At 40.6% G+C, this 72,089-nt stretch overlaps 3 protein-coding genes across 4 annotated transcripts; 1 reads left to right on the top strand and 2 right to left on the bottom strand.

Annotated features, from left to right (window-relative positions):
* Positions 1–27,750: 27,750 nt before the first annotated feature.
* On the top strand, positions 27,751–40,728 carry LOC134321442 (TGF-beta receptor type-2-like; the record flags this gene model as incomplete). Its single annotated transcript, XM_063003563.1, has 6 exons — positions 27,751–27,884; positions 29,899–30,101; positions 32,212–32,951; positions 33,642–33,783; positions 38,188–38,309; positions 38,967–40,728. Coding segments are annotated over 6 exons (1,491 nt in total), but the record flags the coding sequence as incomplete, so codon positions are not given.
* A 5,972-nt stretch (positions 40,729–46,700) lies between these two features.
* On the bottom strand, positions 46,701–55,081 carry LOC134318474 (oxysterol-binding protein-related protein 10-like). Of its 2 annotated transcripts, none has more exons than XM_062999440.1 (5): positions 54,859–55,081; positions 51,585–51,760; positions 51,309–51,430; positions 49,410–49,574; positions 46,701–47,064 (listed from the first exon to the last, which is right to left on the bottom strand). In XM_062999440.1, the coding sequence occupies exons 1-5, from the start codon at positions 55,008–55,010 to the stop codon at positions 46,810–46,812; spliced, it is 870 nt and encodes a 289-aa protein (XP_062855510.1). In that variant the 5' UTR covers positions 55,011–55,081; the 3' UTR covers positions 46,701–46,809. The 2 variants fall into 2 exon arrangements, with proteins under 2 accessions (XP_062855510.1, XP_062855519.1); XM_062999449.1 differs by lacking the exon at positions 54,859–55,081 and adding an exon at positions 53,601–53,664.
* A 6,822-nt stretch (positions 55,082–61,903) lies between these two features.
* On the bottom strand, positions 61,904–63,589 carry LOC134320626 (4-galactosyl-N-acetylglucosaminide 3-alpha-L-fucosyltransferase 9-like). The gene has a single exon (XM_063002512.1). It carries the CDS (start codon positions 63,587–63,589, stop codon positions 62,555–62,557), a length of 1,035 nt encoding a protein of 344 aa, XP_062858582.1. The 3' UTR covers positions 61,904–62,554.
* Between the last annotated feature and the right edge of the window lie 8,500 nt (positions 63,590–72,089).

Below are 72,089 nucleotides of genomic sequence, written 5' to 3'. Positions count from 1 at the left end.
CGAAAAACATTTGGCTCTGAGTCTGGAATAATATTACAGAGGTTTACTTCACAAAACTCCAGTACAGCCTCCCCAAAAGAGTTCAAGATGTGCTTAGTGCCAAGGAAGGTCACACTAAATACTGACTTTAGCCTGGAGAAGCTATTTTGTTTTGAGAATTCTGTCTTTTAATTGTTTGTGTTCCTATTTCCTGCATTTTATGTGTGTATCCTAATAAACAGGTATAAAGAAAGATAGATTAAATTGTCAATAAAACTTTGCTAAACCAACAAAGCAAGTGGAGGTCTAATGCTTTCACAGTATTGTACAAAAATGAAGTGCTAATGCTAATCGCTAAATGCTAATCGCTAAAAGCTAATCATGACTAAACTATTACTAACGTGCAAACTGACTAAAAGTGAGAATCAAATAAGAACTGCTATGAACGGATCTAAAGTCTCCTTTGAAGCACTTCGGTGATTTATTGATAGGTTTCAGGTGCTAATACTAAAAGGTGCTAATATTGGACCATGGGTTGCTGGGAAATGTAGTTTCTTACAAATTCCCTTAGGCCTTTATGACAGTCCTGGTTCCTGTGATGATTTCAGGTAACCACAGTCTGCAGTGGAGGTACGGCTGTGAAATTGAGATCCAGTCTGACGACTCCATCACGGTCCTGAACAGCACCGATGAGTACGGCTACGACGGAGAAGATTTCATCCACTATAACTGGACCACCCAGCAGTGGGTTCCATCAGTTCAGCAAGCTCGGGCATTAGAACAGAAGTGGAAAAATAAACGTCACCAGGACAATTTTCTTGGACTGTTTGAGAGTTGGCTGAAGTTGTACTTGCGTTATCACGACACCGAGCTTCAACATCCTGGTGAGTGTTTATAACTTCATGTTTGATTTGTGTAGCATCACTGCTCATGTTAAAATGTATAATGATGTTATACATCTGTCTGATTTTGCTACCAGAAATCTACACAATGGTCCAGAGATCCAACGACCCACAGAAGATCAAGCTGACCTGCCTGGCCAGTGGTTTCTATCCTCAAGACGTGATGATGGAACTCCATAAAAACTCTCTTCCACTCAACGACGACCAGGTGGAATCATCCGGGTTGAGACCCAACGATGATAAAACCTACCAGCTGAGGAAAACCGTGGAGGTTCTGCGGGATGAAATCAAGAATTATTCATGCTCAGTAAACCACACGTCACTGGAAAAACCAATGATGAAAGGCTGGAAAAATGTTGAAGGTTTGTACATTAATTTTAAACTATTATTATAATAAAATTATAATCAACAACCAGTAATATTAATATTAGTATTATTTTTAGGATTGGCTAATACAGTATATTGAAGCATTTGATTCCCTAGCCAACGATGAACACATTTTTTGTCTATGTAAAAAGTAATGTAATGTAATGTAAATGTAAAATGTCTATTGCTTACAGCCACCTTCATCCAGTTGATGAGCTGTTTTTATAGCATTATGTAGCAGCGCCCTCTTGTGGCCTCCAGTAATAAATCTGTTCTTAATTTAGATCCCTAGGTCATAGGAATATTGTTTAGCATAATGAGACTTTTTTTTTTCTTTTGAATTCCAAATGCTGTGAAACACAGATGCAGTTTTAAGTTGGGACAGCAGGTAAAGTTCAAACTGAAATAGGAAGCAGTGCTTTGTTAATTGAATTTTACAGCACAAAGAAAAGATAATTATAGTTTTATCTAAACAATTGTCTGGAACTAGTTTAACCCTTTCATGCCTGAGTGGAACATTCCATTTTCGGACACTATGTAACATGGTCATAGAAAAAACCTTATTGTGTAAATACCGTACATAGCATAGACTATATACAGTATACACACCATTATAACCAGAAGAATCAGTTCTTTAAAATGATATAAAACTCAGTATGGTTATTTAAGTGTAATATAACCAAATCTATACAAAAATCCTTCAAAATCAACCTAAAAAACCTCTAAATTTTTATTTCATACATAAATACTTACATTTTTAACACATTTCTGTGCAATATAGAGAAAAATATAGAGTATATGAAATGTTTGCAATTTTGTGAGCCATTTGTCAAGAAAATAATTTTGAATCTATCATCTTCTATTCAAAAGTTATGATCAATTTAGCAGAAGGTGTCATTTAGCAATTTAGAATGTTCGTGTAGCTCCTTTTTTACCTCACTTTTTACCAATGTCAGCATACACTATACACCAATGAAAGTGTACTTTTATAGAAAATAAAAACTACATACACACACCATTATAACCAGGAGAACCAGTTCTTTAAAATTATATGAAACTCAATATTTTTCAAGTGTAATATAATAAATGTTTATAAAAAAACCTTCAAAATCAACCTAAAAAAATCTCTCGTTTTTTATTTAATTCATAAATACTTACATTTTTAACACATTTCTGTGCAATATAGAGAAAAATATAGAACATATGAAATGTTTGCAATTTTGTGAGCCATTTGTCAAGAAAATAATTTTGAATCTATCATCTTCTATTCAAAAGTTATGATCAATTTAGCAGAAGGTGTCATTTAGCAATTTAGAATGTTCGTGTCGCTCCTTTTTTACTTCACTTTTTACCAATGTCAGCATACACTATAAACCAATGAAAGTGTACTTTTTTCTTAATTATTACTAAATTGTCAACATCCATATTTTTGAAATAAGACAGCAGATAAAATGTATTTGACAAAATAAGCACTCTAACAACAGTGTATAGTTCAAAAACATTAAAGATTTTTATTAGAATTATATACACTTCTCATTCTATAAATAATTTCAAAACAACAATACAATATAGTTCAGCACTACTGAAGAACATCACTCCATAAAACAAACTCTCAAATAATCCAATTCAACAATACAAGAAAAAGCAATTATTTGTTCATTGAACAATTCAACAAGGCAACAGGATATCAAATCTCATCTAAGCCATTTTGCCAAAAATTCACTACAAAATATTTAACAATGCACAATGGATAATTAACTCAAGTTACCTCCTTCCAATGAACAATGCACACTGAACTTTGACCTGTGAAGAGAAAGAGAAACAAAGAACATATACACAAACACAGGGGTTGAGGAAGGATGAGAGGGACTGACAGTAGAAGACAGAAGCCCTGTGTAGGTCTAACTGCGAAACTCATCTCCTTCGCTAGAATGCCAAGACTGAAAACAGTTTCGATTGCCAACTAAACAAAATCTTCTACCTTGGCACTCAGGAGCCATACATGCAATCTTTGTTTTATTTTCTTTTTTGAATTTTTTGTAGCAAAGCCAGCAATTTCTTGATACTTGCTCCATCTGAGGAATGTGGGTGACGTAAAACGATGAGGAAGTGGTTGGAGCTACTGAAAGCTGAGATGGCAAAATTGAATCTACGGCAATGTCTGCAAGCTGGCGCGAAAGATTTTCCCTAAAGTTTATCTGGCTGTAGCCTGCTAAACTAAACCCATAACGTGATGCTGGATTGGAATGATGCCAGTCCTGAAACAAAATGAAACTATTAACGACGGCTATGTCCACAAAATGGAAGAAAAGTGTTTTCCACCACTTTTGAGTTTTCTGAAGCAGACTGTATGTGTTTAACATTTGATCAGATCTGTCAACACCTCCCATGTGTTTATTGTAGTCCTTTACTACAGCTGGTTGACGGACTACTTTTCTGTCCCACTTGGCACCAACCTTTACCATCCTAGAAACCTCTGATGAATCATTAGCATTGTGGAAATTAGAGAGGCATGTAACTGCTCGCGTGTCCTTCCACTGAACAACTAAGACATTTTCGTCAATTCTATAGTATGATTGATGTTCTCTTGTGTGTTTCCAGGTACAGAATCTCCACAGAAAGTTATTATTATTGTTGTTGTAATAATAGCTGTTGTGGTCAGACTGTTGAGTTGCTGCTTGGGCCTCTGTGTGTGTTGTAAGAATCATAGTAAGTACTTTAAACTATTCAAAACGCTGAATTTCCTGAAAAAACGTCTTATATTTGGTATTTTACTCTTGTAGCAAATGGTAGCTTTCTTGCTTTGTTTGTTTGTTTTCCAGAACAGCAACTTGCCATAATCCGGACGACAGTAAGAAGCTGGGTAAGTCTAAAACAACATAGCCTGTACCAATATTGGTTTCTGTTTCGTCTGAACCCAAAACAAAACTGGTCCTAGTACCGAGCCACACCTTTAATCTAAACAACTGAACTCGTAGTAGAAAGGTTAGATTTTATATTTAGTATAATCTAATATTAGTGTTATGCTGCTTGTGCATGAAATCCTCATAGTTATATTGTTGCTTGAGAAAGCGCAGCTGGAGCGGAAAGTACAGATTGAGGGATGTTGTATGCAGATAAGGATCAACAGGTTACCACAGAATGGTTGGTTGCAACAGCTTACACTTAAGCTTTAAAGGAAGTGCTGAAACTGTAACGTGACTAGAGCAGTATGAAGGGAGGCCCACAGTTCTGTGGTGAAGAAACATCATGACTAAAGAAGAGTTTTCTTTTCTTCTTTTCAACAGGATATAAAGATCTCGGACGAAGAGACGAGACCAGAAAATAAAGACGAGCATCATGTTTTTATGAAGACAGAGATGTTTTGTTAATGCCGAATCCTTGTATGGTTAAGGAATGAGGTTTTCTCATTACCGAATACTTGTATGGTTAACGAATGAGGCCTTTTCATTACCGAATTCTAATATGGGTAATGGATGAGGTTTTCTCATTACCGAATTCTAATATGGGTAATGGATGAGGTTTTCTCATTACCGAATCCTTGTATGGTTAAGGAATGAGGTTTTCTCATTACCGAATCCTTGTATGGTTAACGAATGAGGCCTTTTCATTACCGAATTCTAATATGGGTAATGGATGAGGTTTTCTCATTACCGAATCCTTGTATGGTTAAGGAATGCGGTTTTCTCATTACCGAATCCTTGTATGGTTAAGGAATGAGGTTTTCTCTTTACCGAATCCTTGTATGGTTAACGAATGAGGCCCTTTCATTACCGAATTCTAATATGGGTAATGGATGAGGTTTTCTCATTACCGAATCCTTGTATGGTTAAGGAATGAGGTTTTCTCATTACCGAATCCTTGTACGGTTAACAAATGAGGTTTTCTCATTACCGAATTCTTTTATGGTTAAGGAATGAGGTTTTCTCATTACCGAATCCTTGTATGGTTAACAAATGAGGTTTTCTCATTACCGAATCCTTGTATGGTTAACAAATGAGGTTTTCTCATTACCGAATCCTTGTATGGTTAACAAATGAGGTTTTCTCATTACCGAATCCTTGTATGGTTAACAAATGAGGTTTTCTCATTACCGAATCCTTGTACGGTTAACAAATGAGGTTTTCTCATTACCGAATCCTTGTATGGTTAAGGAATGAGGTTTTCTCATTACCGAATACTTGTATGGTTAACGAATGAGGCCTTTTCATTACCGAATTCTAATATGGGTAATGGATGAGGTTTTCTCATTACCGAATCCTTGTATGGTTAACGAATGAGGTTTTCTCATTACCGAATCCTTGTATGGTTAAGGAATGAGCTTTTCTCATTACCGAATTATTTTATGGTTAAGGAATGAGCTTTTCTCATTACCGAATCCTTGTATGGTTAACAAATGAGGTTTTCTCATTACCGAATCCTTGTATGGTTAAGGAATGAGGTTTTCTCATTACCGAATCCTTGTACGGTTAACAAATGAGGTTTTCTCATTACCGAATCCTTGTATGGTTAAGGAATGAGGTTTTCTCATTACCGAATTATTTTATGGTTAAGGAATGAGGTTTTCTCATTACCGAATTCTTTTATGGTTAAGGAATGAGGTTTTCTCATTACCGAATTATTTTATGGTTAAGGAATGAGGTTTTCTCATTACCGAATTCCTGTACGGTTAACAAATGAGGTTTTCTCATTACTGAATCCTTGTATGGTTAAGGAATGAGACTTTCTCATTACCGAATTCTTTTATGGTTAAGAATGAGGCCCTTTCATTATACCAAATCTTTGTATGGTTAACGAATGAGGCTTTCTCATTACCGAATCTGTGGTGAGGCGCGATTTGATTTAGAAAATAATGATTTTGTTTAATGAAAGATTAAGTTAGTTAGTTGTTAGTTGTAAGTTGATGGCAGTTGTGGAAGCTGTGGAAAGATGAATAAATAAAATATATTTCTACTCATTGTGCTGTTTGTATGTTTTGTTTTTCAAATATTTTTGCTTATTAAAAAAGTGAAAGTAAAATACTAAAGCAATAAGCCACGAGAGGCCGTGCGTTACTGTGATTTTAGCAGGGGGTTGACTTTTTGAAAACGTTTTTCTAAAACTTCTTCACCGTGCTAAAATCATAGCAGTAACGCATGGTCTCGAGTGGCTTATTGCTTTTATAAAACGGCGGTCAACATAAAATACAATAAATACAACAATGTTTAATTCATAAATGTATTTATTGTGTATAAACTTACAATAAAGCATTTCTCCGCGACGCAAGGTAGTTCGATTGACAGTGTTGCTAGGCAACATGAGGGCGAAAATAACATTAACTTTTACTTTTCAGTGGCGTATTAATATGGAATGATGTGAGGTGGTCGTAGGTGTGCGTTTATCGGGGATTTTACAACGGCTTCGAACGCGGCTCAGCCAATCGTAACTAGGACCGTAACTATCCGTTTTATAAGATTACTTTTAAACTCATCAATAACTTATAAAAAACAGATAAAATGAGACCAGTGACATCACTGTTTCTTTATCAGGTAGAGTAAGACCTAAACTACACTCCCTAGACCAGTGCTTTCCAACCTTTTTTGCACCACGGACCAGTTTCATATAAGATATAATTTTGTACCCATCTCCAGTCATTTATCCTTTCTGTGCAGCCGCGGCCCGGTGGTTGGGCACCACTGCATAACGCTTAATAAACTTAACGCTGATAAACCGTGTACTTTCTGCTTCATGTCACTACGTTGATTCTTGAGAGTTCAGTCTTTTTGTGCATGTTGCAGACACAGTGATGTCACTGTTCCAGTCATCTCTTGTTCATAGTAAAAATCTCATGGAGGAAGATGATGATCACTGAGCGTGTGTACGAGACGGCCAGAGCTACTGAACCGCAATAAGTCTCGTATGTTATGTTACCTTGGGCTTGTGATGAGGCCTCAGACAGAAGGCGTTGGAGAAAGCTGACCCATCTGTGCAGCCAACCATCACAAAGCATACCGTGGTAGCCTAGTGGGTACATTTACATTTTCTGCATTTAGCAGACGCTCTTATCCAGAGCGACTTACAGAAGTGCTTCCATAGTAAACATTTCATTTCTCAAGTTTTAGTAAACAACAGTCGAAGAACACAAATCTGCTGAAACCTGTTAGAACCATTGTGTATCTTTTTTTTTTTTTTTTTTGGGAAATGGAAAATAAGTAAATAAGTACAAGTTAGTAAATAAGTACAAGTCAGCTTAAGTGCTTACTTAAGCTTAAGTGGGTAGAGCTTTGGGCTATCAACCAGAAGATTGGTGGTTCAAATCCAGGCTCTACTATGCAGCCACTGCTGGGCCCTTGAGCAAGGCCCTTAACCCTGTCTGCTCCAGGGGCGCGGTACGATGGCTGACCCTGCGCTCTGACCCCAGCTTCCAAACAAGCTGGGATTTGCGAAGAAAAAATGTCATGGTACTGTACATCTGTATGTGTCTATATGACAAATAAAGGATATCTTAATCTTTTAATCTTAAGCATGATGGCGTAGTGACATGACATATACTTTTATTGTGCACTTTATTAGGAACACCTTTATGATACAATTAATGATTACTTTATAAGCAACATTTACCGTACAGATGGACTTTGTGGATATACAACTACTGAATGTACTGTAACCCATCTGTTGCCCTGTACAGTTTATCACCCCCGTCTCATACCTCCATGGGACCTTCACTGACCAGTGATTGGCATCGTGGACCATTCTCTGTGTGTCTGGGAATTTGTACCCATTTAGTTTACAGAGCACGTGTGACGTCTGGCTTCCAGATGATGTTCTAATTCATCTCACAGACATTCAGCTGCATTTAGGTCTCGATTTCTTGCAGGCCACTGAATTGGAACACCGACTGTGGATCTTACCCATCCAACATCAGAGTATGACCTCATAAAGGAACTTTTTCCTTCACACCATGCTGGAAGAAGAAATGGACTAAATTGAGACCATATCATTGATTTTAGAGACACAGTGGTTATATTACACTAGACCATTATACCCCAGCTATGCTACTGGCCAGTCAGATTTCTACTTCCAGGCATGGTTGGCTGTGTCTGAGCTGTGGACCTTTGATAAATTGACTACCTGTCCAGGGAGTGTTACTGCATTGAGACCAAAGATTTTGGGGCAGCTGAACCCAAAACGACCTTGACCAGGATAAGTGGTGGTACAACATAAAATGAAATGAAACATGAACTAAATAATTAGAAATATTGTCCACATACTTTTGGCCATGCAGTGTACCTTATTTTGTACTTTTCACCACTAGAGGTCTCTGTCCTCAATTCAATCAACGTATCAACGAGACCTCAGGTTCTTAAGGGTTTCTCTCACCTACTAGACCAGCCAATGTACTAAGACATGCAGAAGGAGGATTGGCTGGTCTACATCAACCCTATGTGTGGGTATGTCTGGGTACGTTTGCATACGTTTACGTTTTGCATGTTCTCCTAGTGCAGGTGTGAGTTAATTCCAGGAACTCTGCTTTTCACTTACTTCCCAAAAGATGCAGAAGGTGGATTAACTGGTATGAATGATTCCTAGATGTATTTTAGTGAATGTGTAATACAGTGGTGTATAGTAACGAAGTAATAATACTTCGTTACAGTACTTAAGTAGTTTTTTGGAGTATCTGTACTTTACTGGAGTATAAAAATTTTCGGCAACTTTCACTTTTACTCCTCTACATTTTCTAAAGAAAGTGTGTACTTTTACTCCGATACATTTGACGTATGCATATTCGTTACTCGTTACAACAAAATAATAATAATAAATAAGCTAAATCATGTGAGATGTGTGACAGACTGCAGCAGGTTTGGTGAATCTGCGCTTGAAAGTTAGATCGGTGGTTAAACACATTAATGCGCATGTGCAAACAAAGTGAAGCGCGTCGTTCACCCAAAGACACGAAAATACCGGCATATCAGAAGCTCCCCGTTTAACACACTGATGTTCATGATTAACAAAGTAAATTTGCCGCACCATTGTTTTTTTATTTCATTATATTACCATTACCATTGTTCAGATATCTAGCTTACATTTTTGATTATATTCAAACCACAGATAGAACGTTTCACTAAATTTGTTTGGAATTAATGCAGTGCAAAACTCATGAAGACATGTCGATTTATAAAAACTCACCTGCCGACTAATATTTCTTCATCTCATTTCTGTATTACACCGGCAGAGGAAACATTCATGGTGTTGAGGAAAATGCACGTCTTTAACCCTTTAATGTCTCAACAAGAAAATTATGTTTAACAAAAAAGTATTTCTTTGCTTTTCCTAGTTTTCAACTTTTCCAACTTTTCATGGATGATTTTTCAGCTTCTTAAGATAAGAATACCAATATTTTTTAGTTTAAAACATGCCAGTCAGGGAGTAGATACGACCCAAACAAGATTATTTAAATACAGCTTATTTTTACCCAAATATTTCGATTAAAACTAATAGTTGAGCAGAACATTAAAGGGTTAAAAATGCCACACGTTTTGTTAAACTCTCTTGAGCTGATATATATCTATGACTTGAATGTACTACTCAAATCAAAAAATTGGGACAGTATAGAAAATGCAAATGAAATGAATGCAGTGTTTCTTACATTTACATCGACTCTTATTCCATCGTAACCCAAAATATTTCATGTTTTGTCTGGTTAACTTCATTTAAACTCTTAACATACATAAACATACATTTTAAGCTACAACACATTCCAAAAAGTTGGATATGTTCAGATAAAGGAATAAAATGTATTTCATTCTATTAATTCTTATGTTGTGAAGACCTGGATTTTCTGTAGATGGAAGTAGTGATGGGCTGATGAACATTTGCACACAAACCCCCCTGCTGGTCAAAACTATTATTGTCATTTCAACTGATGTGATGACCCCTGCCTCCCATGCAAGTGTTAACATGGGAATAATCACTGCCAAGAATAGAAATAAAAACATCTTAATATGATTTTGTGTGGTTAATTCATCCATCCATCCATCCATTCATTCATGATTTCATATATGATTTTTGTTAAGTGGGAAAAAGTAATATAGGTCTATTCATGTTTAAATTTTAGTGGTGTTTTTATAGGATTGTGTTTGTGAATACTGGTGAGATGGACTTTATTCATTTTTATTTAGAAACAGTATTTTTTCCACTGTGCTGGGACTCATGGCGCTTTAAATATGCTCATAAATCGCGCCAGTACTCGAACCACTTCCTGAACCGGCGAGCACACGTCATCCGTGACGTCACTTGTTCTTAAAGAAGCAAGCCTCGATACGCGCTTCACGAAAGACTTCCTAGATTTCTCGACACACGCTCCGAAGCCTCGGCACAGTACGACCCATCACTAGATGGAAGGTCGGCTCCACTGTTAAGGTGGTTTACAGGCTTAAAAGAACAATCTTCATATTTTTCAAAATTCTGACCGCTTCAGTTTATACTAACAGCATTTACTTTTACTTCTACTTTTAATACTTAAGTACATTTAATATCAGATACTTTTGATACTTAAGTACATTAAACATCAGATACTTTTTGACTTTTACTCAAGTAATATTTTAAAAGGTGACTTTTACTTCTATCAAAGTAAATTTCTGGTAAGATACTTGTACTTTTACTCAAGTATGGACTTCAGGTACTTTATACACCACTGGTGTAATAGTCTAGGACAGGGGTCATCAAACTACGGCCCGATGCTTTAATTTGACCGGCCCCTTTAACCACAGCAGCAATACATGTTGTCTGGCCCCTGTTCATCTTCGAACTCACAGTATTATAACGGGGGAAAAAATAACAGAGGAAACAAAAATTGGCCACCCGGAGTCTCAGTAGATTATACAGCAGCGATCCAACGGGTGGCGCTCCGAGCATGAGGGGAGTGATTGGCGCATCAATGGAGAGATGAGTGACCGCAGCCACTGTGGGATTTCGTTATGAAAATCCTCGTGTCCTGTGTTAATTTCATTAAAGCTAATGCTCTTAACTACAGGCAGTTTCAGGAATTCTTGTCTGAGCTGAAGATGTGCTTTACTGAGATCCGCTGGATGAGTCGGGGCCAGTTTTGAAATGTTTTAACGACCTGCTCCCAGAGATCAACGCATTTATGCATCCAAAATCAAAACTCAAACACATTGTTTAATTTTTATGCTTCTCTTTCCATTGTGAGCTCCCCGATCTCAATAAAACATGCACTCAAAGTAACTACCGTTTTCGGGAGCATCTACATCTGTGTGCAGACTTTTTCGAAGTTGAAACACCTTAAATCTCAAACCAGATCCAGACTCACTGATCAACATTTATTAGCTATTATGACTGGCAGTAACAAATATGGAACCTGATGCTTACTCTCGTCAGGCAAAAGCAGACTCACAGTTCACACTGATTTTTTAAGGAAACACTGTATGAGGTAGGATAATGGAAATGATTAAAATAAATCATTATGAACTACAATTATACAAAGCACAGACAATACATCCAGTACACATAGTAAATAGCTTTTTTGGGTGTGTTTACTATTTCACCTGCGGTCCGGCCCCCCGAAACACTGAAGAGCAGTAATGTGGCCCTTCGGTTAAAAAGTTTGAGGACCCCTGGTGTAGGGTGTATTATTGGGCGTGACACCGGACCCTCCGCGAGTTTGACCAGGATGAAGCTGTTAGTAAAATGAATGAATGGACACATTCTGAAGCAGACCAGCGTTCTCGTCCAAGCTTTATAAACATACGGTGTATGTTAGCGGCACCTGCTGGACAAACATGTAATAGCAGCCAAACTTGATGTAGACTATATGGCCAAAAGTATGTGGACACTCTTACTAATGTTTTGACTTTAAATGTTTCAGCCACACATTTTAAGTTACAGCATGTTAAAGTTCAGTCCATAAAGGTTGGTGTTGAGTAATTCCAGGGACCTGCACATTCAAGGTACTGGACTAGTAATCAGAAGGTAACTGGTTCAAATCCCACCACTGTAACACTGGGGTGTTGGCTGAAGAAGCAGGAAGATGAAGGAATATCATAAAATAATGTACAATAAACAGTAAATTAGCAAACAAATGAATGTTTTAACTGAGAAACAGCCGTCAACACTCAAACGATGAGCGTCCTTGGGTATTATGAAAGGCGCTATATAAATTGAATGTATTATTATTATTATTATTAATAAACGATGTGAGTCCAGGGGGGTATTCCAGAAAGCGGGTTAAGTGATTAAACCGGGTAAGTTAACTCAGAATTAAGGAAAACTCGGGGTTTTCCGTTCCAGAAACCGAGATTAAAGAGAGCCTGTGTCAGTTACTATAGCAACTTACGCTCTGAAGCTAACCTGCTCGCTGGCAGGTTAACTTAAACCTAAACCCGGGGTTACACTTAAACCTAAACCCGGGGTTACACTTAAACCTAACCCAGGGTTACACTTAAACCTAACCCGGGGTTACACTTAAACCTAAACCCGGGGTTACACTTAAACCTAAACCCGGGGTTACACTTAAACCTAAACCCGGGGTTACACTTAAACCTAACCCGGGGTAACACCTAAACCTAAACCCGGGGTTACACTTAAACCTAAACCCGGGGTTACACTTAAACCTAACCCGGGGTAACACTTAAACCTAACCCAGGGTTACACTTAAACCTAACCTGGGGTTACACTTAAACCTAACCCAGGGTTACACTTAAACCTAAACCCGGGGTAACACTTAAACCTAACCCGGGGTTACACTTAAACCTAACCCGGGGTTACACTTAAACCTAAGCCAGGGTTACACTTAAACCTAACCCGGGGTTACACTTAAACCTAACCCAGGGTTACACTTAAACCTAAACCCGGGGTTACACTTAAACCTAAACCCGGGGTAACACTTAAACCTAAACCCGGGGTTACACTTAAACCTAAACCCGGGGTTACACTTAAACCTAAACCCGGGGTAACACTTAAACCTAAACCCGGGGTAACACTTAAACCTAAACCCGGGGTAACACTTAAACCTAAACCCGGGGTTACACTTAAACCTAACCCGGGGTTACACTTAAACCTAAACCCGGGGTTACACTTAAACCTAAACCCGGGGTTACACTTAAACCTAACCCGGGGTTACACTTAAACCTAAACCCGGGGTTACACTTAAACCTAAACCCGGGGTTACACTTAAACCTAACCCGGGGTTACACTTAAACCTAAACCCGGGGTTACACTTAAACCTAAACCCGGGGTTACACTTAAACCTAAACCCGGGGTTACACTTAAACCTAATTCGGGGTTACACTTAAACCTAAACCCGGGGTTACACTTAAACCTAACCCGGGGATACACTTAAACCTAAACCCGGGGTTACACTTAAACCTAACCCGGGGTTACACTTAAACCTAACCCGGGGTTACACTTAAACCTAACCCAGGGTTACACTTAAACCTAACCCGGGGTTACACTTAAACCTAACCCGGGGTTACACTTAAACCTAAACCCGGGGTTACACTTAAACCTAAACCCAGGGTTACACTTAAACCTAAACCCGGGGTTACACTTAAACCTAACCCGGGGTTACACTTAAACCTAACCCGGGGTTACACTTAAACCTAAACCCGGGGTTACACTTAAACCTAAACCCGGGGTTACACTTAAACCTAACCCGGGGTTACACTTAAACCTAAACCCGGGGTTACACACACTTCTCTCATGTAAACCCGGCGTGTCCTTTACTCCAGGATCCAGTGGATACAGACGCGCTAATTATTTGAAGAGATCTTAGTCGGGAACGAGTCATTAAACTTAGTTCAGTCATTTCCGGATGGATTTATTCTCAAACCTTTATGTTTTTATCAGTCAGTCAATTCGGGGAGAGTGGGGACGGTTGCCACAAGGGGCAGCTGCAACATTATTAATCACAATAATCACAATATTAATAAAAAGGCTTGTTACAACATTAATTATAACATTATGGATGGAATGTTATGGATTGATATAGAATACCTTAAACACACACAGTTTAGTAAGCTAAAATCATTTGTGGTTTAAATTGATTGTAGTAATTAACCCCAAACATGGTTGTTACTTAAAACATATGATTTTACTACATATCAATGAATGTTGCTACTGCCCTGTTCTGGGTCTGTTCACGTATAATTTTTTACACATATTATCATATGCATATATGTTACAGCTGTGTGTGGGTGGGTTGAAATACACCAGTTTGGACGCATACAATTCATTATTAAAATCATTATTGTGTCATCTCCCCTTTTGTGTCTGTTGAGCTAAGAGCCGTTATAATATGATACAAATATGACAAACCACAGTGAATTACTTCTCATCTGAACTAGAACATATTAGCTAATGCTAAAACTATTTTTTTTATAGCCTAACTGGAAATACATGAAATATTTTACAGTAAGCACAATAAATTCATAAATAGTTTATTTACTTTTTGTATTACAAAAGTAGAACCATGTTTCTTTACAGGTCTGCGTGTCATTTAATAATTAAGCTAAGCTAATTATTACAGCTAATTAAGCCGTTAATATAATTCCATATAGTGACATTTCCCCCAAAATATAGTCCTATAAAGTTATGGCTTTTACATCGTATCATAAAGGGAATGTAAACTTTTTAAGGCTTATGTTAGGTTTATGTTTATTCTGTTCTATTAATACAAATATTAAGCGCCTGCGTATTTTAATACACTTAAGCTAAACGTCAGGGACAAGACACCATGAGAACAGCGAGTACATTTGTTTACAATATTTTATTATGAAATAATATATATCACATTAATTATCAGAGTTGATGGTGGGTATCCAGCCGGCTCTATTTACAGCAGCAATCCAAGCGTTTCGCTGTGCGTTCTTTTGGAAATCTGTTCACCTTAATTTCTGAAAGCAAGTTTGTACCCGGCCTGAGGGAACATCCGCCAACCCAACAACACGGTCCTAACTTTAATTTAGACATACTGTCAATAAATCACAACTGAACTAGCGCAAAAGAATTGAAGCAGTTGTGTTCAATCACTATTGTTCTGAGCACTGTTTACCACCAAGCGGAAGCGTCTTAGGAACAGCTACGTCACTTCCTGGACTCTATAGGTATAGGTCTATAGGTAGTGACCATTATCTTAAAAAATGAACAAATGTCAAATAAAACAGTGTAACATTTAATACATGTTCTGCAACCTACTGTTCTCCATCTTATGGAGATGCTTTCATTAAGATCTTATGTGATGCTCCCCACATTACAAATATTGAAGCCAAATGGTCAGGCACTGAAAATAAAACAATGCAACAAGTTCATTTCCTTGTACTTATTCTTTAGTGAGAACATTTATATTTATACACCCGTAGCACCGACACCCATCTTAAATTCAAGCAACTGAATTTCTAGCCTTGTCTGTTTTATATGCTCCACCTGAGGATCACTTTGCAGTTTGTTTCTCCAGATGGACCTTGTATAGTCCATCTTATTTACACCCAACTTGAATGAAAGAGGCAAAAATAGCATGTTATGATCAAACATAGCTTAATGTGTTCTAAATATTTCAGATATTTGGTAAGACATTTTTACTGTTCTAAGCTGAGCTTTGGAGGTGGATGGTCCCTCATTTGATTCGGAACTGCCCATCACATTCTGTTAGAGGACAGTCATACACATTATCATGGTAGATCAAATGAAATGCCATGCTCTATGTTCAACATATCCTGTACCACTGTAGGCCTCCCAGTATCATCCTACTCTGAGGCAGTGGAGATGGTTTCTTTATCGTCCTTCATTAGTGGGTTTTTTTTGTATTAAAGAACATTATTTATATTTATTAGGATCTATAGGGACATTTAGATCACTAACAATTGCAGGAGGCTCAAAACCACTCCACCAATCACTGAAGAGATGGCAATAAAAAGTGTTTAGACTGCACCAATGCAGTTCTTAATACCCCACAGTTTATGCACTGCAAACTAATGATTTACTTGTAATAAACATGCCTTGAACATAGACAGTTTTGTGTTTCATTTTTATCTGCTGCCATGTGCATCTGATTCCACTTGGATTACACCTACAGTATATTGAATAAATGAAAGAAAAAACGTGTAAAATCGAGACAAATATTACAACTGACATATTAAACAATTTTGCCCTATCCTTTTGCTAAATGTTGAATAATGGTTAAATTGTTCAGATCATTTTAAGGATCTGAATACGCAAACATTTAATTTAATAGTTCTATTCGTGTAAAATGTGCCGGGCTACTTTTTGTTTCATTCACATCCATGGTGAATCCATTTATCGCCACTCCATTGAGAATGCCTGTTTATAGGTAACCGTGAACACACTTCTGCCGGGTTTAATCTACTCAGAGTTGAGTAATCTAACATTAATCCGCTTTTCTGGAACCGAAAACTCCGGCTATGACACGGTGAGATAAGTCAACTTGGAGTTCAGGTTTAAGTTTGAAGTTTGTTAAACCCGCTTTCTGGAATACCCCCCAGGAGAAATTGAGGATATTTGAGGAAATGGAGAAATTGAGCAGAAACTGAGGAGAATTTAGAAGAAATTAAGGAGAAACTGGGCAGAAATTGGGGAGAAACTGAGGAGAAATTAAGGAGAAACTGAGAAGAAACTGGTTAGTAACTTATGAGAAATTGAGGAGAAACTGAGAAGAATTTAGAAGAAATTGAGGAGAAACTGGACGGTAATTGAGGAGAAATTGAGAAGAAATTTAGGAGAACCTGGGGAGAAACTGGGTGGTAATTGGGGAGAAACAGGAGAATCTGGGGACAAACAGAAGAAACTGGGGAGAAATTGAGGAGAAACTGAGAAGAATTTGGAAGAAATTGAGGAGAATCTGGGAAATTGGAGAGAGAAACTGAGGAGATATGAGAAGAAACTAAGTAGAAACTGAGTAAAAACTGAGGAGAAAAACTCAGGAGGGAAAGCTAAAGAAAAATTGCAGATACACTTAGGAGAAACTGAGGAGAAGCTGGGAGAAACTGGGGAGAAATTGAGGAGAAATTGAGGAGAAACTGAGGATAAATTAAGGGAAAACAGAAGAATTTGAGAAGAAACTCAGGAGAAATTTAGGAGAAACTCAAGAGAAACTTAGAAGACACTGGGTGGTAAATGAGAAACTGGAGAAACTGAGAAGAATTTAGGAGAAACTGAGAAGAATTTAGGAGAAACTGGGTGGTAATTGAAGAGAACTGGGTAAATAATGAGGAGAAATTAGGGAGAAACAAGATAAACTGAGTAAGAATTTGAGGAATTTGAACTGGAGACAATGTTTATGCAAACATCTCAACTTTTTTGAGTGTTTTGCAGGAATCAAATTTTAAACTTTATATTTACAAAGTTCAAGTAAATTTAAGTTGTCGTCCCAAATGTGTGTTCCTAATCATCAGACCGTGTCTTTATGGACCTTAAAAGAACATGTACACAGAGGAACAGTCCTGCTGGAGGAGGAAAGGACCTTCCCCAAATTATTTCCACAAAGTTAGGAGCATTTAGTTTAGTGTGTGAGATTATTTTGATATCATTCACGTGTGTGTATAAAACAGATGAACTCAGTAACTACGAGCGGCGTTCACATTCTTTGTTCTTGGTCTCTCAGACGTCTGGACCTTGACTCCTGGACTTCAGGGAAATGATTTACACCCGTCTGGTCTTAGTGTGTTACATCAGACCCGGTTAGAGACGGAGTGGTGGCGGCTGCGGGGATCTGGTTTGAATCTACGGTTGAGGTTTTAGTGGTTGTGGCAACACGTCTGCACTAGATGTTCACCAGACTCGACTAATCACAACCATCTGAGGGTCCGGGCCGAAAAATAAGAGCAACTAATCACGTCCACAAATACAAAAACACACGTTCCCTTTACAGTGTACATAAACACCAGCATGTGTCCAAACATTCTGGTTATTATTTATATATTCTGCAGTTAAAATCATGCTGTAATAAATAAAGATCAGTATTTAATATTAGCTGCAGTTCAGCACTGTTCTTAAACCAGTTATGATCATCTGTACCTCACCGGGTTCTAGTCTTTGCGTTTTGCATCCTGTCCCAAATATTTCTGGAACCGAGGTATAATAATGCACATTGAGACTTAATTAGTGTCACGCTCTACTTTTTGGGTTCTGATGTTTCTCCTTTTTGGGTTATGACATTCTCTTTTCTGCGGTCTGATGTTCTCCTGTTTGGGCTCTGATGCCCTTTATTTTGGGGTCTGCTGTCCTGTTTGTGGTAGAATGTTCTCTTTTTAGGGTCTGATGTTCTTTTTAGGGTCTGATGTTCTCCTATTTGGGGTCTGATGTTCTCCTATTTGGGGTCTGATGTTTCTCATTTTTGGGGTCTGACATCCTCCTTTTTAGGGTCTGATGTCCTAATTTTTAGGGTCTGATGTCCTCATTTTTAGGGTCTGATGTCCTCATTTTTAGGGTCTGATGTTTCTCATTTTTAGGGTCTGATGTTTCTCATTTTTGGGGTCTGATGTCCTCATTTTTAGGGTCTGATGTCCTCATTTTTAGGGTCTGATGTCCTCATTTTTAGGGTCTGATGTTTCTCATTTTTAGGGTCTGATGTCCTCATTTTTAGGGTCTGATGTTTCTCATTTTTGGGGTCTGATGTCCTCATTTTTAGGGTCTGATGTCCTCATTTTGGGGTCTGACATCCTCCTTTTTAGGGTCTGATGTCCTCATTTTTAGGGTCTGATGTCCTCATTTTTAGGGTCTGATGTTTCTCATTTTTAGGGTCTGATGTTTCTCATTTTTATGGTCTGATGTCCTCATTTTTAGGGTCTGATGTCCTCATTTTTAGGGTCTGATGTCCTCATTTTGTGGTCTGACATCCTCCTTTTTAGGGTCTGACATCCTCCTTTTTAGGGTTTGATGTCCTTATTTTTAGGGTCTGATTTCCTCATTTTGGGGTCTGATGTTCTTTTTAGGGTCTGATGTCCTTTTTTAATGTCTGATGTTCTCCTATTTGCGGTCTGATGTTTCTCCTATTTGGGGTCTGATGTTTCTCATTTTTGGGGTCTGATGTTTCTAATTTTTGGGGTCTGATGTTCTCCTTTTTGGGGTGTGAAGTCCTCCACTTTTGGGGTCTGGTGTTCTCCTGTTTTTGGGGTATGAAGTCCTCCTTTTTTGGGGGTCTGATGTTCTTTTTTTTGGGGTCTGATGTCCTTTTCATGGTTATGAAAGTGGCCACCCTAGGCTAAAACCATTCATTTCTACCCATGAGCGGTGCAAGCTAAGCTAATTAGCCACCAGTTAGCCAACATAACTTCTGACTAATGTGAGCAGAATTCCAGCAACAGATCATTTACTGAAATCACTGAAAATAGAGACGTGTGAGACAGGCGGTGTGAGACTCGCTCTCTCACTTCCACAGAAATTACAACATATTATTTTGCACTGTTTTGCAGACAGACAGACGGTAAATGTTCGTCTCTGTCGGTAATAGTAAGTCACTGATCATTAATAAGCCATCATTGGGTGAGAACTCACATTTCTATGAATGCATCAGGGCTTCAGAATCCTATAAACTCTCATGTCATGTTCAAAAAGTTGGTCTGCCTTCGTGGCATCAATTATAATAAAATAAATGTAGATTTTGATTCCTGCATCACACTCCAACAAAGTCAGGACGGGGGGATCGTGTTCCCCCCGTGTTCCTTCAGCGTTCCTATTAATGAGACTTTTTAATGCCCTGGAAGCTGATGACACTAATCGTTACAGTTCTGCAAGTTTTCTTAATAGGTGACAGATCAAGCGCACTCACTCTGTCTATGAGAGCACACGTGTGCAGAATGAGACCTGGCATCGTTCTACTTTTCGGGCGGCATGTGTCTCTCTAAAATCTCAAAATACACCCCAGCATCAATGTTCACTCATGCCATGAGCACTGAGCACCCCTGTACCATGAAATATGTTGGCTTTTGCACCTTTCACTGATAACAGTCTGGATGGTCTTTTTGTGTTTGGCAAGGAGAGCCAAATCTGACCACAGAACACAGTGTCCACTGTCTTTCAGGCCATCTGAGTTGAGTTTCTGCATAAAATTGATGTCTGACTTTCTCTTTTTTTTCTTGGCACAGCGGCGGACTGTGTTAAGTGACGACGGTTTTCTGAAGTGCTCTCGAGCCCATGCTGCTCTGTTTATAACAATAACATGACGGTTTCTCATGCAATGCTTTCTGAGGGCTCAGGGTCACACATATTCAGCAGAGGCTTCTGACTTTGCCCTACACAGACTGAGAACTCTTTGTGGCTTCCGCAGATCTTTTCACAGTATTATGTACAGTAGATGGTAAATAACTATTTTTTGCAACTTTGCATTGTGTATGCATTTTTTCCCCTTTCTCTCCGCCGATCCCTGCTCCGATTGAGGGGAACGAAGCTAACCCACGCCCCCTCCCGACACATGGTCAGCATGCCGTATGCATCTTATCACCTACACTCTGACGAGTGCAGTGCGGATCAGCTCTGTGTACAGAGAGACACACCCTGAGGACTCTTATCCCGGCTCTGTGCAGGCGCCATCAATCAGCCAGCAGAGGTTGTTAGTTATAAGAGAGACCCCATCCGGCTTTAGTTCAAGTTCAAGTTCAAGTTCAGTGGTGCTTTATTGGCATGAATGTAATTAGATACACTATTGCCAAAGCGGTAAACAAAAAACAGTAAATAGAAATGAGAAAATAAAATACATATATATCTCACCAGCTTTATCTCACCCCTATCTGAACCACAGGCCAATCGTTGTTCATGTGGCCACTCAGCCTTAGCCAGCAGGCAGAGCTGAGATTCGATACGATGTATTTGAGATCCCAGCTCTGGTGTTCAGCGTGTGTTTTTACCGCTGCGCCACCTGAGCAGCCAGAAATGTTGTTTTTAAACTGGCTGACAATTTTCATGAAGTCTGTAACACAGTGGTGAGCCACAAGCCATCATTGTACAGACTTGCTCGGAGTATGTTGATCAGTAAAAACATTGCAAATCTTTTCTTTCAATTTGTATCAGTTAAATAAAGATTTAAGAGAATGAACTCATCACAGATTCTTCTTTTTACTGCATTTCACACAATGTCCTAAATCCAAGTGTCCTAAGTTTTTCGGAAATGGGGTTTGTAGATCATCGTTTCAGTAAAGTGTCTAAACTTAGAAATATTACAGGAACTGAATCTTATATACCATGCGTCTGTACTAGCGACGATTTTTAGTTCTTCACAGTGGCAAAACTACAAGCTCATGGGCCCCAGTGCAAAAAAAGAAAATTTGGGCCCCCCTCAACAAATTTGTTGAACGCACAAATATAAACCGGGTGCTGCATTCTGATTGGCTGAGCTGAATGTCACTCACATAACGCCGCTACAATTTTATAATATTATAATAATGACCTGGCAAATGCAGCTAATTGGGGGGCAGTGCGGTGGGGGGTAGAGTTCATGTTGTGGTGGGCCCCCCCAGCCATGGGCACCAGTGCACCTGCCCCCCCTGTAGTTACGCCACTGGTTCTTTAATCATAAAAAAATAAGACGCCCTTTTAAGCAGTGAGCTTAATAATGTTTTGTTATGTTTATTATAAATAAATCTGACCTGACGTGATCCGATGCTTTTAACCGATAAGCTTTCGTCTGTACTTTGTGGCAGCAGTTTGGGGAAAGTTTTTTTTCCTGATTGTGCAGACCGGTACCGGCCTTTGCGTCATTTATTAACGGGCCGCACAGAAAGAATAAATAATTAGAGATCACTACAAAAGCAAAGAAACACTGCTTCCATTTCCAACACACTTTGGGTGTTATTGTCTTCTATCACCACTAGGTGGGAGCGTTTCGTTGCAGTGAAAAAAGCTCAGGGTTCCCACTGATTTTTCATCATTTGTGAGCAGAATAGTCATTCTATTTTAAATCCTCGCACCCCTGCCGTTCAGTGAAATTCTATCTTATATGAAACCGGACCGTTGTGCACAAAGGGTCAGGGATCGCTGCTGTAAAGACATGGTTCTCTACTATGAGCCCATTGCATTTCATTACTAAAATAGACCCAAGTAGATGGGAAAATCAGTAGGCTATTAGCATAAGGCAGATCTCTTGTAATACAAATGTCTTGGTCACATGTTTGATTCGTCCAGCTAAAAAGTGCAAAGGTCAACAGATGGGACATTAAACGATTCTTTTTTTTATTATTATTGATGCATTTTCTCCCAATTTAGCATAGTCAATCTGTCTTCCACTGCTGGTGGATCCCTGATTGCAGTCGAGGAACCCTTTTTCAACTATGCATTTGCACAGGCGCCTCTCTGTCCGCCAATTAGGGTTCTTACACAGCGTTTGAAGACCCCACCCACATAGTCCGGTCATCACGCCCTAGCAGAGATGGCACCCAGCCGACCGGTGGCAACACCGAGTTTCAAACCGAGGAGTTCAGAATCTCGGCGCTGGTGTGCTAGTGGAATATCCCGCTGCTCCGTCTGGGGAATGATTCTAATTTAGGTGTTGATGAGGCGTCCACATACTTTTGGACATACGGTGAATATCTGCATGCATGCTATGAATTCGAAGCTGTTGCTACTTAAGTGACACTGTCCACAGTCGAGCATGCTTTGAATGAACATGGGCATTGAAAAAAATAGGCCCTCTGATGCTGGACTGAAGTTGTTTTCTGATTACACGATTACAAGCTCACTCGATTGTGGACAGTGTCGCTTATTCTTCTTAGATTTCCTCTCAGAATAAGACGGCAGTTTGGGCTTCCTTACTGAGCTCAGCGAAGAAACCACTGTTCCACGTGCATGTCAGACCAACCCTGTTTATGAACACTAGTCCTATTTATATGGGCGCAGAGTAGTTACCGGTTGTAATCAACCATAATTGAGAGATCATAACACACATTAAAATAAGATTATAAAACTTAATGCTCCATAGTTGTTGTATGTATATTTTTGATCCAGAAGAAACCCACTGTTATCCTGGTCAGGCGTCCACATACTTTCGGACATACGGTGAATGTGTGTATGTGTGCATGCGTACGAGTGTCTGCATGTCTGTACACGTGTGTTATATGGCAGCGGTAAGTGTGTGTTGTGTGTCTCACCGCGCTGCTGGAAATGAGGGGTTGTGCAACACACACTTACCAGAAACTGACCCGAGAGAGAGAGAGAGAGAGAGAGAGAGAGAAACAGGGGGCGAGAGACTCTGAGATACAGAGGGAGAGAGAGACATGTGTTTAGATTTCCTGTCTGCTGCGAGACTCGACGTCAGAACTTCTTCCTCGTCCTCTTACAGTGTGTTTAAGTGAGTGTGTGTTGGGTGTGTGTGTGTGTGTGAGGGTCGGGGGGAGTGGATCGGGGGATCAGTAGAGGGTATATAAACATGTTGAGGTGCAGGTTGGGATAATTAGTTGTCGTTTTGTCGTATTAATAAGTAATAATTCATCAGTGATGGTAATGAAGTCACACGGTGTTGGTTTGCTGTGCTGCTCACTGCTGATCATCTTCACTTCCCTATTTCAAAGCCAACATGGTGAGTAACGTTTGTTTACATCTACATACCTGCTGCTGTAAATGCTATAAAATAATAGTTATGGGATTGGAACACGTCCTTCCACGTCTTTAATTTACATTTATTGAGGTTTTTCTGAAATTCTGCTGGATTGAAAACATAAAGACAGCAACTTAAATACTTAATAATGTGCAAAATATTCTATAATGTCTTAGATTAATTAACTTAAATTATTTAATATTGATTCATTGATTAATTGGTTGGTTTTTTGATTGGTTGATTGATGACTTTATTGATCCTCAGAGGAAAATTGCAGTGTTACAGCAGCAATTCAAACATTACAGGCATCACACAAACACGTCCGTGTAGTTTAATAAGGAAATGAAAGTAAAGTTTTAAAATGTAATGTAATGTAAATATAAGATATAAAAATATACAGTATAATATAATAAATAAAAAATAAGAACATGGGCACCCAGGTGGCGCAACGGGATTTTCCACTAGCACACCAGCGCTGAGATTCGGAACTCCTCAGTTCGAAACTCGGTGTTAGGCACCATCTAGCAGGCATAATTGCCATTTTATTAGCTCCACTTACTATATAGAAGCACTTTGTAGTTCTACAATTACTGACTGTAGACCATCTGTTTCTCTACATGCTTTGTTAGCCCCCTTTCACCCTGTTCTTCAATGGTCAGGACCCCCACAGGACCCCCACAGAGCAGGTATTATTTAGGTGGTGGATCATTCTCAGCACTGCAGTGACACTGACATGGTGGTGGTGTGTTAGTGTGTGGTGTGCTGGTATGAGTGGATAAGACACAGCAGCGCTGCTGGAGTTTTTAAACACCTCACCGTCCCCGCTGGACTGAGAATAGTCCACCAACCAATAACATCCAGCCAACAGCGTCCCGTGACCACTGATGAAGGTCTAGAAGATGACCGACTCAAACAGCAGCAATAGATGAGCGATCGTCTCTGACTTTACATCTACAAGGTGGACCAACTAGGTAGGAGTGTCTAATAGAGTGGACAGTGAGTGGACACGGTGTTTAAAAACTCCAGCAGCGCTGCTGTGTCTGATCCACTCATACCAGCACAACACACACTAACACACCACCACCATGTCAGTGTCACTGCAGTGCTGAGAATCATCCACCACCTAAATAATACCTGCTCTGTGGTGGTCCTGGCCATTAAAGAACTGCATGAAAGGGGGGTAAAAAAGTATGTAGAGAAACAGATGGACTACAGTCAGTAATTGTAGAACTACAAAGTGCTTCTATGTGGTAAGTAGAGCTGATGTGAGTGTAGAAACAAGGAGGTGGTTTTAATGTTATGGTTGATTGGTATATATATAAACAGTTTGGTGAACAACATGTGTGCCCATACAAACAGGGCTAATTCAACAGACACGATTGCCAACATCAGGAAGAAACCCTAAACTTGAACTAAACTAAACGCGCTTGCAGGTCGTTATTATTATATTACAATATTTTTGTTAAATAAAAAGTGAGTGAGTACCTTTAATTTATATATATTTACATTTATATACATTTATATATATACAGATACATAATTTACATATACAGTGGGGTCAAAAGGTATTTAGTCAGCCACTGATTATGCAGGTTCTCCTACTTAGAAAGATGAGAGAGGTCTGTAATTTTCATCATAGCTACACTTCAACTATGAGAGACAAAATGAGAAAAAAAAATCCAGGAAATCACATTGTAGGATTTTTAAAGAATTTATTCATAAATTATGGTGGAAAATAAGTATTTGGTCAATAACAAACAAGGAAGATTTCTGGCTCTCACAGGCCTGTAACTTCTTCTTTAAGAAGCTCTTCTGTCCTCCACTCGTTACCTGTATTAATGGCACCTGTTTGACCTCGTTATCTGTATAAAAGACACCTGTCCACAGCCTCAAACAGTCCGACTCCAAACTCAACCATGGCCAAGACCAAAGAGCTGTCGAAGGACACCAGGAAGAAAATTGTAGACCTGCACCAGGCTGGGAAGAGTGAATCTACAATAGGCAAGCAGGTTGGTGTGAATAAATCAACTGTGGGAACAATTGTAAGAAAATGGAAGACATACAAGACCATTCATAATCTTCCCTGGGGTCAAGATCTCATCCCGTGGGGTCAAAATGATCATGAGAACGGTGAGTAAAAATCCCAGAACTACACGGAGGGACCTGATGAATGACCTGCAGAGAGCTGGGACCAAAGTAACAAAGGCTACCATCAGTAACACACTACGCCGAGAGGGACTCAAATCCTGCAGTGCCAGGCGTGTCCCCCTGCTTAAGCCAGTACATGTCCAGGCCCGTCTGAAGTTTGCCAGAGAGCATATGGATGATCCAGAAGAGGATTGGGAGAATATCATGTGTCAGATGAAACCAAAATGGAACTTTTTGGTAAAAACTCAACTCGTCGTGTTTGGAGGAAGAAGAAGAACCCAATAACACCATACCTACTGTGAAGCATGGGGGTGGAAACATCATGCTTTGGGGCTGTTTCTCTGCAAAGGGGACAGGACGACTGATCCGTGTTAAGGGAAGAATGAACGGGGCCATGTATCGTGAGATTTTAAGCCAAAACCTCCTTCCATCAGTGAGAGCATTGAAGATGGAACGTGGCTGGGTCTTCCAGCATGACAATGATCCCAAACTCACCGCTCGGGCAACGAAGGAGTGGCTCCGTAAAAAGCATTTCAAGGTCCTGGAGTGGCCTAGCCAGTCTCCAGACCTCAACCCCATAGAACATTTGTGGAGTCCGTGTTGCCCAGCGACAGCCCCAAAACATCACTGCTCTAGAGGAGATCTGCATGGAGGAATGGGCCAAAATACCAGCTACAGTGTGTGCAGACCTGGTGAAGACTTACAGGAAACGTTTCACCTCCGTCATTGCCAACAAAGGTTATGTTACAAAGTATTGAGTTGAACTTTTGTTATTGACCAAATACTTATTTTCCACCATAATTTACAAATAAATTCTTTAAAAATCCTACAATGTGATTTCCTGGATTTTTTTTCCTCATTTTGTCTCTCATAGTTGAAGTGTAGCTATGATGAAAATTACAGACCTCTCTCATCTTTCTAAGTAGGAGAACCTGCACAATCAGTGGCTGACTAAATACTTTTTGGCCCCACTGTACATATGTCCACTGTCAATCACGCTTTCAATGAACATGGGCATAGAAATAAATGTCACTGACGCTGGACAGAAGTTGTTTACTAATAACGTAAGCAGTCTATGGTAGTCTTTAAACCTATGGTGATTATAAAGCTCACTCAATTGTGGACAGTGTTGCTTATTCTTCTTAGGTTTATTTAGAATATTTAGAGTGCCTACAAACTCACATGCTGACGGAAATGAGCACTGTACTCTCCCTGAAAAATACCATCTTAAAGGTAAAACATGGTGGTGGTAGCATCATGCTGTGTGGTGCTTCTCAGCAGCAGGGCGGGGACAGGGAGACTGGTAAGAACTGAAGGACGGATAAATGCAACCTTGAAGAAACCCTCCTCCAGAGTGACAGTTCACCTTTCAATACAACAGTGACCCGAATCATGCAGCCAAAACAACACCGGAGAGACTTTGGGGCAAGTCTGTACATGTCCTTGAGTGGCCCGGCCAAAACCTAGACTTAAACCCCATCGAACAACTGTGGAAGGACCTGATGATGCAGTTCACAGCGGCTCCCCATCTATTCTTGAGAGGTTGAGAGGATCTGTCATGACGAATGGGATAAACTGCCTAAATCCAGATGTGCACATTGTATAGAGACGTGTCCGAGTACTGTGTACGGTGGCCTAACCGTTAAGGTACGGGACTAGTAATTAAAAGGTTGCTGGTTCAAACCCCACCACTACCAGGTTGCCACTATCGCGCCCTTGTAAAAAATCCACGTTATACTTATAAATGTGTGTTATTATAAATATAAAATAAAATGATCATGTGTTTCAGCGAGTCCGATCGAGTCCCAGTCGAACCCGAGGTTGTTCCGACTGCGTAAGCTGTGTATGTTCTGTGACGTCAAGCCCAGCGTTTGTAACTCCAGCGGGATCTGTACGTCACGCTGCAACATCACGTCCATCTGCGCCGGAGACGACGAGATCTGCGCCGCCGCCTGGTACGCGAACTCCGTTTTACATGTACACGATATCCAGAAGTATGTGGACATCATGCAATTAATTACATGTGCCGTTCTGGTGTTAACGGAATCACCACACACCCCCTCTGATGCCGCTCTTAATCACCTGCCAGTGTTGGGTTCCCATACAGAGCCATATCACTTAAGGAGTGACACGCTAAGCTCCATGTGACCCCCCAGTCCGAACCAATCCGGAGATCATATATTACAGGGGCAGTGAGAAGAGAGCCTTTGGGCTAGAGTCCGAATCAAGTCACGAGTCTTTAGGCTAGAGTCCGAGTCAAGTCACGAGTCTTTGGGCTAGAGTCTGAGTCAAGTCACGAGTCTTTAGGCTAGAGTCCGAGTCAAGTCACGAGTCTTTAAGCTAGAGTTCGAGTCAAGTCACGAGTCTTTAAGCTAGAGTTCGAGTCAAGTCACGAGTCGTTAGACTAGAGTCCGAGTCAAGTCACGAGTCTTTAGGCTAGAGTCCGAGTCAAGTCACGAGTCTTTAGGCTAGAGTCCGATTCAAGTCACGAGTCTTTAGGCTAGAGTCCGAGTCAAGTCATGAGTCTTTAGACTAGAGTCCGAGTCAAGTCACAAGTCTTTGGACTAGCGTCCGAGTCAAGTCACGAGTCGTTAGACTGGAGTCCGAGTCAAGTCACATGTCTTTAGGCTAGAGTCCGAGTTAAGTCACGAGTCTTTGGGCTAGAGTTAAGTCGGAGTTAAGACGGCCGGAGCGTTATTAGAGAGCAGAAAATGTATAATAATAATAATTATATATATATATCAGTGGCGATTTCTCTAAGACTGCAAGGGAAGCTCAGCTTCCCCTAAAATGTCAAAAATTAAATGGTCAAATATGTACAGTTGTTTTAACATTTATTGACTACAAATGTGTTAGAACACGTTCATCTCGAAGACGAATTCGTTCAGAATCAGCTACTTATCACAAATCCACTGACTCGAACTTCTCATACATTCCCGGAGCGTCAGTGCATTTTGCCGTAGAAGCTGAGCGTCTATTCACTTCAATGGGGCTGCATGGAGGGTTTTTTTCATTGCTTCGAAACTCGCTGGTCATTGTATAAATGCCGTGATTTTGTCCCACCCCCGGATGCAGAGCGTCTCTGGGGGTGAATGGAGCTGTGGGCGGGTCTGGACGCGGAGCTTCTGCAAGATGATTGGAGGATCAGTCAAAAGGCTGAATCCCGTTTTGATTGACAGCTAGTTTGAGATCTACACCATCACTGGGAGCGTCAGTCCCATCGCGGATTTTGCGAGTGAAGTCGAAAGACAAACTACAACCCACTTCAGGCCATTTTCTTGAAAAGGAACGGAGGGCAGAATTTATGTATAAATAAATTGACAAATTTTATGATGTAAGCCGACAATGAGCTTCCCCTCTTTGGAAGACCAGCAGCCGCCACTGATATATATATATATATATATATATATATATATATATATATATTTATAATTGTCACACGTAACTAATGTTAACACATGCTGACGCTAGGGACTCTTGTTGTTCACGAGTCATTTTTTTGTGAGTCACGAGTCGAGTCTGAGTCATTTTAAACAAGTCAGAGTCGAGTCTGAAGTCACTGTGTGTGCCTCTGGAAGAGACCCTGTTCAACCTTCCGTTCCTCAAATCTGTCAGTGTGTCTGTCTAATGCCCTAACACACAACTGCACCACCCGAGCGCCCCATTATTATTTTTACAGTATTTATTTATTATATTTAATTTTATTATCCTGATTATTGTTATTAGTTTGATGTAAAGGCGCAGAGAGGAAGAGAACATGACACTGTAGATGATTTAATATTATTAATTATTTATTATTGATTGTTGATGTGAAGGCGCAGAGAGGGAGAGAACATGACGCTGGAGATTATTTAATATTATTAATTATTGATTTTTTATTATTGATGTGAAGGCGCAGGGACGGAGAGAACATGACGCTGGAGATTATTTAATATGATTAATTATTGATTTTTTATTATTGATGTAAAGGCGCAGGGACGGAGAGAACGTGACGGTGGAGACGGTGTGTCACCCTCCGTCTGAACCGTTCCATGGCGTGATGCCGGACAACTACAACGCCACCGAGTGTGTGATGAAACAGTACAGACACCTCGGCCCAGATGTGTACATCTGCTTTTGCATCGAAGATGAGTGCAACGACCAGCTCGTCTTCACACCACGAACTTCCAGCGGTGAGTTATGAAATTATGAAACTACAGCCACACTGCCCAGGTCAAGCTGCTCCTTAAAACCTTTAATGAACTGGAGGAATTAGGTAGAATCATCAGCTGTCAATTCGACTTCTGAGCTGCAGAAACAGTTGATGTATCCAAATCAGTTAAATCCAAGAAATACGAGGATGGAAGACTAAAGACTAAGCGGTCCAGGTGCTGTAGATCTAACCAGGCAAATGAGCAAGGAAGCTCAATCTTCACTGTAAAGTATGGTGGTGGTAGCACCAGGTTATGGAGATGGTTTTAAGCAGCAGGAACTGGCAGTCTGGTTAAAGATGGTAGGGGAAAACACATGGTTTACAGTATAAAGAGATCTTTAAAGCATCTATTTAATACAACAGGTTTTATCAGGAATACCTGGACGCCAGATTAGCCATCTAGAAGCTCCAGTCTTTTGAACAGATCAGACTTAAGACTAAACAGTCCATGTGTTGTAGATATAACCAGTCAATTGAGCCAGGAAGCTCAATGTCCAGTGTAAAGTATGGTGGTGGTAGCACCAGGTTATGGAGATCATTTTGAGCAGCAGGAACTGGCAGTCTGGTTAGAGTTGGTAGGGGAAAACACATGGTTCACAGTACAAAGATCTTTAAAGCATTGATTACACCCTATGGATTTTACCAGAAATACCTGGACGCCAGATTTGCCATCAAGAAGCTCCAGTCTCGTGATCTGATCAGACTAAAGACTAAGCGGTCCGTGTGTTGTAGATCTAACCAGGCAAATGAGCCAGGTAACTCAACCTGCACTGTAAAGTATGGTGGTGGTAACACCAGGTTATGAATATGGTTTTAAGGCAGGAACTGGGAGTCTGGTTGGAGTTGGTAGGGGAAAACACAGGGTTTACAGTACAAATAGATCTTTAAAGCATCAATGACATCCAATAGGTTTCACCAAAAATACCTGGACAGCAGAGCAAAAAAAAGGTCCAGGTGACAAAATGTGAGCAGTAAGCCAGACAAACCTGCCATGTTACTTAAATCTTCACTGTAAAGTATGGTGGTGGTAGCACCAGGTTATGGAGATGATTTTGAGCAGCAGGAACTGGCAGTCTGGTTAGAGTTGGTAGGGGAAAACACATGGTTCACAGTACAAAGATCTTTAAAGCATCGATTACACCCTATGGATTTTACCAGAAATACCTGGACGCCAGATTTGCCATCTAGAAGCTCCAGTCTCGTGATCTGATCAGACTAAAGACTAAGCGGTCCGTGTGTTGTAGCTCTAACCAGGCAAATGAGCCAGGAATCTCCACTGTAAAGTATGGCGGTGGTAGTATCAGGTTATGTATATGGTTTGAAGGCAGGAACTGGGAGTCTGGTTGGAGTTGGTAGGGGAAAACACACGGTTTACAGTACAAAGATCTTTAAAGCATCAATGACATCCAATGGGTTTCACCAAAAATACCTGGACAGCAGAACAATAAAAAAAGGTCCAGGTGACAAAATGTGAGCAGTAAGCCAGACAAACGTGCCAGGTTACTTAAATTGTCACTGTAAAGTATGGTGGTGGTAGCACCAGGTTATGGAGATGGTTTTGGGCAACAGGAACTGGCAGTCTGGTTAGAGTTGGTAGGGGAAAACACATGGCTCACAGTACAAAGAGGTCTTTAACGCATTAATTACATTCTTTAAGTTTTACCAGAAATACCTGGACAGAAGATCTGGATCAAGAAGCTCTAGTCTTGTGATCTGATCAGACTAAAGACTAAGCAGTCAGTGTGTTGTAGATCTAACCAAGCAAATGAGCCAGCAGCTTAATATTCACTGTGAAGTATAGTGGTGGTAGCATCATACCTGAACAGCCGAGCAGTAAAGGGTCCAGCTGAAAAAAATGTGAGCAGTAAGCCAGGCAAATGAGTCAGGTTACTTAATCTTCACTGTGAAGTATAATGGTGGTAGCATCAGGTTATGAAGATGGTTTTAAGGTAGGGACTGGCAGTCTTCTGGCTAGAACTGCTGCCAAAGGTAAACAAGGTTCCTAGTTAGATTGTGTCCAGTCATTTGTGTGAAAGAAAAGGGGTTGAATACTTTTTCCCAAGATGCAATTTTGTCCTGATGTTCTGCAGAACCTCCTTCACCGCCGATGGCTCTCCTGGTCCTGGTTCCTTTCGTGGTTCTGGCCCTCGTGCTCGTGTCCTTCATGTACGTCTGTAAAGTTTACACACTCCGTCCTTCCAAACTAAAATGCAACAGCGGTCAGGAGCGCTCCGTCCTCATCGGCCAGCTCGGACGTTCTGACAGCATCTCCAACCATCTCAACCACAACACCGAGCTCCTGCCCATCCAGCTAGATGGAATCGTGGGGAAAGGCCGGTTCTCCCAAGTGTTCCGTGCTCGGCTGGGCCAGAGGATGGGCGAAAACGAGGCATTCCAGATGGTGGCGGTGAAAATCTTCCACCTGGAGGAGTTCCTCTCGTGGAAGGGGGAGCGTGAGATCTTCCTGGACGCTGAGCTACATCACGAGAACGTCCTGCACTTCCTGACAGCGGAGGAGCGCCCGGCCGAGCGACAGTACTGGATAATCACAGCCTATCACCAGCGAGGAAACCTGCGCGACTACCTGAGAGCGCACCGCGTAAACTGGGCGTCGCTCTGCAGGATGGGCGGGGATGTCGCCAGGGGTGTGGCTCACCTGCACGGGGACCGGACAGAGACGGGCGGAGTCAAAGCGGCGATGGCCCACCGAGATCTGAAGAGCGACAACGTGCTGGTGAAGGACGATCTGAGCTGCTGCATCTGCGACTTCGGACTCAGCGTTCGACTGGACAGCGACATGAGCAAAGACGAACTGGCTAACCAAGGACAGGTAACACACACACACATGTTAGGGCAACTTAGAGCAGCCAATTCACCTTCTGCATGTTTCTAAAGGGTTAAAGGACCTGACGAAAACCCATCCAGACATGACAAGTACATGCAAAACTTGAACCCTAGTCCTCAGGACCCAAGTTGCTGCGTAACACCTACACTAACAGCTTCAGAAAATCGGCATTTAGCGGACGCTTTTATTCAAAGCGACTTACAGTACTGTGACAGTTTATTGTCTAAGCAATTGAGGGCCTTGCTCAGGGGCCCAACAGTTTGCAACCTGGCAGTGGTGGGGCTTGAGCCATCGACCTTCTGGTTACTAATCTAGTACCTTAACCACTAGGCTACAACTTCCGTACAGACTTTTGACCATATAGTGTATTTAAAATTCAAATAGGGTCATGAGTTGGATCCTCACACGGGGCACCAAAAAATATAAGGGCAGTTGTAGCTTAGTGGTTAAGGTACTGGACTAGTAATCAGAAGGTTGCTGGTTCAAGCCCCACCATCGCCAAGTTGCCACTGTTGGGTCCTTGAGCAAGGCCCTTAACCCTCAATTGCTCAGCTTGTATACTGTCACAATTGTAAAGCGTCTGCTAAATGCTGAAAGTGTAAAATGTAAAAATAATGTGTAGAGAAGGTAACATGTTGATGCTGACATGCTAGTTAATTACATCTCTCCGTGTAGGTTGGTACGGTGAGGTACATGGCGCCAGAAGTGCTGGAGTCCAGACTCAACCTGGAGAACATCGAGTCCTTCAAGCAGGCTGACGTTTACTCCATGGCTCTGGTTCTGTGGGAGATCACCTCCAGATGCACCGCTGCTGGAGGTACCGCCAATTGACACTTTAAAATACTTTAAAATACACTTTAAAATACAACAAATGCTGGCTAGTGACAACAAACATTAGCATGATCATTGTACTCATACGATGCTGCTGGTTGGTGACTAGCAAAAGAGATCAAACAGCTTAAAATATAAAGAATGTTGGTTGTTGACCAACAAAAATCAGCATGACCAGCCTAGGCGAACAACTGGACAAGAATCCAGACCAGATCGATGTCAGTTTCACAGACTGGGAACACAGCTAAACCAGCCCAGAACCAGCTAGCAAACTGCAACCCTAAATTAGAAAAAGTTGGGACAGTATGGAAAATGTAAATAATATAAAAACACAGAGTTTCTTACATTTACTTTGACTTTTATTTGATGTCAGACAGGATGAACCTGAGATATTTCATGTTTTATCTGCTCAAATTTATTTCATTTATTAATAAACATCCATTCCTGCATTTCAGGCCTGCAACACATTCCAAAAAAAGTTGGGACAGGGCAATTTAGGGCTAGTAATGAGGTGAAAACCTAAATAATGATGTGAACAGGTGATTGTAATCATGGTTTGGTACAAAAGCAGCATCCAGGAAAGGCTGAGAGTCTCTGATGAGTAAAGATGATCAGAGGATCCAGTTTGTCCACAAATGTGTGAGAAAATGATTGAAATGTTTAAAAACAATGAACCTCAAAGAAAGATTGGAAGGGATTTGCATGTTCTCCCTCTACAGTGCAGAATATAATTAAACCATTCAAGGAATTTCAGTGTGTAAAGGACAAGGGTGAGAGCTTAAGCTGAACGCTCGTGATCTTCCATCCCTCAGACGGCATCAAGAACCTCCACTCAACACTAGCTGATATAACCACATGGGTGAGGGATTAGTTTATCAAACCTTTATCAAGCTCTACAATACAGACTTACTGCACAAATGATACTTAACACTTTACTGTGCAAAAAAGAAGCCTTATGTTAACCATGTCCAGAAGCGGCATCGACTTCTCTGGGCTCTGAGGCATCTAGGATGGACCATCACACAGTGGAAACGTGTCTTGTGGTCAGATGAATCAGCAATCCAGGTCTTTTTTTGAAAAAATTGCATTTTCCATAATGTCCCAACTTTTTCTGATTTGGGGTTGTAAATTAAGTTAATGTACAGAGTGCATAGACAAAGATTGAGTACTAGCTTCTAGTAAGGTTCCTACATCAGGATGTTGATACTAACTGGAATAAAGGAGGCTGGAATTAGAGTATATGTGTTAAGTATTGGCTAGCTAGACAATAGTTCTAAGAGATAAATATAGATAAACATGACAAGCTAGCTTGCTAAACATTGCCTACACAACCCAGTTGGTTGGCTAGCTCAACACTGGAGCTTCCTTAATCATTCATACTATTTTTAATTGTGTTGTGGAATTTGATAAACTTCAGACGCTTACGAAAATGCTGATGTTTATTAAATTCCACAACACAGTAAGTTAAGGAAGCTCCAGTGTTGAGCTAGCCAACCAACTGGGTTGTGTAGGCAATGTTTAGCAAGCTAACTTGTCATGTTTAGTTGTATTATTGATGAGCCCTGAAACACATATATTAATTCCAGTGGGGTAGTTGCTAAGTGCTAAAATTAGCAGACACTTTTAAAAATCTCAGTTAATTTAATGACATTTGCACTAAAATAAAGAAATGTTGTCTGTATTCTTAACAAGATGCTATCAATCCTATCAAAAACAGGAAATATCTGCTTCCTGTTGCTGTTTCTGCACTTCCTGTGCGTACAGTGTGTTTAAGATACATTTTGTGTCTGAAATCTCTCCCTGCAGGCTCAGGTCGTCTTTCGATAGCGCTGTTTCAAACGCTGCTGTGTTGGGCAAGTTTTTACTAGCATTTATGCTAACTCTAACCGTCATCCAGGAGATCACGCTGTTTGGGAAGGGTGGGTTTCTGTAGCTGGTTATAATCAGTCAGCACTGGTGAGGCCTCTGTGGAACTGGGAATTCCCAATGCAGAACCTACATGGAGACTGGACGGGTTAGCTCACACTGAGCCCACTCAGACATTAAGGAATGGGTCACATTGTGGGCAGTGTAATGATAGCCCAGGCAAGGGGTTCACCAGCAATCCAGAGTCAATTAGGAAAATTCATAGGGCTAGCAATTCGCTAATTATAGGACACAGCAAACAAGTTATATCCTGAAGTAGCTTGGCGACTAGATGTTTTTGCTCAGGCTACTGAAGATGAAATGCTAATGGGGCTAATAAGGACTGTGTTACGACAACAAATGCTGTTTGGGGACTAGCTAAATATTAGCATTAACATCTTAAAATACAAAAAATGCTGTTTGGCGACTAGCTTAATATTAGCATTAACATCTTAATATTAGGGCTGTCAAACGATTAAATTTTTTAATCGCGATTAATCTCAGAATTTCATATAGTTAATCGCGATTAATCACATTAAAAAAAAATCTGTGTAAATGTTATAGAAAACAAGGATTTTTAAGTGAAATGTTACAATTAAAATGGTGAACACATTTTATGCTAAATGTACAGATGTTAAAAACTGCTGGGACAAGAGAAAACTGTAAGGGAGTTTTATTCACTCACATACTAGGCAGTAAATGTCAGATTGTAGGTTAGAATTTCTCCATCAGCAAACATTGTAGATCAGCGGTGCTTTAGGTGGGATAAGGCGTAGTTATTGTAACAGACTTTTCTGTGCTTGTATCGTGACAATAGTTTGATGGCCGTTTCTACACGAAGTGAGTGTGTTTTGACCCTTTGGGGCTTCCATAGTGCATGGACTAACGTGCTTGACTCAGCTTTCCGGTATTTGGTACCTTAACAGAATAAGTTAATAAAAGTGTTCTGCTCCCGACAACTTGTGAATATAGCGAGTATTTATTTCTTTATAAGTGCATCACTACAACGCTCGGTTACATTATGTTAACAAACCGCAAATGAAAAACGGTGGCAAGTCCGACATTAAAACGTTTGTTCTACCAGTCAAGTCTCAACATTAACTAGAATTTGCGTTAACGGCACTATTATTTTTAATCGCGTTAAATTGAAATCGCGTTAATGCGTTATTATCGCGTTAACTTCGACAGCCCTACTTAATATACAATAAATACTGTTGGCGACTAGCTAAAAATAGCATTAACATCTTCAAATACAATAAATGCTGTTGGCAACTAGCTAAAAATAGCATTAACATCTTAAAATACAATAAATGCTGTTTGGTGACTAGCTTAATATTAGCATTAACATCTTCAAATACAATAAATGCTGTTTGGTGACTAGCTTAATATTAGCATTAACATCTTCAAATACAATAAATGCTGTTTGGCGACTAGCTAAATATTAGCATTAACATCTTAATATACAATAAATGCTGTTTGGTGACTAGCTAAATATTAGCATTAACATCTTCAAATACAATAAATACTAAGGCAGCGCTCCCCAACCTTTTTTGCACCACGGACTGGTTTCATATAAGACATAATTTCACGGACTGGCGAGAACATTTAGAGATTTAAAATACAGTTATACGACGAGCATAATAAAAGACACAAAGTGCATAACAACACTACTCACTAATGATGGAAAATCAGAGGGAACCCTGATGCTCCCACCTAGGGGTGATAGGAGACAATAATAACACCTGAAGTGTGTTCCTTATGTCCAGTCTACTCCCTAACTTTGTTTTGGTTGCCATCACTGCAAAAAAAATCCCCCTTCACAAAGATAGGAAGTTGGAAATGGAAGCTGTGTTTTCATTGCTTTTTTCATTTCTTTCTGTGCGGCCCGGTAATAAATGACCCACGGACCGGTACCGGTCAGTGGCTTGGTGGTTGGGGACCACTGCGGTCAGGTACATGGTTATTAGATGTTGTGCTGATGGTGATGAACGCAGCAGATCTGATCAGCACAAAGACCTGAGGGCTTTTGATAATGACTGGGTTGAAGTATCTTTGAGACAGCAAGGAGTGACTACCCACTGACAGTGGTCCAAGGAGGGACAAGCCACAAACCGCCGACAGGTTGCAGGGTGGCCAAGAATCCTCAATGCCAGAGGACATGAGGGCTGTGGAGTCTGGTACGGACCCGGTGGTTGGGGACCACTGCGGTAAGGTACATGGTGCTGGAGTCCAAACTCAGCCTGGAGAACACTGATTCTGTAGGATACCACATCCAGATGCTCCGCTATTGGAGGTACTGCCAGTTACCGTCAAGCAAACTGGTGTGTGTTGCCCTGTGATGGATTGGCATCTTGTCTTGGCTGTCCAGTGTTATGTTGAATCAAAGTTGCTTTTCACCTCCCAGTATACCGTAACACAATGATGTATAATCTATTGTTTTCTCTGTAATGATAACCAGATGCTAAACAGATGTGTGTGTGTGTAGATGTTTGGGAGTACGAGCCTCCGTTTGGAAAGCTTGACCATCCGTGTATCGAGAGCATGAAGGACACAGTGATCAGAGACAGAGAACGACCTGAAATCCACAGCAGCTGGAGAACACACCCGGTACGTACAAACACACCCGGTGTATACATGTACTGGTGTGAGTGTAGCAGGTGCAGCAGTGTTGTTGGGACAGTTAGAGTGTGTGGTCAATGTGTGGTCATCTTCCTCAAGTCGTTTATTAGTGGACTCTTTCTGATCACAGGATGCTGTTGGCTTTATATTTTTGGTTGGAGTGCTGTTCTCCTCTCAGCACTGATACTTGGGTGTTTAAAAATCCCAACAACACTGCTGCACCTGCTACACTCATACACACAGAACAGCAAACACTACTGTCATAAACATGCACGGGTCAGTGTTAGGATGATAATGATCCAGAACCCAGACAACGTCCGGTCAGCGGCGTTTAGCGGACGCTTTTATCCAAAGCGACTTACAATCATGACTATGGAGGGTTAAGGGCCTTGCTCAGGGGCGCAACTTGGCGATGGTGGGGCTTGAACCAGCAACCTTCTAATAACAAGTCCAGTGAGTTCTGTTAACCTTACCACTGAGCTACTACCGCCCATTTGGGGGTCCCTTTTAAAGTGAACAGTAAAGTGGACTACAGTCAGTAATTGTATACCCACAAAGTTCATCTGCACGTGTCTGTAGTGTTTCTGGATGGTCACTATAGACTAGTAAAATCGGTAGTAATTCCTCTGTGTTTGTGTATATCAGGGCGTGGCAGCCGTGTGTGAGATGATGGTGGAATGCTGGGATCAGGATCCTGAAGCTCGACTGACGGCTCACTGTGTAACTGAGAGGTTTGATGAGCTGGTTCGTTCCTCCTTCATCTGCGACTCTGAGAAAAAGCTCAACACGGACTGAGAGGAGGACGAGCGTGGCTCAGAAGATCCCATCAGGGGTTTAAAAGTTATGTTCTGCTGGAGATTTTCTGCACCAAGCAGTTTCGGACTGGCAACTTCCATGGATAACCAAATCCACAGGAGAAACTCAGGAGAAATTCACCTAACCATCTGCTCTGTTGTGATGGCCTTCAAAAGGTCTTCATAAGGTCTTTACAAGGTCTTCAAAGGGTATTAACAAGATCTTCACAAGGTCTTCACAAGGTCTTTAAAATGCTGATACAAGATCTTCACAAGGTCTTTACAAGGTCTTCAAAAGCTTTTCACAAGGTCTTCCAAGGTATTCACAAGTTCTTCAAAAGGTCTTCACAAGATCTTCACATGGTCCTCACAAGGTCTTCACAGGGTCTTCAAAATGTCTTTACAAGATCCCCAAAAGGGCCTCAAAAGGTCTTTACAATGTCTTCACAAAATCTTACAATATCTTCAAAAGGTCTTAAAAGTGTCTTCAAAAGGTCTTTAAAATGTCTTCACAAGGTCTTTAAAAGGTCTTCACAAGATCTTCAAAAGGTCTTCAAAGTGTCTTCAAAAGGTCCTCAGTGTCTTCAAAAGGTCTTTAAAATGTGTTCACAAGGTCTTCACAAGATCTTTACAAGATCTTCAAAAGGTCTTCACAAGGCCTTCACATGGTCCTTAAAAGGTCTTCACAGTGTCTTCAAAAGGTCTTCACAATGCCTTCAAAAGGTCTTCACAAGGTCCTTAAAAGGTCTTCAAAAGGTCTTCACAAACACTTCACAAAATCTTCAAAAGGTCTTCACAAGATCTTCAAAAAGTCTTCACAAGATCTTCAAAAGGTCTTCACAAGATCTTCAAAAGGTCTTCACAAGATCTTCAAAAGGTCTTCACAAGATCTTCAAAAGGTCTTCACAAGATCTTCAAAAGGTCTTCACAAGATCTTCAAAAAGTCTTCACAAGATCTTCAAAAGGTCTTCACAAGATCTTTAAAAGGTCTTCACAAGATCTTCAAAAGGTCTTCACAAGATCTTCAAAAGGTCTTCACAAGATCTTCAAAAGGTCTTCACAAGATCTTCAAAAAGTCTTCACAAGATCTTCAAAAGGTCTTCACAAGATCTTCAAAAGGTCTTCACAAGATCTTCAAAAGGTCTTCACAAGATCTTCAAAAGGTCTTCACAAGATTTTCACAGTATCCTCAAAAGTTCTTCACAAGTTCTTCACAAGAGCCTCACAAGGCCTTTACAGGGTCCATAAATGGTTTTCAAAATGTCTTCAAAAGGTCTTCACCAGGTCTTTACAGGGTCCTTAAAAAGTCTTCACAATGTCTTTTCAAGATCTTCACATGGTTTTCACATGCTTACTACAGCAGTGTACCATCTGAGACTTCATACAATATTACCCAACATGACTGCAGCTTATTCACTAGAAACAGGGTTCACTATCACTCAGGTGGTCAGAGCCATAAGGAACAGTGTATCATTTCATCTCAGCCTGACCGCGCCCTCTTCACAGAGCAACATTAACAGCAACGTTCCAGTGTGAGCGTTACTTAAGAGAGAGATCATGAATGAAATGTTGAAGAAATGTTGTCTGCTTAAAAATAAAAACAAATTCATTGATTTGAACGTGTCTTTATATTGTTTATGGGAAAGCTCGCTCTACAGTTGGCACTAAAAGTCATGGGGCAGCATAAAATAAAAGGGGGCCAACAAAGTATGCAGAGAAACAGATGGACTACAGTCAGTAATTGTAGAACTACAAAGTGCTTCTATATGGTAAGTGGAGCTGATCAAATGGACAGTGAGTGTAGAAACAAGGATGTGGTTATAATGTTATGGCTGATCGGTGTATGTGTCCATATAACTAGGGCTTTTTTTAAATGCACCCATAGTAAAGTACATGGAACAGTGGTCATATTGTCAAGGTCCTAGGGAAAACCCAGTTGTCACCTTATGCTGGGATGAAATTTGTTTGGTAAAAAAAAAACAAGTTTGGTATGAATTAGAAGCTGCAGAAACACAGACGACCCTGTCCACAGTCGTGTAGGCTTTACTTTACCCAGAGCTCAAAGGCAGCCTGTAAAGCCTGCTCGACTGTGGACAGTGTCACTTGACGAAGTGTTTAACAACTTCTTACTTGATGACAGACCTGATTTTAAATGGTTCTTGGTTTACACCTGAGCATCCAGACAAAATTCGATGAGGATAAGGTGACAGTTTGGAATTTCCCAGAACCTTGATAATAGGTCCACTGTTCCACGTACTTTCTGCATCACCAGATTATTACTATAGGTTTTTAATACATACTTTCAAAAGTGTCTGTTCTAAGAATGTCCCTCAAAAGTGTATGTACAGATGGATTTAAATCGTATCAGTAATAAATGTGGCTGAAATAACCGGTTTCACTAAACTGAGGTGTCCACTTACTTTTGACCACACAGCGCATCACTTAATACTGCTGTCCACACACTCAGTGTTTATGTAGTCGTGCTCTTGTTTGCTCTGAACTCGTTTATAGGTCTCGTTTTGTTAATGACAGAAGAGTGAAGAGAGGCACGACGTGGTGATGATTACTTACTCCAGCATCAGTGAAAGAGTGCACCAGTGTAATACACACACACACACACACACACACACACACACACACACACACACACACACGTTACACGTTACATACACACTATATACAAGCATGCTGCATACACTACACACAAATCACACACTATATACACACAACTCACATTACACACACATTACATACACACTATATACAAGCATGCTGCATACACTACACACAAATCACACTATATACACACAACTCACATTACACACACATTACATACACACTATATACAAGCATGCTGCATACACTACACACAAATCACACTATATACACACAACTCACATTACACACACATTACATACACACTATATACAAGCATGCTGCATACACTACACACAAATCACACTATATACACACAACTCACATTACACACACAGTACATACACACTATATACAAGCATGCTGCATACACTACACACAAATCACACTATATACACACAACTCACATTACACACACATTACATACACACTATATACAAGCATGCTGCATACACTACACACAAATCACACTATATACACACAACTCACATTACACACACATTACATACACACTATATACAAGCATGCTGCATACACTACATACAAATCACACACTATATACACACAACTCACATTACACACACATTACATACACACTATATACAAGCATGCTGCATACACTACACACAAATCACACACTATATACACACAACTCACATTACACACACAGTACATACACACTATATACAAGCATGCTGCATACACTACACACAAATCACACTATATACACACAACTCACATTACACACACATTACATACACACTATATACAAGCATGCTGCATACACTACACACAAATCACACTATATACACACAACTCACATTACACACACATTACATACACACTATATACAAGCATGCTGCATACACTACATACAAATCACACACTATATACACACAACTCATATTACACACACATTACATACACACTATATACAAGCATGCTGCATACACTACACACAAATCACACACTATATACACACAACTCACATTACACACACAGTACATACACACTATATACAAGCATGCTGCATACACTACACACAAATCACACTATATACACACAACTCACATTACACACACATTACATACACACTATATACAAGCATGCTGCATACACTACACACAAATCACACTATATACACACAACTCACATTACACACACATTACATACACACTATATACAAGCATGCTGCATACACTACATACAAATCACACACTATATACACACAACTCACATTACACACACATTACATACACACTATATACAAGCATGCTGCATACACTACACACAAATCACACACTATATACACACAACTCACATTACACACACATTACATACACACTATATACAAGCATGCTGCATACACTACATACAAATCACACACTATATACACACAACTCACATTACACACACAGTACATACACACTATATACAAGCATGCTGCATACACTACACACAAATCACACTATATACACACAACTCACATTACACACACATTACATACACACTATATACAAGCATGCTGCATACACTACACACAAATCACACTATATACACACAACTCACATTACATACACACTATATACAAGCATGCTGCATACACTACACACAAATCACACACTATATACACACAACTCACATTACACACACAGTACATACACACTATATACAAGCATGCTGCATACACTACACACAAATCACACACTATATACACACAACTCACATTACACACACAGTACATACACACTATATACAAGCATGCTGCATACACTACACACAAATCACACTATATACACACAACTCACATTACACACACATTACATACACACTATATACAAGCATGCTGCATACACTACACACAAATCACACACTATATACACACAACTCACATTACACACACATTACATACACACATGATACACTGCACTACATACACACGATATACACTAGACAGTACGTACACACTACAGTGGGGCCAAAAAGTATTTAGTCAGCCACTGATTGTGCAGGTTCTCCTACTTAGAAAGATGAGAGAGGTCTGTAATTTTCATCATAGCTACACTTCAACTATGAGAGACAAAATGAGAAAAAAAAATGCAGGAAATCACATTGTAGGATTTTTAAAGAATTTATTTGTAAATTATGGTGGAAAATAAGTATTTGGTCAATAACAAAAGTTCAACTCAATACTTTGTAACATAACCTTTGTTGGCAATGACAGAGGTGAAACGTTTCCTGTAAGTCTTCACCAGGTTTGCACACACTGTAGCTGGTATTTTGGCCCATTCCTCCATGCAGATCTCCTCTAGAGCAGTGATGTTTTGGGGCTGTCGCTGGGCAACACGGACTCCACAAATTTTCTATGGGGTTGAGATCTGGAGACTGGCTAGGCCACTCCAGGACCTTGAAATGCTTTTTACGGAGCCACTCCTTCGTTACCCGAGCGGTGTGTTTGGGATCATCGTCATGCTGGAAGACCCAGCCATCTTCAATGCTCTCACTGATGGAAGGAGGTTTTGGCTTAAAATCTCACGATACATGGCCCAGTTCATTCTTCCCTCAACACGGATCAGTCGTCCTGTCCCATTTGCAGAAAAACAGCCCCAAAGCATGATGTTTCCACCCCCATGCTTCACAGTAGGTATGGTGTTCTTGGGTTCTTCTTCTTCCTCCAAACACGACGAGTTGAGTTTTTACCAAAAAGTTCCATTTTGGTTTCATCTGACCACATGATATTCTCCCGATCCTCTTCTGGATCATCCATATGCTCTCTGGCAAACTTCAGACGGGCCTGGACATGTACTGGCTTAAGCAGGGGGACACGCCTGGCACTGCAGGATTTGAGTCCCTCTCGGCGTAGTGTGTTACTGATGGTAGCCTTTGTTACTTTGGTCCCAGCTCTCTGCAGGTCATTCATCAGATCCCTCCGTGTAGTTCTGGGATTTTTGCTCACCGTTCTCATGATCATTTTGACCCCACAGGATGAGATCTTGACCCCAAGGGAGATTATCAGTGGTCTTGTATGTCTTCCATTTTCTTACAATTGCTCCCACAGTTGATTTATTCACACCAACCTGCTGCCTATTGTAGATTCACTCTTCCCAGCCTGGTGCAGGTCTACAATTTTCTTCCTGGTGTCCTTCGACAGCTCTTTGGTCTTGGCCATGGTTGAGTTTGGAGTCTGACTGTTTGAGGCTGTGGACAGGAGTCTTTTATACAGATAATGAGGTCAAACAGGTGCCATTAATACAGGTAACAAGTGGAGGACAGAAAAGCTTCTTAAAGAGGAAGTTACAGGTCTGTGAGAGCCAGAAATCTTGTTTGTTTGTTATTGACCAAATACTTATTTTCCACCATAATTTACAAATAAATTCTTTAAAAATCCTACAATGTGATTTCCTGGATTTTTCTTTCTCATTTTGTCTCTCATAGTTGAAGTGTACCTATGATGAAAATTACAGACCTCTCTCATCTTTCTAAGTAGGAGAACCTGCACAATCAGTGGCTGACTAAATACTTTTTGACCCCACTGTATATAACAATACACACAATACATACACACTGCACATACTGCATACACACGATACATACTAATGCGTACACTTTATAACAATACACACATTACATACACACTGCACATACTACATACACACATGCTACATACACGCTACATACACACTTACACGTTACATTAACACTTTACATTACACACAGTAAATACATGCTGCACACACACTACACGTTACACACACTATAACATTACACAAACTACATACACGTTACACACACTTTATAACATTACATATACACTACATACACACGCTAACATTACACAAACTACATACATGCTACATACACGCAACACATGCTATACATGCAACATACAGACTACATGTACATGACTACACACACACTTTATATTACACACACTATGTACAAGCACTACATACATGCTACATACACACTACTTTACATACACACTACTTTACATACACACTATAAAATTACCCACAATACATACACGCTACGCACTCCATATACACAGAACACATGATACACACACACTTTATACACACTACACGTTACATACACTGATCAGCCATAACATTAAAACCACCTCCTTGTTTCTACACTCAGTCCATTTTATCAGCTCCACTTACCATATAGAAGCACTTTGTAGTTCTACAATTACTGACTGTAGTTCATCTATTTCTCTACATACTTTTTTAGCCTGCTTTCACTCTGTTCTTCAATGGTCAGAACCCCCACAGGACCACCACAGAGCAGGTATTATTTAGGTGGTGGATGATTCTCAGCACTGCAGTGACACTGACATGGTGGTGGTGTGTTAGTGTGTGTTGTGCTGGTATGAGTGGATCACACACAGCAGCGCTGCTGGAGTTTTTAAATACAGTGTCCACTCACTGTCCACTCTATTAGACACTCCTACCTAGTCGGTCCACCTTGTAGATGTAAAGTCAGAGACGATCGCTCATCTATTGCTGCTGTTTGAGTCGGTCATCTTCTAGACCTTCATCAGTGGTCACAGGACGCTGCCCACGGGGCGCTGTTGGCTGGATATTTTTTGGTTGGTGGACTATTCTCAGTCCAGCAGTGACAGTGAGGTGTTTTAAAAAACTCCAGCAGCGCTGCTGTGTCTGATCCACTCATACCAGCACAACACACACTAACACACCACCACCATGTCAGTGTCACTGCAGTGCTGAGAATGATCCACCACCTAAATAATACCTGCTCTGTGGTGGTCCTGAACATTGAAGAACAGCATGAAAGGGGGCTAACAAAGCATGTAGAGAAACAGATGGACTACAGTCAGTAATTGTAGAACTACAAAGTGCTTCTATATGGTAAGTGGAGCTGATAAAATAAACAGTGAGTGTAGAAACAAGGAGGTGGTTTTACACTATGGCTGATCTGTGTATACACTTTACATTACACACACTACACACACTACAAGCACACATGATTGTTCATCACCAGGATGTAACGTAACTTCTCTCTCAGCAGTACTGATATCAGACAAGAGAGCCTGCAGTCTGTTCAGCGTCCGTGTTGGGTGTGTGCTGTGAGTGGGCGCGGTCGGGTGTGTTGTGGGCGTGGCTGTGTAGCTGAAGTATGCTAAAACATTGGGTGAGACAGTGTAGCGTAGCGGATGATGTGGCTTTGATTAGAAGCAGATCGGGATCCAGACATGAAACACAACCTCGCTGCGGGAGAGAGTTGATCGTATGAATGAGTGATTTCTGTTCACACTCCACCCGACACATCACCTACAGAGAGAGAGGAAGTGAGAGAGAGAGAGAGAGAGAGAGAGAGAGAGAGAGAGAGAGAGAGAGAGAGAGAGAGAGAGAGAAGTGAGAGAGCAAGAGAGAGAATAATGTAATTAATACAGCTACACTATAAGGCCAAAAGTATTTGGACACCTGAGCATAAGCTTGCTGGACATCTCATTTCAAAAACAGATGGTATTACAATATGTGTGAGTGTGTGAAATAAGTGAGTGTGAATGAATGAATGTCAATGGACCAATAAATGAATAAGTGAGTTTGAGAAAATAAGTGTAAATGATTGAGAGTGTATATAAATGAATGAATGAATGAGTGAAAATGAGTGAGTGAATGAATGAATAAATTAATAAATGAATGAATAAAATGAGAGCAAGTGAATAGATAAATTAATAAGCAAATGAATCATTCATTCACACTCATTTATTTACTCACTTATTCATTCACTCACTCATTCATTTACTCGCATGCATTCAGTGATTCACACTAATTTATTCGTTCACTCACACTCATTCATTTACTCACATGCATTCATTTATTCACACTGACTCATTCATATACATTCATTCATTTAATCATTCATTCGTTTAATTACACTCATTAATGAATTAATTGATTTATTTATTCATTCACTAAATAAATGACTGAGTGTAAATGAATAAGTAAATGAGTGAATGAGTGCGATTGAACAAATGACTAAATGAATGAATAAATGAATGTGTGCGGGTGAATGTGAATAAATAAGCGAGTGTGAGTGAATGAGTGACTGAGTGAATTAGTGTAGTCAATGAAGAATAAGTGAATGAATGATTAAGGAAATGGATGAGTGTGAGTGTATGAGTGAATGAGAAAATCAACAAATATGAATGAATGAATATGTGAATGAGTGAATGAATGAATGAATGAGTGAATGAATGAGTAGGTGAATGTATGAATGTGTGTGAATGAATAATGACTAAATAAATGAATGCATGTGAGTAAATGAATGAACGTAAACGAGTAAGTGAGTGAACAATGACTAAATAAATGAATGAATATGAATGAATAAATTAGTGTGAATGAATAAATAAATCAATTCATTAATGAGTGTAATTAAACGAATGAATGATTAAGTGAATGAATGAATGTATATGAATGAGTCAGTGTGAATAAATGAATGCATGTGAGTAAATGAATGAGTGTGAGTGAACGAATAAATGAGTGTGAATCAATGAATGCATGCGAGTAAATGAATGTGTGAGTGAATGAATAAGTGAGTAAATAAATGTGTGAATGAATGACAGTGAATAAATGAGTGTGAATAAATGAGAGTGAATAAATGAATGAGTAAGTGTGAATACATGAATGAATGAATGACTGAGTGAATAAATGAATGAACATATGAATTAATCGATGAGTGTGAACGAATGAATGAGTGAGTGAGTAAATCAATGAGTGTGAACGAATGAATGACTGAATGAATGAATTAGTGTGAATGAACGAATGCTTGTGAGTAAATGAATGAGTGAGTGAATGAATGAGTGAATAAATGAATGAGTGAGTGAATGAATGAGTAAATAGATGAATGAGTGAGTGAATGAATGAGTGAATAAATGAATGAGTGAATAAATGAATGAATGAGTGAATGAATGAATCAGTGAATGAATTAATGAGTGAATGAATGAATGAGTGAATAAGTGAATGAATGAATTAGTGTGAATGAACGAATGCTTGCGAGTAAATGAATGAGTGAGTGAATGAATGAGTGAATAAATGAATGAGTGAATAAATGAATGAGTGAATAAATGAATGAGTGAATGAATGAATTAGTGTGAATGAACGAATGCTTGCGAGTAAATGAATGAGTGAGTGAATGCATGAATGAGTGAATAAATGAATGAGTGAATGAATGAGTGAATAAATGAATGAGTGAATGAATGAGTGAATAAATGAATGAGTGAATGCGCGTAAATACATAAATGAATGAGTGAATGAGTGAATAAATGAATGAGTGAATAAATGAATGAGTGAGTGAATAAATGAATGAGTGAATGCACGTAAATACATAAATGAATGAGTGAATGAGTGAATAAATGAATGAGTGAATAAATGAATGAGTGAGTGAATAAATGAGTGAGTGAATAAATGAATGAGTGAATGCGCGTAAATACATAAATGAATGAGTGAATGAGTGAATAAATGAATGAGTGAATAAATGAATGAGTGAGTGAATAAATGAATGAGTGAATGCGCGTAAATACATAAATGAATGAGTGAGTGTGTGATCTGATGCTGTGTGAGGAACAGCTGTACAGCTCCATGGTAACTGTGCTCCACACACACACACTGACCTCTCTCAGGTTCAGCAGGGAGTCTGAGGGTGAGTGTCTGGCTGCTGGAGCAGGAGATTCATGAGGAGGAGGAGGAAGATGAGGGGCGTGTCTCTGCGGCCTCGGAGAGGAAGAGGAGGAGGAAGAGGAGGACGGCAGGAGAGAGGAACTCCGACACGATGGACCCTGATCGGGAAGGGTTCATTCATTCATTAATGTTAAAGTGTCTCTGATGATCTAAAATCAGATCAGTTTAAAGAGTCACTAATCAACACATTATGACATCACAACTCTGAGATCCTCATCATGAGAAAGAATAGAAAGAACGCTGTTTTCATATACACATGAAATTCTTTTTGCACTTATCCCAGCCGGGGTCAGAGAGCAGGGTCCGCTATTGTATGTCACCCCTGGAGCCAAGAGGGTTAAGGGCCTTGCTCAGGGGCCCAACAGTGGGTGCAGGGCAGAATCCAGGTTTGAACCCTCAACCTTTCAATTGATATCCCACTTCATTCCTCGTGAGCTTGATCGCTCCTTCACATCTGCCAGTGCTGGATTCTTACAGAGAGCCCCTCTCCCCTTCCTTGCATTGTCCCATTTTGGATATACCCTATTCCCCTGTGCACTCTGGGCTGCAGAATCGCACACACCTCCTCCAAAACGTATAAAGTGACGGCCGTATCTTTACCCCAGCAAGCGGTGGATTCATATCAAGAGTCTCTAAGCGCACTATGTTCCACACCACTCCCTCCGTATTCTTCCACCACTTATGCAGGCATTCTGACCAGACAGTAGACGTCACTGTTGCAGCAACAATAAAGAGATCCCCTGTCTGCCCCTCCCTTCCTCAGACACTGCCAGCAGTGTCTGTAGAGCGCTCGATCAGTCCGGTGGCACCACCAATGTTTAAACTCAAGACTGTCTGTGGTATCGGGGCAGTTGTAGCCTAGCAGTTAAGGTACCTGACTAGTAATCAAAAGGTCCCTGGTTCAAGCCCCATCACTGCCAGATTGCCACTGTTGAGGCCCTTGACCAAGGCCCTTAACCTTCAATTACTTGGACAATATACTGTCACAGTACTGTAAGACATATTGGATAAAAGCGTCTGCTAAATGTAAATTGAATGTATGTATTCATTTTAATTAACGTATTTAATTAATTACGGGTGATTGGATGGCGCGGTGGTCTCTTATGCTAGCCCGATACCTCCGAGGTCAGGGTGCGGTCTCACCATGCTATCAGCCAGCTGGGCATCTACACAATCGTAAGGGTTGGTGGCCGAAGCCCTGCGATAGATTGGCGCCCTGTTCAGTGTGTTCCTGCCATTGTGCCCAGTGTTTGCCTATGAAACCAGACCTAGGATAAAGTGGTTTCCATCAGTAACATGGAAAAACTGAATGACCAGTTCTGAAAAACACTATATGGTCAAAAGTATGTGGACACCTGACCACGAGCTTGTTGGACATTCTGTTTTAAAACCATGAGCATTTGCATAAAGCCCCCCTCCCCACTTTGCAGCTACAGTAGCTCTATGTAGGAATTTGTGACCATTCAGTAAAAACGACACTTGGTGGATATACTCCCGGTCATCATTCCAATTAATCCCAAAGGTATCTCATGTGGATGACATCAGGTCTATGGGCAGGCTTCTCCAGTTGCACCACAACGAACTCATCAAACTATGTCTTTATGAATGACACTTCATAAGTGTCCAAGGGAACAGTCATGCTAGAACAGGAAAGGACCTTCCCTAAACTGTTACCACACCGTTGAAAGCAACTAGCAAAGCTGTTAGCAATGGGTGTGGCTAAAAGACCCGAACCCAATAATTAGCACTTACTTTTGGCCTCCTAGTGTATGTTATTGTTCATTATCTGTCCACATTTATCCATAAGCAATGTAGATGTATAAGGTGCAGACCTGTGCGTCCTGGTGTTGGACGGTCCGGTCCTCATCGGTGTTGTTCAGTGGTCCCACAGAGGTGTTCGTAGTGCAGGACACAATGTGAGACATCCACACCTGCTGCTCTGTACCATCCATCGCTAAAAATACAAAGATCCAACAGTGTTTGCGTCTTGCAATCGAGACAAGTTACAATACAGGCAGCTGAGGGTGAAGCACCTTGCTGTGGGTGGTGGGGCTCGAACCCTCAAACCTTAACCACTGATCCATGCTGTAGTGTGACTTGTAACTCACCTCTGAGTTTGTAAACATCACCGCAGGATGAACTGATGACGAACGTGTGAGGAGCCTCATCGCTTACAGTGACTGACGCACCGGTCAGTGAGATGGTTCCTCTGGGTTTCTGACCACGCCCATTCTCATTCATGAAGTACTGCAGCTGGTTCAGGTCTTCGTCCAGCACAAAGTACCTACAGAGCGATGCAGAGATGATGACAGACCCCGAGACCCTGTACTACTAATTCAAGGACTTCAGCATGCATAGATCATGAGTCTAGGAGCCAATGTTTGGACCATCTCTGGAAAAGGCACAAAGGTGGAACCTGAATATTTGATTGAGGGTGAATGAAACATGGGAGGTATAAAGTTGAAGTCCACTACATGCTCCATATCTCGTGGCAGTCCTGGGACTGGGAACGCATGCATAGGTGCAGAAATCGCCATACAGCAACCATGATCATTCAATTGATTGCATGGTAATCAAGCAAGCTTCAAATTGGCATGGACTGAACTTAATCCCAGCAAGACGGAGCTGTTCCTTATTACTGGAGATCAATCTCCAACCCAAGGCCTACTCATCTCTCTTGATGACTCGCAGATCAGACTATCTGATACCCTGGTGTCATCCTGGATAACCAGCTGACCTTCTCTCCTCATGTAGCCAACATGACAAGATGGTGCCGGTTCCTCCTCTACAACATCAAGAAGATTCGACCATTTCTCTCCATGAAGCTACTCAGATTCTTGTCCAGTCACTTATAATCTCACGGTTGGACGACTGCAACTCCCTCCTGGCAGGTGTCCACTATTAAACCCTTGCAGCTTATTGAAAATGCAGCTGCCCATCTGGTTTATAACCAACCTAAACACTGTCACATCATCCCACTGCTGCCACATCATTACCCCACTGCTGCCACATCATTACCCCACTGCTGCCACATCATCCCACTGCTGCCACATCACCCCACTGCCGCGTTCTCTTCACTGGCTTCCTGTAGCTGCACGCATTCAGTTTAAAACACTGATGCTCACCTACAAAGCCAAAAACTAACCAGCCCCAAACTACCTTCGAGGTTTAATCAAACCCCGCTCTGTACCACGCAACCTCCGAGCCACTAGTCTCGCTCGACTTGATCCTCCACCCAGGACTCAAGGAAGACAAGCATCAAGGCTCTTCTCTGTACTGGCACCCAGGTGGTGGAACGAGCTTCCTCTGTCTGTCCGAACTTCTGAGTCTCTCGCTGTCTTCAAAAGATGATTTAAAACCTTTATCTCCTCTTTACTAAGCTGACATGTGCAAAAAAGATAAAGCATCTGTAAAGATGCTTAAGTCTTCTGATGACACCACTGTGGTGGGCCTCATAACCGATGGTGACGATTTCAGGCGCAAACCCCCTTCCTTACCCCCCCTCACAATCAATGGCTCTATGGTCTTAGTGGTGGAGTCACTTAAGTTCCTGGGCACCACCTTATCCAGGGACCTAAAGTGGGAAAAGAACACGCTCTCCATCGCCAAGAGGGCTCAGCAGAGAATGTCACAGAGTCTGCTGATCCAGTTCTACACAGCAATAATAGAGTCCATCCTTACATCGTCCATCACCATCTGGTTTGGTTCCTCAACATCACATGAACGAGCCAAACTCCAGCGTATAATCAGGACAGCGGAGAGGATCATTGGATGTAGTCTGGATGTAGTGCCGGCAAAATAACAGCAGACCCCTCTTACCCTGGACATCACCTTTTTCAGACTCTTCCATCTGGCAGAAGACTCAGGACAATAAAAACAAACACATCCAGACACGCTAACAGCTTTTTCCCCAGAGCTGTAACACTTTTTAACCAAAGTTGTTCTCTTGGGCAAATGTTGGTTAAAAACCGGTTAACAGTCCGTGTGCTGTCGGGTCTGTTAAATATGTTCTATGTTACATGTCATACACGTGTAATTGTCTGTACTATTATGTGTATTGTGTGTACTACTCTGTGTACTATTTTATGTATCACCAGAGCAAATTCCTTGTATGTGTAACATACCTGGCAAAATAAAGTGATTCTGATTCTGAACAGATTTGTATTTTGGTGAACATTTGTAAGGTAATGTTCACTATGGAAGCACTTCTGTAAGTCTGCTAAATGCTGAAACTGTAAATGTACATGTAAGACTCGACTGAAGATTGTTCCTGACTGAATGGGCAAAGTAACAGCAGAAGCTGGAGCGTCTTTCCTTTCTTGCAAGGAAGCCTCTAATCCCATGACGTTATAAAGCTTGCTTGACTATAGACATCGTCTTGCATTCCATCTGGACCGATTTCTCCTCAGCATTAGGCTGAACACAGGAGCACAGCTATGCTGGAAAAAGCAAAAATAGAACATAAATGAGTCTGCTTGGCTGAATGGCATGTAAATTGTTTGTAGGAAATAACCTGAAACCCATCTGTATTCCAGGCTGCACTAAACATTACCCATGAGGCTTCAGGTGCTTGGGCGGCGCAGTGGTGAATTACACTAGCCTCCTAACGCTGAGTTCTAGGGTTTTATTGGCCGTTCGGGCTTCTACACACAGAGGGGTGGCCGAGTCTGGTGTCCTGTCTACGGTGTATTGAAATAATCACTGATTAATCACATTTTTTTCTTTCATAAACTAACAACATTATCCTGGTCAGGGTGGCTGTGGGTCCGGGAATACATCCTGGAAATGGAGCACACTCACATATTTACGTAGCAAACACTCACGTCCTGACACATACTGTACCTAGTCCACCTTCTGCACGTATGGGTGGAGGTACGAAATTTGTGGGGAACTTGCAAAACTCCTAACAAAGATGAACTGATACACTGTATGGCCAAAAGTATGTGGACACCTGACCAGGGGCTTGTTGGACGCTCCATTCCAAAAACCAACGGTATTAAAACAGAGTGACCTCTGTGTGATCTTTCAAGCTAGAACAACAGTCGCTCCTCTGAGAAGCTTCTCATAAGACTTTTGAAGTGTGTCAGTGTGTGGGAATTTGTGCCCATTCAGTTAAAACATGACAGCAGTTTTACGGGCGCTGATTGATCAGTTGGTGTTCCGGTTCATCCCAGAGCTGTTGAGTGGGGCTGAGGTCAGGGCTCTGTGCTGGACACTGGAGTTTCTTTAAACTAAGCTTTTTTATTAATTCTTTATAGAACTTGATGATCTTGGAAATTGGACGCATTTCATTACCAGTGTCCAAATACTTTTGGATATATAGTGTATAAACATGCCAGCAGAATGAAGGAGATTTATGCTTGACCAGTGTGTGTGTGGTACCTGTTCTGCCAGCCATGGATCAGGTTGGTATATTTACTCAACACTCCCTCCAGTTGGTACCTTCCTTCTCCTCCTGTGCCTCCTCCTGTGCCAGATCTGTGTATCCGGGTCGGTCTGGCTGATCCATGTCGCTGGAATGCGGAGTCGTCCATGCTGACTGAAACGGAAGTGAAGTGCGATCTCCTTTAAGTCTGATTCTTTATGGATGAAGGATTCATAGTTATGTTCCTCACTGTGTTGCTGTGTGTGTGTGTGTGTGTTGTAGAACTCACAACAGGAAGTGTCCAGATCCTCCCACTAAAAATCCCGACGCGCGCGTCCGTCACACACGGGAACGCGCAGCTCCGCTTTAAAAAACGCTGACAGAGCAAGGCTGTGTTTACAGTCTTTATTCTAACATTTTGTAATTTTATACACACTAAAAATGGAAATACGGGCGTCATTCTGTGAACATGAAGCTCGTGTATCGACAGCACAACTCTAAACTGCTAAATTCTAAACCCCATTCACATTTTTCCTCACTTAAATATCATTCTACATCACAACTGTGCAAACACAGAGTCTCTTTTCAGCTAGAACAAGAGCCGCTCTACTGAAAATGCTTCTCACAAGACTTTAAAGTGTGTCTGTGTGTGGGAATTAGTGCCCATTCAGTCAAAAGATGACAGCGTTTGTATGGCTGTGCGCTGATTGATCAGTTGATGTTCCAGTTCATCCCAGTGATGTTGAGTGAGGGTGAGGTCAGGGATCTGTGCAGGACACTGGAGTTTCTTTAATTTAAACAGAGCTTTTCTTCGTGTCTTTAAAGAGTGTGGTTTGTGTACAGAGGCACAGTACACAAGCACATCATTTCCATTATATAATTGATTTGTTAGACCTGTAAGCAACTGTATGATTAGTTTTTAGGATAGATGGATTTATGGATAGATAGATTTTTGAATAGAGGGATGGATGGATGGATGGATGGATGGCTGGGTGGTTAGACGAATGGATGGATGGATGGATGGATGGATGGATGGATGGATGGATGGATGGATGGATGGATGGATGGATAGATAGATAGATAGATAGATAGATAGATAGATAGATAGATAGATAGATAGATAGATAGATAGATAGATAGATGGGTGGGTGGTTGGATAGATGGATGGATGGATAGATGGATGGGTGGTTGGATAGATGGATGGATGGGTGTTTAGATAGATAGATGGATGGATGGATGGATGGATGGGTGTTTAGATGGATGGATGGATGGATGGATGGATGGATGGATGGATGGATGGATAGATAGATAGATAGATAGATAGATAGATAGATAGATGGATGGATGGATGGATGGATGGATGGATGGATGGATGGATGGATGGATGGATGGATGGATGGATGGATGGATAGGTGTTTAGATAGATGGATGGATGGATGGATGGATGGATGGATGGATGGATGGATGGATGGATAGATAGATAGATAGATAGATAGATAGATAGATAGATAGATAGATAGTTGGATGGATAGATGGATGGATGAATAGGTGTTTAGATAAATAGATGGATGGATGGGTGGGTGGATAAATGAGAGATTTGGATATGCATCTTGAGTGGATGGATAGACGGTTGGATAGGTGGATGATGGATGGGCAGTTGGATAGATGGATAGATGTGTGGATGGATGAACGGTTGGGTGGATGAATGGATGCATAGTTAGATAGGTGGGTGGTTATGCACAGGGCACAGTCATGCAGGAACAGGAAAGGTCCTTTCCACAACTGGAGGTGCATAATTGATTCATTACAGCTGTTAGCAAATAAAGTGGCTAAAACAGGGCAGTGATAGCTCAGTGGTTAAGGTACTGAACTAGTAAACAGAAGGTTGCCGGTTCAAGCCCCGCACCCACCAAGTTGCCACTGTTGGGTCCCTGAGCAAGGCCCTTAACCCTCAATTGCTCATCGTGTTCAGCTCATTGTGTAAGTCGCTTTGGATAAAAGCGTCTGCTAAATGCTGAAAATGTAAATGTAAATGTAAAACACAATTAATTCAGTAATTAGAAGGGGTGTCCCAATACTTTTGTCCATATAGAACATGTAATACTCTAAATGCTACTTAAAGACAAAAAAACCCAACACTACACCAAAAAATGATGAAGACTTTTGACGTTGGTGTTTTGATGACAAGCTTGTGATAGTATGAACACATGCAGGTGCAGGGGCGTCAGTAGACCTAATTTACTGAGGCACATGCCACTAAAATCATGGCATCTACAGAACTACAGGACACACCATGTGAATTAGTTATCGGCACTACATTTCCCATAATGCCCCAGGATCGTTCCAAAGGCTCCAGCGGTTACACTTGCAGTCAGAGCCAGCTCGTTTGCTTTTTTGGAGTAAATGGTGTAGGTAAATATTTAAAAGTCAGCCGCGCAGCAGACGAGGTAATGATGAGGTTAGTTATTTATATATCACACACACATTACAGCAGGAACTGCAGAAGGGAACTGGTTACACATTTTGTTCCACGTTTTTTACATCAGAAACAAATGTAGGTGCAGTTTAGGCAAACAGTGGCACAAAACGTCATAGATTAATAATTAATCCATGATAGTGTTCATTTTTCTTCATGTTTCGTCCATGGCATCACATGGAGTAATGACGTCACTGTGGTGTTCCGTCACCTGTTCTAGTTGGTGTTGAACAGGATTCTGGATGGATGGATGTATGGATGGACAAATGGATAGATGGATGGATGTATGTATGGATGGACGGACAGATGAAGGGATAGATGGATGGATGTATGTGTGGATGGACGAATGGATAGATGGATGGATGTACAGTATGTGTGGATGGACGAATGGATAGATGGATGGATGGATGGACGGACGGACGAAGGGATAGATGGATGTATGTATGTGTGGATGGACGAATGGATAGATAGATGAATGGATAGATGGATGGATGGACGGACGGACGAAGGGATAGATGGATGGATGTATGTGTGGATGGACGAATGAATAGATAGATGAATGGATGGATGGACGGGTCGGTGGGTGGGTGGTTGAATGTGCTACAGTAGCAAACACACCTACTTACATTTATTCTCAGTTTCTGGGGGTGGGGGTTACTATTAGATGGCTGCGTTGACTGTCTACTGTTCATGCTGTGAAATAAAGGAAATAGTATAAAAACACCCATAACATCATCTAAGAATCATTCAGGGATGTTTAAAGTAATGTAAGAATGGATTGATGGATTGCATGGGTGCATGGTTTGAATTACGGGGGAGTGGGGGGTTATGGCCCTCCTAAGTAATTTTAAGAGGTAAAAACAACAGTTTGGGGGGGGGAGGGTTGTGAGTTAGCTAAACTGTAACCTTAGGTCAAAGTTCATCAATATGCAGTTGACACAATCGATTCAGAGACCAATAAAGCAATAACGTGGATTAATGAAGCTAGACAGATGCGTACATTAGCATTCAGTTCCTTCTCTGGCCTGTAAGAAGAAACCTTAATGAAGATGTGACCAATAATGTGAAAGAAGGCCGGCAGACGAGACCAGAAATGGTACAGTCCACTTTAGAGGTGTCCGAATATTTGTTGGGTAGAAATAGGGATAAGTGGGTGGATGGACACATAGACTGGAGCCACTGTTGAGCCGGAGAGCAGCTGGCAGAAAAGAGGTCCTCTGTCCTCCAGGAGACTTTTTATTTGTCCACGTTATCAGTGACGGACTCCGGTCGAGCTTTACGGTGCCAAGCTTTCTTTTTTGTGGACGTCACCCGGATCCGAACCTCAAAGTGAGTCACAGAGTGTGGGTGTGTTTTTGGTATAACGGTATAACGGATGACGGAAATTCAATCCAGATGAAAGGTTTTGCAGATCTGACATAAATAACCATAAATCCATCTATAATGTGATGACGTGGTTTATTATTTACTCAGTGCCACCCGGCCTCAATGAAGTAGATGTTAAAATACGCACTTGTGCTGGTCGTTTCTCATCCACCCATATCAAATAACACATTCATATAATACAAACATACATAGAAACGTTTTTAATACTGAATCACTTCCATTCCTCTAATAATTTTCCTATTTTCAACCCTTAAATCAGACAGGAAATCCACAATGTTGAAAAGAATTTACTGAATCTGGTTAGAAAATGTAGATATGAGCAAGATGCCCAAAAATATGTGGACACTCTTCCTAATGATTCATTTCTTAGAGAGCTTTTACGTACCGTTGTTGCTCTCTGCTGCTTAGCAGGGTTTTTTGGTCCTGGAATCTATAAAACTGCTTAACGACAATGTCCATTATGAAAAATGCTCTACAAAAAATGACTTGTGGCAAAGATTTAGGGAAGGCCCTTTGCTGTAGCAGCATTATTGCACCCATGTTAACAGTTTGGTTTGGAGGATCAACCCCACTGAACATTTACATTTACGGCATTTAGCAGACGCCTTTATTCAAAGCGACCTACAATTATGACTGAATTTGAGCAATTTAGGGTTAACACAGGGTTGAGCATTGCTCGGGGGACCAACAGTGACAACCTGGCAGTGCTGGGTCTTGGCTCATTATCCTACTAAATACTAGTCCAGTATCTTAACCACTGAATGCTGAGCTATCACTACCCTTCCTAATATTCCAATTTATCTTTGGGATGAATTGGAAAGTCGATTGCTAGGTCAGGGCTTTCCGTCCAATGAACAGTACCTGACCTGACAAGTGCACCATTTATTACAGACCAGACCAGTCCAAAATCTTGTTTTTCAGATTGTGTTTGGAAATGGGATGTCCAACAAGCTCATGCACTGGTGTCCAGATATTTTTGACCATCATTTAAAAGAGTGTTTAAGCTGTTTTATTAACTATTTTGATTTAATAAACATCTGAACTTTCATGCTGACGCCACACGATCCCTAAGCAAATCCAGCATATTGGGCGGGTGGTTCTAATGTTTTGGCTCATCTGCGTATAATATAGAGTTAGAAATATTTCAATTGTAAACAAAATAAAAGATAAAGTGGTTGATATAGTTTTATGTATGAAAATAAAAGTGCACCAGTAATTGTCAACGACGAATCTTTGGTTTGATTGATTTAGTTAGTTAATTTAGTTTAGTCATTTACTGAATTTTTTTAAACTGAAACGGCAATCCCAGTCTCTACGTGGCCACGGGTAGTTTTCCCTGTCTCAGCGAGTGAAAAAGGAGAACTGACCCCGAGCAGAATGCATGTGTGTCTTTTATCAGTTAGCCCTTCCTTGGTTCAGGGGAGAGCGAAATTTATTATGATATAGGCAAGACAAGACAAGGCAAGTTTATTTGTATAGCACCTTTCATACACAGTGGCAATTCAAAGTGCTTTACATAAGGAAAAAAAAATTAATTAAAAGCATGAAAACATTCCTGAGATCTAGAACCTCAGAAAGACTTCTTGCAAACATTTAGTTACAATTAAGACAACATGAAATTCAAACAAGAGAGATAAAAATTAAGAACACAAAAAATTAAAAGAAAATATTGTAAAATATACCCTACAATTTGGGAAATATTAAATTAAAACAAGAAAGATAAGCAATTAAAACATGAAAACTAAAAGAAAATATAGTAAAATATACCCTACAATTTAGAAGAGCATGAAAAACTAAAAGAAATAGGGTAAAATGAGGGTAATAGCAAAAATTTCAAGCTCAATCATAGGCACAAGAAAAAAGAAAAGTTTTTAACCTGGATTTAAAGATTTCTACATTTGAGGAACATCTAATATCTCCTGGCAGTCTGATCCAGTTATATGCAGCCCAACAGCTAAATGCTGCTTCACCATGTTTAGTTTGGACTCTGGGCTCAACTAGCTGACCTGAGTCCATGGATCTAAGAGATCTACTGGGTTTATATTCTCTAAACATTTCTGAGATGTATTCCGGGCCGAACCCATTCAGTGATTTATAGACCAGTAGCAGCACTTTAAATTCTATTCTGTAACTAACCGGAAGCCAGTGTAGAGATTTTAGAACTGGAGTGATGTGCTCAGTTCTCTTCGTCTTAGTTAAAACTCTAGCAGCAGCGTTCTGAATGAGCTGTAACTGTTTAATGCTCTTTTTGGGAAGTCCAGTTAAGAGACCATTACAATAGTCCACCCTACTGGAGATAAAAGCATGGATCAGCTTCTCTAGGTCTTGTTGGCACACTAGACCCTTATTTCTAAGATGGTAGAAGGCTGTTTTGGTGATGGTTTTAATATGGCTGGTGAATGTAAGATCTGAGTCTATTAGAACGCCAAGATTTCGGACTTGGTCTTTGGTTTTTAGAGCCCGGGAACTGAGGTGTTCACTGACACTAATCCTCTTTTCTTTGCTGCCAAACACAACAATCTCTGTTTTGTCCTTATTTAACTGTAAAAAATTCTGGCTCATCCAGTTGTTGATGTTCTCCAGACACTGACACAGTGAATCTGTTGGGCAGTAATCATCTGGTGAGAGAGCCAGATATATCTGTGTGTCATCTGCATAACTATGATAATCAATGTTATACGTAGATGTTTTTCACAATCTGCAATTGCCTCTAGTGGCCTTGATAGTTAAGCAATCACCACGTACCAAAAACAATGGTTGTGGTGGAACATTGTGTGCGTTCAGCACGTACAGCTACTATCTTTTGTCACTGTCTGTCACGGTCAATCAGAGCCTAAAAGTAGAGGGTATTATTTTAATTTCCCAACAACTATCATTTTAATTTCTTAACAATTCACTATTATTTTAATTTCCTAACAAATCTATATAAACCTTTATGTGACCTGTAATGGTCTAAAATCAATGTATTTGTTTACACACATGCTAACGTTTTTAGCAAGCTAACGCTACATGTTTCATCAGTCCTAGTTAATGGGACACTAATAAACATGGAGACTTGTAACATAAACAACACAAATAAACATTTATTTCAAATTAGATCATAAATAATTTAATATTTTATAATATATTATATAATATGTATAATATATTTTAGCTTTATAAATATTTAAAATGTTAACAAATTAAAAGCTAAAGTGGATGTGACTTACAATGATCTAAAATCGATCCAATTCTTTACACACCTGCTAATGTATTTAGCAAACTATACACCGATCAGGCATAACATTATGACCACCTTCTTAATATTGTGTTGGTCCCCCTTTTGCCCCATACGCAACAAACTGTGATGTTCTGTGTATTCTGACACCTTTCTATCAGAACCAGCATGAACTTCTTCAGCAGTCTGAGCTACAGTAGCTCGTCTGTTGGATCGGACCACACGGACCAGCCGAATTCGCTACCCACGTGCATCAATTGAGCCTTGGCCACCCATGTTTAGCACTGTTCCTTCCAGGAACCCTCCACAACAGCTGCAGTTTTGGAGATGCTCTGACCCAGTCGTCTAGCCATCACAATTTGGTCCTCGTCAAACTCAGATCCTCACGCTCGCCCATTTTTCCTGCTTCTAACATCAACTTTGAGGATAAAATGTCACTTGCTGCCTAATATATCCCCCCCACTAACAGGTGCCGTGATGAAGAGATAATCAGTGTTATTCACTTCACCTGTCAGTGGTCATGATGTTATGCCTGATCGGTGTATACTGGCAAGCTGAATATTGAACAGATATAAAAATGGAGACATTTCAATTGAGATCATAAATAATTTACTACACAATATCTACATGCTAGCTAACTCCAGTACCATGTACTGAGATTTTTTACGACTCTGTACCCCTTCTGTCGTCTTAAATAGTCGCAGATTCGACAGGCGTGTTCTAGAGCAAAGCTGGAACGCGTGACGGCGAAATGCTTCCTCCAGGTGAAGTACCGTTCATAAAAATCCGGATTCTGGTCCAGAAATGTCAAATATTTCGCCAGTTCTCGGGGCGATTCAAAATCGTCCACGTGGATGAACGAATGGGCCGGTAGGAACTCCTCGTAGTTCTCTCGGGGTGGACCGAGAACCACTGGGACGGTGCCGACACTCATGGGATTAAAGAGCTTTTCCGTGAAGTAGTCCCTATGGATGGAGTTCTCGAACGCTAGGTAGAATTTACAGCTCGATATGGTTTGAAAATATTCCGTTAAATTAAGAACTTTGTTGAAGTAGCCGCCGTACGTATCTATATTGATGTGTTTGCGTAATTTTTTAAAGTATTCCACTCGTTTTAAACGTTGATTCCAGTTTTTAACGACCCAGCAGACTAGTTTATCCTTCTCTGGTATTTTAAAGGCTTGGTGCTGGTCTGAAGCTTGTACGATTCGTCCGTAAGGAACCCAGACGTCGGAGTCCCGCCGATAAGTCGCGGTGAGATTGAAGAGTTCGTCCAGACCGGGTGCTCTGTGCGAGTTTTCCGGAGACTCCATGTTCATCCACACCCATTTCTGCCAGGGTGGGCGAGACATGTTCCACAGCTTGGATACGTTTTGCTGAATGTCTCGGTGGTGAAACATAACTCCGTCGGCGTTCTCGTAATCGCTGTGGTTGTTGGTCAGCCGACAGCCGCTGATGTCGAACTGCTTCCTGCAGGACTGTCTCCAAATCCGATGCCCGAACGGACAGTCCCAAATCAGAACCAGCGTGTCTCTGGTTGGTCCTGCAGAATCAATAAACAAAGGCTTCGCCGACGGCGTGTAGTATACGTAGAAAATTCCTTCCAACCCCAGCAGCACCAGGACGATCAGCACGATCATTCTGCGTCCCAGCAAGAAGACGAACTTCATTCTTTGGTCCTGATGAGAAGCAATAAAGAGGCGTGAATAGAGACACAATTACGGACAGATCCCTTTCTGTGTGGTGTTTGCATGTTCTCCCCGTGTCTGTGTGGGTTTCCTCCGGGTGCTCCGGCTTCTTCCCACAGTACAAACACATGCAGTCAGACTATCTGGAGCCACTGTGATGGACTGGACCTGTCTGGGGTGTTTCCTACCTTTCACCCATTTAATCTGACAGTGGGCAGTGATAGCTCAGCTCAGTTAAGGTACTTCAGAGGTAAGGTAGGGTAATCGGAAGGTTGCTGGTTCAAGCCCCACCATTGCCAAGTTGCCACTTTTGGGTCCCTGGGCAAGGCTTTCAACCCTCAATTGCTCAAATTGTTAGCAATTTTCCTCAATAAAGTCATTCTAGGACCATCAAATAATCAGACCAAGTCTTCTTTCTGGCTGCTCCTGGTTCCTGAGTCTTTTCACATGACATAATAGACAAAAATAAATATTTAACAGAATGTCATCTAAACAGCAGACAAGGTGATGATAGCTCATAAACGTTTTGGCAAACTGACAAGTGTGGCATGACGGGGCACAGATCAAATGAGCCGGTCACCTGTTTTTTTCCCCCTCTCGGATCAGACATGAACTACGCCGGGCATTATTTGTATTTCTATGTGTGTGCTGGACGACTATACGAGCCACACTCTCTGGCTACAGCCTGAAGCAAATCCTGTCTATTAGCTTCTGATAAAAACCTCCCGACCCAAAACCCGAAACGACCTCGTACCACCAGCAGTCGATCACCATGTCGTGTTAGGCTCGGCTAAAGCTAAGCAGTAGAAAACACACAGTAGGAAAAGTAGGCACTGAGGTGATGGAGTAAACTGAGGAAAAAGCTTTCAATACAGTAAGTAATTGGATAAGATACGTTTAAAAATCTAAAAGGAAAATCTATTTGGAACTGTTTAACCTAGAACAGAAAAATAATAGAGCCATGAATCTCACTTCTAACAAGGTCACTGTGTTTGTTAAAAGATTGAAAACACTTGCAAGGTTAGAAGGGCTGAAGTTATGGTGTATGAACGTGATGAGGACACTGACGGACAAAGACGTGCAGGTGAGGTGAATTGGAGATACTGTCCATGACTGTGTTTGATATTAAAACTTGAACTGATGAACCTTGTGTAATGAGTAAATACTGTTCCTGTCGTGAATGTAACCAAAGTGTAAAACATGACATTAAAGTACTAATAAAAAAAATTTAATTATCAGACCTGCTGGTTGGAGATAAGGCTGGTCAAATGGGCCAGGAAGATGAAAATTTGTTTTATGGATATATTGGTATTTAAATTTAAAGATGAGTGGGGTGATTCACTTTGATCATATTTTAATAATTTCCTTCGGGATTAATAAAGTATCTATCTATCTATCTATCTATCTATCTATCTATCTATCTATCTATCTATCTATCTATCTATCTATCTACCTACCTACCTACCTACCTACCTACCTACCTACCTACCTACCTACCTACCTACCTACCTACCTACCTACCTACCTACCTACCTATCTATCTATCTATCTAATCTATTATACACCGATCAGCCATAACATTAAAACCACCTCCTTGTTTCTACACTCACTGTCCATTTAATCAGCTCCAATTACCATATAGAAGCACTTTGTAGTTCTACAATTACTGACTGTAGTCCATCTGTTTCTCTACATGCTCTGTTACCCCCTTTCATGCTGTTCTTTAATGGTCAGGACCCCCACAGAGCAGGTATTATTTAGGTGGTGGATCATTCTCAGCACTGCAGTGACACTGACATGGTGGTGGTGTGTTAGTGTGTATTGTGCTGGTATGAGTGGATCAGACACAGCAGCGCTGCTGGAGTTTTTAAACACCTCACTGTCATTGCTGGACTGAGAATCGTCCACCAACCAAAAATATCCAGCCAACAGCGCCCCGTGGGCAGCGTCCTTTGACCACTGATGAATGTCTAGAAGATGACCAACTCAAACAGCAGCAATAGATGAGCGATCGTCTCTGACTTTACATCTACAAGGTGGACCAACTAGGTAAGAGTGTCTAACAGAGTGGACAGTGAGTGGACGCTGTATTTAAAAACTCCAGCAGAACTGCTGTGTCTGATCCACTCATACCAGCACAACACACACTAACACACCACTCTGTAGTGGTCCTGTGGGGGTCCTGACCATTGAAGAACAGCATGAAAGGGGGCTAACAAAGCATGTAGAGAAACATATATATACAGTGTATCACAAAAGTGAGTACACCCCTCACATTTCTGCAGATATTTAAGTATATCTTTTCATGGGACAACACTGACAAAATGACACTTTGACACAATGAAAAGTAGTCTGTGTGCAGCTTATATAACAGTGTAAATTTATTCTTCCCTCAAAATAACTCAATATACAGCCATTAATGTCTAAACCACCGGCAACAAAAGTGAGTACACCCCTAAGAGATTACACCCCTAAATGTCCAAATTGAGCACTGCTTGTCATTTTCCCTCCAAAATGTCATGTGATTTGTTAGTGTTACTAGGTCTCAGGTGTGCATAGGGAGCAGGTGTGTTCAATTTAGTAGTACAGCTCTCACACTCTCTCATACTGGTCACTGAAAGTTCCAACATGGCACCTCATTGCAAATAACTCTCTGAGGATCTTAAAAGACGAATTGTTGCGCTACATGAAGATGGCCAAGACTACAAGAAGATTGCCAACACCCTGAAACTGAGCTGCAGCACAGTGGCCAAGATCATCCAGCGTTTTAAAAGAGCAGGATCCACTCAGAACAGACCTTGCGTTGGTTGTCCAAAGAAGCTGAGTGCACATGCTCAGCGTCACATCCAACTGCTGTCTTTGAAAGATAGGCGCAGGAGTGCTGTCAGCATTGCTGCAGAGATTGAAAAGGTGGGGGGTCAGCCTGTCAGTGCTCAGACCATACGCCGCACACTACATCAAATTGGTCTGCATGGCTGTCACCCCAGAAGGAAGCCTCTTCTGAAGTCTCTACACAAGAAAGCCCGCAAACAGTTTGCTGAAGACATGTCAACAAAGGACATGGATTACTGGAACCATGTCCTATGGTCTGATGAGACCAAGATTAATTTGTTTGGTTCAGATGGTCTCAAGCATGTGTGGCGGCAATCAGGTGAGGAGTACAAAGATAAGTGTGTCATGCCTACAGTCAAGCATGGTGGTGGGAATGCCATGGTCTGGGGCTGCATGAGTGCAGCAGGTGTTGGGGAGTTACATTTCATTGAGGGACACATGAACTCCAATATGTACTGTGAAATACTGAAGCAGAGCATGATCCCCTCCCTCCGGAAACTGGGTCGCAGGGCAGTGTTCCAGCATGATAATGACCCCAAACACACCTCTAAGACGACCACTGCTTTATTGAAGAGGCTGAGGGTAAAGGTGATGGACTGGCCAAGCATGTCTCCAGACCTAAACCCAATAGAACATCTTTGGGGCATCCTCAAGCGGAAGGTGGAGGAGCACAAAGTCTCGAATATCCGCCAGCTCCGTGATGTCGTCATGGAGGAGTGGAAAAGCATTCCAGTGGCAACCTGTGAAGCTCTGGTAAACTCCATGCCCAGGAGAGTTAAGGCAGTTCTGGGAAATAATGGTGGCCACACAAAATATTGACACTTCAGGAACTTTCAATAAGGGGTGTACTCACTTTTGTTACCAGTGGTTTAGACATTAATGGCTGTATATTGAGTTATTTTGAGGGAAGAATAAATTTACACTGTTATATAAGCTGCACACAGACTACTTTTCATTGTGTCAAAGTGTCATTTTGTCAGTGTTGTCCCATGAAAAGATATACTTAAATATCTGCAGAAATGTGAGGGGTGTACTCACTTCTGTGATACACTGTATATATATATATATATATATATATATATATATATATCTGAAATAAAGCATGGAGTCTTTTTCTCTTGAACTGAACCCAGTCTCTGGAGTGTTTATTTAATCGTTTTTGTATTAGTTTAATAGTCGTAATGTAAGAGATTAGACTCTCTTTAGATATGTGTCTGGTTAATCTTAATATATACTCTTAATATTTATGTATGTATTTATTGCACCCAAAACCTACACACAGAAGGCGGCTCTTCAAAGTACCAGATCAGAGGACTGCTCACTTTTCCAAAAATGTTATTGTATTTTCTTATTTACATGTTGTAAGACGAAACATGTTATTAAAGATGAAAAAATAGATTTTTTTTCAGGTCGTAAGACAAAAAGAGTGACTGTTTTAATGGGGTATTAATATATTTTACACGCTTAGTACATAAAATCAAATGAATTTTAGAGTTTCTTAGTATTCAGTACTAAAAAGCCAAGAGGTGCAAGAGTAAATGTAAGTTCAGATTTCCTTTAGTCTGATTCTTTCTATTAGTGCGGATGATCATACGACTGTCAGCAGGTGGATTTCAAACGTTTGCAGCCTGTTTATCTGCTATAAAAACAAACACACCCAACACTCTTTCTATTAAAAATTCTAGAAAAATAAAGGTGTGTTCAATAGTGGCCTTAAACTTTTACCCCCCGCTGTATGTACAGACAGACAGATAGATAGATAGATAGATAGATAGATAGATAGATAGATAGATAGATAGATAGATAGATAGATAGATAGATAGATAGATAGATAGATAGATAGATAGATAGATAGATAGATAGATAGATAGATAGATAGATAGATAGCTTTATTAATCCCATAGGGAAAGTCAGTTATAACAGCAGCTCCAGTACATTAAAGCAAAAAGTATTAAAGTACACAAGTATATAAGTACAAAAGTATAAAAGTACAAAGAATTAAGTACACAAGTAATGTTGTACACACTATGTCATTGAATAAATAGAATAAAAAAGAGTAGTATGTCATATAAAAAAACCTAAGAAGTATCCTGGCATTAAATATTTAGATGAGATATGTAATGTGATATACTAAGCTGTAGTAGTGTTAAACAACAACAGATATGTAGTATAGTCTTTAGTCTTTATGAACAGAGTGCTAGAAAATGCTCCATGGGTCTGTCCTGATAGTGGTTTAGTGTTCGATGATGTCTAGAACTAGTGAATTGTTATACAGCGAGATCGCTGCTGGTATAAACGATCATAGTACATAGAATAACATAAAGTCAGTGATAATAAAACTCGTACCTGGTCTCGTTCCTGCTGTATCGGTGTTCAGTGATGTGATGTGTGCTTTCTGTCTGACTGCATTTAGTGCACACCCTATTAACTTATACACACACACACACACTGTAACAGGGCTGGCTCCATTCATGTGTTCTTGCAAATCCACACACCTACAAGAATGTAAATAGGACCCAAATCCAATTTATTTAACCAAAGTAAACAACACTGAGGCTAAAAAGCCACTAATAAAGAAGGGACAATCGGGCATTTAGGTGGTGCAGCGGGATGTTCCGCTAGCCCACCAGCACTGGGATTCTGAACTCTCCATGTTTGAATCTACTACCGGTCGGCTGGGCGCCCCTTGGCAGGCACAATTGGCCACTAGTCTGCTGGATGGGAAAAGACCGGATGCTGTGTAAGGACCCTGGTTAGTAGCACGAGGCGCCAATCCACCAAAGTACGGGAGAATGAGAAGGGTCAGTGGACTGCACATGTGTGTAAGCAGAGGACTAATTGGCTATGTGGATTAGGTGGGATATGACAGTTTGTATTTACAAACTACAGACTGAAGTACATTAGTGAAAACATTATTTCTAGATAAATAAAGATTCAAGGGAATCCACAAATCATAGATTCTTCTTTTCGTTTCATTGTACAAAAAATCCCGACTCTTCCTATTTTATTTTGTTCTGTTCTGTTCTGTCTTCTTAACATGTACGTAAACACACAAGCTCAGAACTGGCCAGTCACATTTGTGGTCTGTTTACATTTACTCTATGAAATTGACATAGCTCATTACCTGTGATCTTGAGTCACGCTTATCAGATGTGTCCGTTGTGCTTCCATTACAAATACACGGAATCCCGAATCCGGTTTTCTCTGTTTGTACTCTGGTCACTTTTGGCAGCTTGTTTGCTCTAATTACAACAAAGACATGCCTACACTGACTTAGTGCCAAAAGCAGAGGACAGCCGGTACACTTTACATGTCCTTACATGACCCTGACATGTGGGTTGGTGAGTGAGTGAGTGGATAGGTGAATGTGGAGTGGAGAGTGATTAAGTGGAAAATTGATTAAGTGAGTGAGTGATTAAGTAAAATATTGAATAGGTGAGCGAGTGAGGGAGTGAATAAGTGAGTAACTGAGTGAGTGAATAGGTAGAAGATTGAGTAGGTGAGCGAGTGAAGGAGTGAATAAGTGAGTAACTGGGTGAATAGGTAGAAGATTGAGTAGGTGAGCAAGTGAAGGAGTGAATAAGTGAATAATAATTGAGTGAGTGAATAAGTAGAAGATTGAGTAGGTGAGTGAATAGGTGAATGTGGAGTAAGTGAATAAGTAGAAGATTGAGTAGGTGAGTGAGTGAATAAGTGAATAATTGAGTGAGTGAGTGGGTGAATAAGTGAATAATTGAGTGAGTGAATAAGTAGAAGATTGAGTAGGTGAGGGAGTGAATAAGTGAATGATTCAGTGAGGGAGTGAATAAGTGAATAATTGAGTGAGTGAATAAGTAGAAGATTGAGTAGGTGAGGGAGTGAATAAGTGAATGATTCAGTGAGGGAGTGAATAAGTGAATAATTGAGTGAGTGAATAAGTAGAAGATTGAGTAGGTGAGCGAGTGAGGGAGTGAATAAGTGAATAATTGAGTGAGTGAATAAGTAGAAGATTGAGTAGGTGAGGGAGTGAGGGAGTGAATAATTGAGTGAGTGAATAAGTGAATAATTGAGTGAGTGAGTGGGTGAATAAGTGAATAATTGAGTGAGTGAATAAGTAGAAGATTGAGTAGGTGAGCGAGTGAGGGAATGAATAAGTGAATAATTGAGTGAGTGATGGAGTGAATAAGTGAATAATTGAGTGAGTGAGTGATGGAGTGAATAAGTGAATAATTGATTGAGTGAGTGAGCAAGTGATGGAGTGAATAAGTGAATAATTGAGTGAGTGAGTGAGTGATGAGTGAATAAGTGAATAATTGATTGAGTGAATGAGTGAATAAGTGAATAATTGAGTGAGTGAGGGAGTGGGTGATGGAGTGAATAAGTGAATAATTGAGTGAGAGTGAGTGAGTCAGTGAGTGATGGAGTGAATAAGTGAATAATTGAGTGAGTGAGGGAGTCGGTGATGGAGTGAATAAGTGAATAATTGAGTGAGAGTGAGTGAGTGAGTGATGGAGTGAATAAGTGAATAATTGAGTGAGTGAGTGAGTGAGTGATGGAGTGAATAAGTGAATAATTGAGTGAGAGTGAGTGATGAGTGAATAAGTGAATAATTGATTGAGTGAGTGAATAAGTGAATAATTGAGTGAGTGAGTGAGTGAGTGGGTGATGGAGTGAATAAGTGAATAATTGAGTGAGAGTGAGTGAGTCAGTGAGTGATGGAGTGAATAAGTGAATAATTGAGTGAGTGAGTGAGTGATGGAGTGAATAAGTGAATAATTGAGTGAGTGATGGAGTGAATAAGTGAATAATTGAGTAAGAGTGAGTGATGGAGTGAATAAGTGAATAATTGAGTGAGTCATGGGGTGAATAAGTGAATAATTGAGTGAGTGAGTGAGTGAGTGAGTGGGTGAAAAGTAAATAATTGAGTGAGTGAATGAATAAGTGAATAATTGAGTGAGAGTAAGTGAAGGAGTGAATAAGTGAATAATTGAGTGAGAGTGAGTGATGGAGTGAATAAGTGAATAATTGAGTGAGAGTAAGTGAAGGAGTGAATAAGTGAATAATTGAGTGAGAGTGAGTGATGGCGTGAATAAGTGAATAATTGAGTGAGTGAGTGAATAAGTGAATAATTGAGTGAGTGAGTGGGTGAATAAGTGAATAATTGAGTAAGTGAATAAGTAGAAGATTGAGTAGGTGAGGGAGTGAATAAGTGAATAATTGAGTGAGTGAGTGGATGAATAAGTGAATAATTGAGTGAGTGAATAAGTAGAAGATTAAGTAGGTGAGCGAGTGAGGAAGTGAATAAGTAAACGATTGAGTAGGTGAGGGAGGGAATAAGTGAATAATTGAGTGAGTGAGTAAATAAGTAGAAGATTGAGTAGGTGAGGGAGTGAGGGAGTGAATAATTGAGTGAGTGAATAAGTGAATAATTGAGTGAGTGAATAAGTAGAAGATTGAGTAGGTGAGCAAGTGAGGGAGTGAATAAGTAAACGATTGAGTAGGTGAGGGAGTGAATAAACGATTGAGTAGGTGAGGGAGTGAATAAGTGAATAATTGAGTGAGTGAATAGAAGATTGAGTATGTGAGCGAGTGAGGGAGTGAATAAGTAAATGATTGAGTAAGTGCGTGAGTGAGTAAATAAGTGAATAATTAAGTGAGTGAGTGATTGAGG

Source organism: Trichomycterus rosablanca, chromosome 1 (assembly GCF_030014385.1).
Source record: "Trichomycterus rosablanca isolate fTriRos1 chromosome 1, fTriRos1.hap1, whole genome shotgun sequence".
NCBI classification, from domain to species: domain Eukaryota; kingdom Metazoa; phylum Chordata; class Actinopteri; order Siluriformes; family Trichomycteridae; genus Trichomycterus; species Trichomycterus rosablanca.
This window is presented reverse-complemented; position numbering and strand designations above follow the sequence as displayed.

Excerpts from the sequence above, each read along its gene's own strand:
- LOC134318474 (XM_062999440.1), bottom strand. The coding sequence starts at position 55,010 with ATGGACGACTCCGCATTCCAGCGACATGGATCAGCCAGACCGACCCGG. Across the intron at positions 51,761-54,858 it reads ATCCATGGCTGGCAGAACAG|GTACTTTGTGCTGGACGAAG; the intron begins GTACCACACACA and ends ATCGCTCTGTAG. Across the intron at positions 51,431-51,584 it reads TGATGTTTACAAACTCAGAG|CGATGGATGGTACAGAGCAG; the intron begins GTGAGTTACAAG and ends TTGTATTTTTAG.
- LOC134320626 (XM_063002512.1), bottom strand. The coding sequence starts at position 63,589 with ATGAAGTTCGTCTTCTTGCTGGGACGCAGAATGATCGTGCTGATCGTC.